Source organism: Grampus griseus (genome assembly GCF_964374135.1).
Source record: "Grampus griseus genome assembly, chromosome: 8".
NCBI lineage: Eukaryota > Metazoa > Chordata > Mammalia > Artiodactyla > Delphinidae > Grampus > Grampus griseus.
The window spans coordinates 63,762,580-63,828,798 of NC_139002.1; the positions used below are offsets into that span (position 1 = coordinate 63,762,580).

The following is a 66,219-nucleotide window of genomic DNA, read 5'->3' on the forward strand; positions in this document are numbered from 1 at the left end:
TTTCTTGGGTCTCCAAGAAAGGTTCTATTAAGCCCACTGACCCCAATTGAATATTAATTAGCTAATTAACGGATTTATTGTTCCACGCCATTTCTGGAGAGGCCATTTTTTTCGAGTGCCATTATTTTTGTAAATGATTTTTCACATTGTGCATAATTGAATCTTCGCAGCTGCCAGCATCTTCTGCATGATTTGGCAAAAAAAAGGAAGCAGAAGCACTTAGGGTCCCCCCCACCCACCTCCCGCCTCTCTCTCTCTCTGAACAAATGTTTTCAGCCCCTCCTGCTAATGCTGCAGAGAGGGGGAAGGGGAGGGGCTGCTGGTTCTGTTTCACAGGTTTGTTTTTTAAGCTGAACTGCAACGTCCGCACTCCTTTCCTCCCTTTTATAGGCAGCTGAGGGCCGAGGTACTCTGTGCGGTCCCGCACCAGGCCTTTGTCTAGCTGTCTTCAGACTGGCCAGACTTTGCTTTTTGCAGCCCAGACTCCTTAAAGCATTGCGCTTTGTATTAGGGGTAGGTAGAGGGGACAAGATCCAAGCTTGTCCCACCCAGAACTCCCAGCAGGGAGGCCAGCTCTGACGAGCAGAGCAGCATCCCTTGTGGGCTCTACCTCGGCTCCCACCTGCCCTTCCCTAGCTGGAGCCTACCTGGGTCTGGTTGCTCTGAGGGAACAGAACCCCATCCCAGCATCTCTCTGCTGTTCTTTAATAAGCCTTCTCCAAATTCCACGCCAGGGCTGTGTGACTCCCTGGAGCCGGCATCTGCCCATAAGTTGACTCAGGCGGTCCCACAGGCCAATGGCTGATTGAATCAAACCCATTCCTCAGCAGAGGGTCTGGAATGGGGGGCGGGGTATGTGTGCTGGAGTGGGGCTTACATGGAGGGCTCAGCAATATCGTCAGGCAGCACTGCGGAGCCCCGCTGGACATCTCAGCCCCCTTCAGAATCATTAATGAAGCCGGGGGCAGACAGAGGCTCCAGGAATATTAGTCAGGGTCCCCCCGTGGGTGGGTCTAAGGAAGGCTTATACCCAGGATCTGCCCCTGGCCACCAGGGGCTGCAGAGTTTTATTGGGATTTTTTATTAAGCCACCTCTTCCTGCCCTCGTCCCTGTCCCTATCCTGCTGCTTGTGTTCAGAAAGGGGGATTCTGAGGGCTTTCTGAGCAGAGAGATGAGTCAGGAAGAAGGTCTTGCATCCGCCTGTGCAGACACTGGCTGGGATCATGCCATCTGCCCATTTCCTTTCCTCTGGGCTGGAATAAAGTCACAGCAGACAGCCTGACAGATGTCATGGGCATCCCCACCAAGTGCAAAAGTTGTGGAAGGGACCCCAAAAGTCTGTCCAAGAACTGGAGGTGGCTCTTAGAGTTGGGGAGGGGGGTCATTCAGTCTCCAGGGAAGGGAAGCTTTAATAATAAGAGTCATCCTTGGGCTTCCCTGGTGGCGCAGTGGTTGAGGGTCCGCCTGCTGATGCCTGGGACACGGGTTCGTGCCCCGGTCCGGAAAGATCCCACATGCTGTGGAGCGTCTGGGCCCGTGAGCCATGGCTGCTGAGCCTGCACGTCCAGAGCCTGTGCTCCGCACTGGGAGAGGCCACAGCAGTGAGAGGCCCGCGTACCGCAAAAAAAAAAAAAAAAAAAAAAAAAGAGTCATCCTTGTATGGAGTCTGCATGCTCCTCTAACACCCCACCCCGAATCTCCCTGTCCGCATGACAACCATTCAGCTAATAACAGCAATAATCATAATCATATCTAACGTTAATTGAGGAACTACTATGTGCCACACACAGTACTAGGGGCCTATTATGCACCACCTCATTTAGTCTTCCTAATATCCCTGTGAGGTAAGTGAGATTTTGAGGCACAGACATGTGACGTAACCTAGGCAAGGTCACTGATGAAAGTAACAGCACCAGACACCAAACCCCACTTTGCCAGACACCACTTTTGACGACTCTACTCTCCAGACAGGAACACCATGGCCCGGAGGCTGTTCTTCTGTAGTTAACAAGCTCAGTTGCTGGGAATTCCCGGGCGGTCCAGTGGTTAGGACTCTGTGCTTCCACCGCAGGGGCTCAGGTTCGATACCTGGTCGGGGAACTGAGATCCTGCAAGCCGCTTGGTGCGGCAAACAAACAAACAAACAAACCCACAAAAACAAAACAAACAAACAAACTCCTCATCTAGCAAGGTCTCCCTTCTCCCTGCCATCCTGGACCTCCTTTCCGATGTCCAAAGCACAGAGGTGGTCTGGCCAGGAGACAGCAGTGTGAACCCATCACCTTCCACATTTTAGACACTATATTGTGTTAATGCAGCCTAGCTGGCAATAGGTTCTTAGCAAGGGGTCCCACTCCTCCCAACACCTCCTATCCTCCAAGGTTCAGATTCATTGTTTTGAAAAGGAGCCACAAAGAATAAAGACACCAGAGATAGGGGGGGCCCCAAGTATGTACTTCCAGCAGCTTAATGAAGCCGTCAGGGACAAAGGGGTTTCGATTCCTCCATTCTGCCTTCCTGCGTGTCAGCTTCATTCTAAGGCTGGTTTCCTTTGCGGTCATAAGATGCTTCCAGTGGCAAACAGAGCTTCCTCAAGACAACTTGTATACCTACTCACTCTGGGCCAATAATAGGGGCCAGGTGTACTCTTTTGATTAAGACTGATCATCTGTGGGATGGAGGTTGGGAGTCAACCAAATGTCCACCATATAGGGTGTCTCAGGGAGCTGCTCCCTAGTTCCTGTGGGAGAGAAAAAGATGTTCAATCTTTGACTCTACTTCAGTCTCTCAACCAGACATACACTGCTTCTTCCTGGATTTACCTAAGAGAAACTCACCACTGCAACAAAGCTGATTCTCACCAGAGGAATGCATATTCCTCCTAATAACCTGATTTTTATTTCTCTCCAATAATTATGACCTGAAATTATTGTACTAAGGAAGTGTTTGACTCATTTCCGATCCTGCTTTCACAGGCTCCTCCATTCACAGAAAATGCTCCCCCCTGAGTCATTTGGGATATTGGCACCATTCTCAATTCCTTTCTCTGTAAGCCCCAAATGTCTTCCCTGGTAACAGGGGGTTGTACTGAGGAGGTGGCCACAGTCCATCTCAACTCATAAAAAATTGTTTACCCAATATGAACACCGTTCCTTTGGCTATTTTATTCTCTGTGCTTGCAGAAGCCCTAGGAGCAGAACATGGGTAAAAGTCTTTGGGAGGAGATACCGGAGGATGAGTTTTCTGAAAAGGGAAAAAAGCAGACCTGAGAGGCTATGGCAGGTAGAGCATTTCACCTCTGCATCCCCAGGAGGGTTCTAGTATATAGTTTTTGAATGGGTATAAAAATAAAAAATCCCAGCAGGGGCCCATGAGGAGCAAGTTATGCAAAACTCACTTCTCACCTGGGCAACTGAAAGTGCAGGTGTCCCCACCCCTGGTGTCTGCTCCCTCTGTTTCACCCTTTACATCACCCCAGAGTGATCTTTCAAAGAGTACAAATCTGATCATGTCCTTGTTCCATTTACAAAGCTGTGACATTTCCCTGTTGCTTCGAGGATAAAGGGCCATCTCCCCTGCCTGACACGAGGGCCCCTGCAAGCAGCCTGGCCACTCTCCCCTGGGGCCTCTGTGTTCTGTGTTGCAGGCACACCGAGCTCCTGGACACCCTCCACCCAAGCCCACTCTCTCCCACTTCTGGGCCTTTACCCACTGCCTGCTATGCTCATCCTCCCTTGTTTGATGGTTCAAGTGTCCTTTCCTCAGAAACTCTCCTGTTTGCCAGGCTGAGTTAGTCACCTTCTCTCCCTTCTTTCTGAAGCTCTATCATGACACCAACAACTCTGAGTTATGACTTTGTCACTGGCTGGCTCCCGATGCCCTTCCTTTCTGTGAGAGTTCCTGAGGGCAGGGACTTTGCTCCATTTCTTTTGTATCTCTCTTGCCTTAGCCTATATTAGATGCTCAACATGCCTTGGATAGATAGAAAAGTGGATGGAAGGAGGAATGGAAAGAGGGAGGGATGGATGGAGGAGTTAAACTAACCTCACTCTTTTCTGCCTATGTCACTAGACAGCTATCGGGGATGATTTGCGATGTCTGTACTTCAGATAAATTCTTTCACAACCTCATCCGTGCCTGTCATGGAAAATTGTGTGACATGGTACTACTCAGCTCTTTGAAGAACTGCCCCCAAAGAGGACCAAACAATGGGAGCCTGATAGGAGGTGCCTGGCGACCGGCCACAGAACTCTGTCCTAGGCCATGTCATGCCCAATTTTTAGCCAAGAGATAGATCATCTCTGCTTGCACTTAGCATTATTACCCCTCGGGAGAGGCAGTGTTTAAAAATATCACCCCACGGTGCTGAACTCTGCCACCTGTTGAACACTTCTGGTCTATCAGACCTCAGAGTCCTCCCCAGTCAAGGGCACCCCCTGCCCCGGATCATGTGCTTTGTTCCACAAGCCAGAGACCATCCAGTATCTCTGTGAACTGCTCTCTACTTCTAGCCTACTTCCCTATGCACCATGTGTCCTGCTCAGGAACCTATCATGGCTCTCTATTGCCTTGTACATAAAGGCTTAAACTCTTCTTAATTTCTTGTCTCCCATGTCAACTCCAAACACATTCTACCTCCCCATGTCCCGTCTTCTGTCTCAACCAGTCAACTTCCCCCTGTACCTGTAAGGGCTTCCCTAATATTTCTAGCTATTCTTTCTGTAAGAAGCAACTCTGCATCCACCTCCTCTCAGATATTTTTTTACCACACCTCCTCTTCAGAGCTCTCACAACATGATACTCATTCATTCATCCTCACTGTGGATGGCTTATATTGATGACGCATGCCTGAGGAACCACAGAGCAGGCGTCCTGCCCCAAGATACAGAAGAGCTGACTTCTATTCCCTCCTCTGCACCACTTGGCCACATTACAATGTCTTTTATTTCCTCACCTGTAAAATGGGCATATGAACCTGTGCTCTCCCAGGGAGGTTGTGAGACAAATACAGCAATGGAGGGGACATGGCTTTAATAAGCAGAGACATTTCCATTATGGGGAGTTGTCATTTGCGCTGTTGGGTGGATAAGTTCCCAGAGGGTACAGGTCTGTGACCTCAGGAATGTAGACGGTCCACAGGGAACAAGGGGCTCTTGATATCCTGCCTCTAAAGTCTCTTCAGGCCTAAGGGCATTATTTTGCTGGACAAAGGGGATACTGATGAGCAGCGGGGGTAGGTAGAAATGTGAGTATTCCTTTAGGGAATAAAGGCAACCAGAAGTGTAACGGGGATCCACTCATCACCCAGGCGGGGTCAGGAGCCCGGAATTTACATGTACTGCGGTACCCTGGGATCTGCGCCCCTTCCTCTGTGTGGAGCTTTTAGCCTTGCCTGTTTTCCTGCAAAAATCAGAAGGTGAAGCTTGAAGGTGTACAGGACTGGTAGAGCAGAGGATGGGGGGTTAGGAATACGATGCTTCACTCTTCAAAGTGCTGCTGGTGGTGAGGGTCACAAGAGAAAAGCCAGTCTGACCCCTGCTTGGCCTGAGGTAGGGCTTGCACTGTGGAGGCTTGGGGGTCCCCAGCAGGACAGGCCATGCCACTTTTCTTCTTATATTCCCACTCTAACAGGTTATGGGCTAAACACTGGTGGACATCTACTGCTGGTGGGGCTGGGAAGACAGCATGCAGTAACAGCCTACCACCACATGTCCTTTGACAGGGGACTCAAGGGCTCCCAGAATGTAGGAGGGGAGGGACCTCTAGGATTACGTAGCAAATCCCCCAGTGAACACAGGGGAGCAGAGCCAGATGGAGTTGGGAGCCCAAGTTAGAGGCCCTAAATTAAGGAAACATGTTAGGGCATCACCCTATATGCTTAAAATAAATACAATATCTAAAGTGCAAAAGAAAATTGTAGTTTTGAAATGAAACAAACTTACACATATGACAAAATGAAGACTGCCCCTTGGGAATTCTCTGGCGGTCCAGTGGTTAGGACTCTGTGCTTTGACTGCAGGGGGGCCGGGTTTAATCCCTGGTCGGGGAACTAATCCCGCAAGCCACGTAGTATGGCCAAAAAAAAAAAAAAAAAAAAAGATTGCCCTTTTTTAGTTTGGTTTTTCCACCTTGCATGTCCCAGACAGGAGGCAGAGGGGAAGAAGACAGGTCACAATGACGGGCGCTGTTGGCATCATTTCCTGGAGGTAGAGGCGCCTAAACAGGGGCCTCCCTTAGAATCCAGCTGCTTCTGGAGGCAGTGAGCTCCTGTCTTCCAGGCGAAGCCCACATCGTAATACTTGGAGGTGCTTTCCACCACGCTTTCCGCTCTGCGGCTGATTGAGGACCAAAGAGCTCGGCCTCAAAAAGTTCAGGACCATGGAGAGCTCCAGGGAGCTCCACAGCCCTAATCCCATTCTCCCTTCTACAGGGCCTGTTCAAGTCTTGCCTTTAAGCAGGGAAATTTTGAAGCTCCGGAGGGGACGATGCCCACAGTTCAGCACTGGTTTTCCCTTTACCCCTTCTCCTCAACACTCTCTCTTCATCCAACCCTACCAGTTCGGGCCCATCCTGCCCAGTCTCCTCCAAGCTCAGCCTTCCTGAACTCACCGGGGCATGTGCCTGGAGGGAGAGGATCCTCTGATGATGCTTCCTGATGCTTCCACTGCCCAACAGCCGGGAGGCTTCTGTAAAAAGCCACAGCCTGAGGCTGGGTGGGAGGACAAGGTACAGGATCCCTCTGTAGATGGGAAGTGGTAGTAATTAGCCTTAACAGGGAGGGAAGGGCAGCCCGCTTCATTACAGGGAAATGAGATTTTTAAATCCCATTTTAAGGGCCGGCCACATCAGCTCTAAAATGGCCTGTGGTGAGGTCTCAGAGCAGTTAGTAATTAGCTCTCTTGTTTCTAATGAAAGCAGAGGGGCGGGAGGAGGGGTCACTTAATGAACACAGGGATTAGCTTCCAAACAGGCCCTAAATAAGAAGACAGGTGCAGGGGAGGGCATGAAGGCCAGGCCAGGCCAGCTGGGCCCCAGGCTGAGGGGCAGCCAGCCTGTGGGAACTTGGAGAAGGGGGTCCAGGATCTCCTGAGCCTCACGGAGCCAGTGTCCACTCCAGCCCTACTTTATGCCAAGTCTCCCTCAGTTCTTCACTGTGAGAGGGTAGGGGTGGATGGTCGCCTGGCGTCCCCAGCCTAGAAGCAAGTGGCTCTGGTGTTAGCTGGATTCTGGAAATCCATGGCCCTGCATGAAAGGCCAGGATGAAGCAGGAGGGGTGTCCACAGGAGCCAGACAAAACAACCCTTCCTCCGGGGGACACCTGATGGGGTGCACTGTTGGCAGCCGCAGGAGTCCCCAGCCTCAGCTCTGTGATGCACAGCTAAGAGAAACCCACCTGCCTTGGTCCCTCTCTGGGCCAGGACAGTCCATTAGAAACCCTGAGGCTGAGCCTCAACCTGGACCTCCGCCCCTCAGAAGAGACCAGCCAGGCTGAGGGCGGTGAGGTCTGGAGAAGAGAAAAAGGAGGATTGGTCATGCTAGTCCCATTGTCCCGTGGCCCTCTGTGCATTGCCAATTCCTGCTTTTACAGCAAATCTTCTTTTTCCCTGGAAAACTGGTCCTGCAGAGTCTGCAGAGAAACCTACTTTCTTGATGCCTCCTCTGTGGAGGGTAGTAATTCCAGGTGTTCAGAACAAGCAGGCTAGAATCCCCCAGAAGCCATGGGTCCAGTCGACACGTCCCAAGTTAGTGGTATTATGGGGCAGGGAGACCTGTGATGGCAGCCAAGATCCCAAGCCCAGTTTCTTGGTATTTTAAGGAAAACTATTTCTTGTTAACCTGGAAAACAAAGGAAGAGAAGCAGCGAGCAGGCGTCAGGGCTGAGTGATGCTTTCTCTCCTCCATGCACTGGGTGCCCAAGTAGGATCCTTGGCTGGAACGCAGGTCTCAGGATGCAGGAGACAGAGCCCTGGGCCAGGCTGAGGGCCAGGAGGTCAGACTTCCAGACCAGGCTGCCTACAGTGTGCCCTAGCCGTTGCTTCCTCTCTGGTCCTCAATTCCCCCAAAGTGAGCCCTTTGATTAAGATGGTCCATAAGAATGGGCTAGAAAAGGTCATTCCTTCCCACTCTGTCTAAAGTAGGCCGCCCTCTAGCTCTTCAGAACTATATTTAGCTTGTTATTGATCTATTTGTTTATCATCTGTCTCCCCCACTAGGCTGGCTGTAAACTACACACAGAGAAGGACCCTGTCTGCCTTCTCCACTGGCATTTCCATTCCTCTGCACCCAGCACCATGCCTGGCATGTAGCAGACACTTGATTCATGTCTGCTCACTGGCTGGCAGGCTGGTTCCCTGACTGAATGAATGATGATGCACTGGGGACTGCCTCCCTGAGAAACCTCCAGCTCAGGGATTGGATGACTGAGAAACCTCCAGTCAAGGGACTGGATGACTGAGAAAACTCCAGCCCAGCGATTGGATGACTGAGAAACCTCCAGCCCAGCGATTGGATGACTGAGAAACCTCCAGCCCAGCGATTGGATGACTGAGAAACCTCCAGCCCGGGGACTGGATGAGCTGCCTGGAGTCCCACCACCGCTCCAACCTTGCACTGCCTCTGACTCCATCATCTGGAATTGCTCATCCCACTCAGCACCCAGCTTAGGCCAGGGCCAGTGACAGGCTCAGTTAGGATGTGCAATAAGGGACAGAAGTGCCCAAGGGCCCTCCTTACCCAAGAAACAAGCTCTCAGTTGGGGGATGGTTTGTAGTGAGAAACAGTGGTGGGGCAGGGGGTCCAGGGGCTCTGTCATGGGTAAAAGCTACTGTGCACTCCTAGATCCTTCCACTGCACAGGGCTGCCTCTAGGTGTCCATTTCACATGAGAATTACCTGTATGGAATCTGGAGTTAGAACAGGTCTGAATTCAGATCGAGGTTCTATTACTAAGTAGAATGGCTCTTTGAGCCTCAGTTTCTTCAACGGTGAAATGGGGATGGGGATAATAATAGCACCCATAGCAATGGGGGTGATAAAAATAGCACTTCCCTAATAGAGTTACAAGTGGCTCAAGTGGGTTAGGCATGTTTTTACTTATGAAAGCCCACGGAGTTTGTCCCACACTGGTCCCAGGGTGCAGTGCCCTTTCCAGAAAGCACACACCAATGCCCAGGAACAGCCTGTGGGGTGCAGTTAGAGGCTGCTGTGGGGAGCCCAGGCCTCCTGTGGGAGGGTCCCAGGCCTCAGAACAAGTGGACCTAGACCTGGCTGTATATAGTGAATGTTCCAGCAGTAACTACATGTTCTGTTGTTTACCATGAGCCAGTCGCAGTTGTGAGTATGTGCTGTCCATGTGACGACTCAGCTAATGTTCAAGGCAGCCCTGAGAAGTAGGTACCATCAACACGCCGCTTGTAAGGACAAGAAAACTCCTCATCTGTAAGATGGGAGTAGGTAAGCTGCCCAAGGCTGTACAGCTGCCACGCAGAGGAGCTATGATCAGAACCCACGTAATCTGGCCCCTGAGCCACATGCCACCACCATGCCACACTGCCCACCACCATGCCACACTGCCCACCACCATGCCACACTGCCCTTTGCCACCATGGTTGCCCTCACCCCACGCCTTCCCTGCAGTTAGAAGATTCTTCCCAGACTCTTTGCCCACTCTCTCTCCCTTCTCTCCTGCCCTCTGTCTCATCTCTCCCACGTCCCCTTTCTCCTCCCTTTCCTCACTCTCTCCTTTCCTCCCTCCCTTCCCCGCCTCTCATTCCCTCCCTCACCTCTCCCTGTCTCTGTGTTCCTCTGTCTCAGGTAAGTGGTCCCTGATCTGTGCTGGCAGATGCGGAGGGAGGTGGGAGAAGGGGAACCTGGGTCATTTGGGGGAAGCCTTTGGCCCCCTGTGGGGAGAGCTCCCGTGGTCCCCAAGTGCAGCAGGAGACCAGGCAGAACGAGAGGTGTGGCCTGGGAACTGCCTCAGTCCCTTTAGTACCTCAGACTCTGGAAGACAACAGTGTACCTGCCGTCCAGAACTATAGGGAACTCTGGCCACCACAGGGCTTCCCACTGCTCACAGAGCAGACCCAGGAGGTGTGAGTCTGTAAGTCAAGCTGAGGGAAGAGCCCCTGGCCCAGCTCTCCTCTGGAATCTGGTTGTGCCTGCAAAGAAGGCAGGGGAATGGGGGGATGCAGACCTCCAACCTGGGTGCCACAGGCAGCCAAAGGGCACCTGAGCCCCCGAGGGACTCACGCTTTCCCTTCAAAGGCCATAATCTCTGCCAAACCCAGTGCCAGTGGGATAGACTTGGGACTGGGCTGCTTGTCTTGGGCTCCGAGCATGTGAGTTCAGAGAATCGGGGTCTAGGCAGCACCTACTGGAAGCCTTGGGTAGGTGTGCAGCCTGGGGTCTGGAGAGAGGGAGAAACCAGTGTTTTGGGGAACCCAGCAGCACAGAGGGTTTCCATCAATTCTCAGAAAGACGGATGCTGACCCAGAATAAAAACCATTTTGTAGAGTCCAGAATATTTGAATCCAGGTGTTATTTCCCCCACTGGAAATAGGTTTTAAAAGCTAATTTCTCTCCCTCCTTTCTGAGGCCTGGCCCAGCTTCTCCCTCTTCCTGCTACAGCAGTTTCATAGTAAAGTGCCTCTCACCTCTGCCCTGCACCCCTGATGAATGCCTTGAGCAGCAATGGCGTTCCCCTTCCTAGGTGCGGCCCTGAGCCCCTAGCGAGGGTCATGAGGGTCTAACCCAGGTGGAAGGAGCCCCAGCAAGGGATGTCCCCTGATCCAAGAAGGGGGTGAAGGTGGTGAAAGGGAAAAACCACATGGTGGAAAGAAGTTTGATGTGAAACTTATCATGTGAGCACTGGACCCAGCCCCGAGGGGAGAGTGGGTGAGTGTGGCCTCACTGGAGCCTCAGGGCTCAACATGGCAGCAGAAACAGAGAGGTGTCGCTAGGTTGTGGGCAGACCCACTGGTTGGAGGGGCTATTGCTGGGTGACGGAAAATGGCCCCAACAGGAGGGAGTTCAGGAACAATCTACTCTGGAGGTACCAAGAGTCTGAAGAGATCTGGACACCCTTCAACCTCGTGTCTGGGGGTAGGAGGTTGCTACCTTTGCTGGGTTAAAGCAGTATGAGAGTCTTCCCCAGGGGCCAGGAGCAGAGATGAGGTTTGCTCATGAGGTGCTGATGAACCAGCACTCTTTTCTGGATTTTAGCTGTGTGTGTGCCTGCGCGCACGCACGCACGTGTGTGTGTGTGTGTGTGGGCGCGTGCACGTGTGTGTGTGTGTGTGTGTGTTTGGGTCATCTGATCATTTTTTCATGATAAACCAATCTTGATCAAGTATTTTTCTGGACCAACTTACCTTCGTATCAGCTCATCTTTATTCATTCATTTTTAGCTAATTAGAGTTTGGGAGGTAACATAGAGCTAAATACTGACTTGCAGACTGACAGAATTCTCTCACTGGAACTTTCACCAAGAGTGACGCACAGTCACAGCTACAAAGCATCTTCCCTTAACCTACCCTCACCTGGTGGCAGCACCCGCAGATGGGTGGTGCTGGAGATCACTCAGTGCCAGGTTTAGTCTGGCCTTGACTATCTCTGACAGCTTTAAGGGCGAGAGCAGTTACCTCCATGTAGAGGTGAGACTTCCCAGGCAGGAATTTCACGTGGATTCCACCCGTGGCTCCTACATGTCTCATGATATGGGGCATGGTTTCTGGGACCAGGCCCAGGAGAAGAGGACCCATACGAGATTCCAGGATGGGCCCTGCAGCAGTGTCAAGGTTAGAATCCAACTCCTTTCCAAACACAGACGATGTGGTCCAGCTTCAGACCAAGGAGCGGGGGCATAAGCAGGTGTCATGTTCCATGGGTCCCAGGCCCCTTGTTAGAGTATCTCTGACACCAGGGCACTGAGGAAAGCAGGTGGGGAGATGGGGTCCCAGGGGCCGGCTGGGGATGGAGGGGACTTGTGCATAGCTAGTGCAAGGCTTTCCACATCCCCACTACCCACAAGCCCCAGGCTGAGGCTTGAGCTGCCACAGCCTCTAATGGTTCACGTTCAGTGCTCCCTGGCGTCCTCAACTTCAATCCTCTGTGGTGAGCTACGGCCTCAAGGAGAACCAGGTCAGGACCATTCATGCCCTACACTTAAACAAGTTTCTCATACACAGTGGCTGGGGAGGTCAGGCTTTTCCTGGGTTTCCTCTGGGGGTTGCAAATCCTCTCCAGATGCATAATCCCTGGCCCCCAGTAGCCATTCCAGCCCCAGCTTGGTTGCCCTGCTACAGAGAGAGATTGGTCTCCTCTCTGGCTCTCTCCCCTCCCCCCTACCATTGGTTCTACACCTGCCGAGGCAACGCCTGTGTGGCCTCTTCCTGGGGGAAGCTGTGGACTGCTATGGGTCTTCCTGTGCAAAGGGTTTCCTACTCAGGACCTCACGATATCCAGGATGGTGACCCCAGCTCACGTAAGCACAGCACTTCACAGTGTAGATCTCAGCCTTGCGGCTGTCCCAGGACACAGATCATCCCCATTTCCTGGATGAGGATGGTGAGGCAGCAGTAAGTGGAGCCATGATGCTGAACTTGGAACGTTCCATGCCATGTTAGGCTGAGGAAGCACCCTGTCCAGGTATGGGGCAAGCAGAGTGGGGCTGGGGTCATCTTAGAAGGCCAGCTCTGCTCCTGGGGGCTTTCAAAGCCCGGCTGCCTGACTTTGAGTCGATCTCATTGTGAGCGAATTAATTGTTGTGCAACCTACAGTGTGAGACAAGTTAATTACATAATTACTGCAAAATGACATGTTATTTCATGGCTGCAATATGGTAACTCTGTTGGAAACAATTGTAATTGCCCAGAAACTGCATTCGAGTGGCTCCGTTATCTCTCGATAACCATGTAATTAACTTGTTACAACTTTATCTGCAGCAGACTCCGAAGTTAGGACTTGGGTCCTTGGGGTGGGCACAGCCAACCTAGACATAAGGGCCCAGGGAGGGCCTGGCATCGAGGGCTCTGCTACAGTCCAGGGAAATAATGTTCATGTTGAGCGAGAAAAAAAGCCCTCATTACAGACTCCAGCCTCAAGCTCATGTGCTCAAACCCATTCACAATCTCACATGGTCACACACAGACGACAGCTCCCTGGTCTCACCAGACCCACTCAAATATACCCACCAGACTCACTCAAATATACCCACTGCAGCCTCTCTTTTCTCTCACGTACATGGGTGCGGCTCCTTCATAGAAAGTGGAAGCCCCAAAGTAGAGAACTCCTACCCCAAGATCCTTGGCCCTAAAGATCCCTTCCCACGGACTGGGCCACTGGCCACAAAACCGTATCTTGGAGACGTAGCCTCCTCCAAGCGCCCATAAGAGCTCAGCCATCCTCCCGCTTCACTCAAGTGGAGGAGCAGGCCCGGGAGCAGGTGACGTGAGATGGCAGCGCATCCCCGCTTCGCCCAGGCAGCCAGTTCCCTGCCCAGGAGCAGGCAGAGGATGAGGCTGACTCCATCTGGGCTCTGGTCTGTGGCCAGGATAAAAACCGTCCCTGGGGAAGGAGGAGTGAGTGGCCTGATGGTCAGGGGAGCCTGTCCATATAGCCTTCTCTGTTCAGGTTTTGGACCCAAGGAGCCTCTCTTTTTAATACTGTTCAGTGATACCTTTTCAGTTCCAGGCTATGTGCTCGGCACTACGGGTTCAGCCACGACCAAGACAGCATCCCTGCTGCCCGGGGTGAGCCTAGCTCAGCCGCTGGATGTCTGGCTGCCTTCCAGCCTCAGTACCTGCCGGCGTTCTGTCTGTCCCTACCTATCTCTGCCTACACATCCATCTACTTGTGTGTCCATCTCTCCTGCTTGCCAGTACACGTATGTGTCTGACTGTGTGTCTGTCGACTTGTCTGACTCTGCAGTCGTCACACATGGTCCCATGTCTGCTGGAGGGAACCAGCCTGTCCCAGGTCTCCCCGTGGTGTGGTGTTCGTCCTCACCTTGATGTGCTCTGTTTGTTTTCCTGGCTTTCCCCCTTCTCCTCAAGGGCACGGACTGTGTCCAGTCCATGATTCATCCCTGTGTCTGGTACTTGCAGCGCAGGGCTGAGACAGACAGATTTGCCGACGGAATGAACGAAAACCTCCCGCCTGCGTGGGCTGAGTTAACAGGGAAACAGAATTGTTCTCACTCATCCAGGGGAGCAGAAAGGCAGGCCCCAGGTTGGGCCCAGGCTGTAAGGAAGAGACAGCAAATGCTGTCCGTCCCCATGAAGGTTAAGAGGGGTTTAAGAATGGTGCTCCCACAGCAGGGAGCTCAGGATTTGGGGTCCTACCATGGAGGCAGACCAGAGCTGGGTCCCTGTCTGGGCAGTCTGGGGGGTTTCAATGGTGGATGTAACACAGGAGCCCAGGGAAGGGAGGTTTTCATCTCGGGGGCCAGGATATATGCTCTGCCAGGGGAGGGGGAGGACACCCTAGCCCCACCTTCTGGCTCAGGGGGTGCTTGGGGTTGTCCCCTGCCCTCCAGCTTGTTCCCGCCAAAGCCCACCTGGAGCCACCCTGCCGGCAACGGCATACACTAGAGCCCCAGGCACCCCCCACCACCACCACCAAGGACCAAGGGGAGGTCTTGTTTTACTCCCAAGCCAAGGGGAGGGGCCCCAGGTCTGTGTCAGTCATGTGATCAATGCAGAATAACCTCCCCGGAAACATTCATAAGTTTAATCCACGCCAGTAATAAAATCGCATTACATTTCTCATAAAATAAATGTTCCCATTTATATACAGAAGACAGACTGTACAGGCCCAGCCTGGCCCCAGGAGGGGTCACACACAGACGGGCGGCGCTGGAGGAAGGGCCCTTCCTCCCATCGAGGACAGAGGAGCTGTAATCGGCAGGAGAGCGGCTGGCCAGCCGGGCGGGTGGGCAGGCGGGCGGACGGACGGACGGGCCGGGCGGCCAGGCGCCGGGCGTCACTGAACCTGGGGCTCAAAGGTGCCATTGAGTTGCCCCTCCTCATAGTCCATCTGACACAAGATCATGTTGTTCTTCAGGAAGAATTTGTCTCCCACACAAAATCTGGAAAATCCAAGCAGGAGAGAGAGGCCATGGAGGGGTCCCAGTGGACGGTGACGGCTCCAGACAGGACCCCGCCCGGCCCAGGAAGTGGATGTGTGGGAAGTGAGGTCCCGGGGAGCCTGCTCCTCGAGCTTTCCAGAGGGGATCCCTGAAAGTCTCTCGGCCAGGCCCTGCAGCCTGGGGCGTAAGACACACAGATAAGCCCGGGCCACAGCCCTTCCACATAGTCAGAGCTCCTGTGGAGGTGGGAGCGGGGCTGGGGTCGGAGGGCAGGTGTAGAAATAATGTACCTCAGTGCCAGAGAGGGAGAAAGGGAGGAGGAACAAAGAAATAGGAGAAGACCAACGGAGGAGAGGGAAGGAGAGAGGCAGAGACGGAGCACGAGGAAGGGATAAAACGGCTGGCTTTTCCAACCCTCTGTTCCCCTCCCCAGCTTAAGGAAACGGCTCAGGGAAGGGCACTCTTCCTCTAAACAGGATCTGTGGGTTTCCGGGAACATCCTTCCAGGAGGAGGTGACGCTGTCCCATCATCTTCCCTCGAACCCAAAGAAGGCCCTGCTTTGCCTCTCTGCCCCTCTCGGTCCTCCTCAAGCGCTGGAGGACTCAGCCCTTCCCACAAAGACGTGCCCAGGGTGTCTGAGGCCTGTAGTGGGACCCCAGGGTCACAGGCTCAGTCCCAGCAGATCCCACTTCAACCACCAGGTGGCGCTGCAACTTCACCGAGCCCTTCCGGCAGTAGGTCTGGGCAGAGCCCCAGCCAAACCAGTACTCCCTGCAGGTCCCTCTGGACCTCACTCTCTGGGAACACTTGTATGAACTCCTTCCTCACCTGGGGGCTCCTGAGAAAAGGGCCTGCCTTCTGGGGCCCGGCCCCCAGCCAGGGTTGAAGCGCTCTGGCTCCTTAGGTCCCTAGGGTCTCCCATGGGGCTTGGGGCACAAAGTAGGGGCCAAAAGACCAGAAACAAGGCTGGGCTGGAACCAGAATCACAGAAATGAGTGACCGTTCCCCAAGGGGATTTCACCCTCCAGGTCTGGGAACCCTTTTTCGCTGGAATGTCCATGCGTGCTCCTGCATGTAGCACACACACACGGCACAGGACATGCATCCAGAACCCTTGTGTGCACACGTTTAAAACATGCATGCACAATACATGCATGGGACTCCTCTGGTGGCGCAGTGGTTAAGAATCCACCTGCCAATGCAGGGGACACGGGTTCGAGCCCTGGTCCGGGAAGATCCCATATGCCGCGGAGCAACTAAGCCTGTGTGCCGCAACTACTGAGTCTGCACTCTAGAGCCCGCAAGCCACAACTACTGAGCCCACATGCCACAACCACTGAAGCCCATGTGCCTAGAGCCAGGGCTCTGCAACGAAAAGAAGCCACCACAATGAGAAGCCCGCGCACCGCAACGAAGAGCCCCCACTCGCCACAACTAGAGAAAGCCTGTGCGCAGCAATGAAGACCCAATGCAGCCAAAAATAAATAATAAATATATAAAAAAAATAAATGCATGGACACTACACACACTGCACACAGCTCATGCATGGCCCCGTCCATTACATTTGCACAGAGCTTGTACTCCACAAACATGTACATGCGGTATCGGAGAGCACACATTTGGCTACAGGGCTCAGGTGTACATAAAACACACGCATGAACATACATGCTCACAACAACATGCACACACAGAACCCGCATTTGCATGCATGCCTCCATGGCACTCCTGGTCTGTGGCAGCAGGTGTCGGCTGGGGTCTGCTGAGTGTGTTGGGTCTGTTACGGGCCAGCACTCACCTCTGGTTGCAGAGCTGGCAGGCGAAGCAGTCGAGGTGATATACATTGTCCCGGGCCCGCATCACCATCTCGAAGGCTGGAATCAGCTTGCTGCAGGCAGCGCAGTTTCCTGTGGTGCCGAAGAGCCTGCAGAGGGAAGGGTGCAGAGGGCTCAGGCACCTGTTGGGGTGGTGTGGGGGGCAGGGGAGTTGCCTCCATCCAGGGCCCCACCTGCCCTCCCCCTGGTTCAGCAGGTGGGCCTGGGCAAGAGGGAAGGAGCACAGGTGACAGTGTCTAGATTCTGCTAAGAGAGAAGGCTTCAGAGAAATTGGCGCATTCCCCCAGGAAGGAGACTCTGGGGACCCAGGTGTGGGCTGACACTGCCCGTCCCCCGGCTTCACTGACAATGCCCCCTCCCAGGCTTCCACTGGGGTCCCTCAAGCACCTGAGGTCACCGGAAGAACACTGGGCTGGGCCCTGAGCAAGGACTCCAGACTCACACAAGCCTGAATTTAGAGACAGTCTGCTGATCATGGGCTGTGTGTCCTCAGGCAAGTTACCGAGTCTCTCTGAGCCTCATTTATTTCAACCGTAAAATGGGGACCATAATGCATTCTTCACAAGCTTGTTGTGAAAACCGTAACCTCTCAGTCACAGCCCCTTTAGTTAATGCCTATGTAGCGTTTGCTATGTGCCAGGCACTGTTCTAAGGACTCTCCAAAGATCAACTCATTTAATCTTGACAACAACCCTATGGGGTGGTCTTTCTGCTACCAACTCATGGTGTGACTTGCCTAACTCCCTTTTTTTTTTTTTTTTTTTTTTTTGCGGTACGCGGGCCTCTCACTGTCGTGGCCTCTCCCGTTGTGGAGCACAGGCTCCGGACGCGCAGGCTCAGCAGCCATGGCTCACGGGCCCAGCCGCTCCGCGGCATGTGGGATCCTCCCGGACTGGGGCACGAACCCGTGTCCCCTGCATCGGCAGGCGGACTCTCAACCACTGCGCCACCAGGGAAGCCCTAACTCCCTTTTCTTGAACCTCAGTTTATCCTTCTTTAAAATGGGAAGGCTGGACTAGATGATCCTGTTCAAAGGTGCTTCTAAAACAGGACTGATGCCAAAAGGAAGTCCCAAGGCCAACTGGTACAACGCCTCTTTGGGGCAGGCACCCCTCCTCTTAGCTGCTGGTTGCAAAGCTCTAAGGATGGGGAACTCACTCCTTCCCCATGTAGGCCAGTCCTTGGCTGAATGTTCCAGGGGTCTGAGCCAGCCAGGCCTCTGCTCTGCAGACTGGCAGCGCAAGCCCCAAGTGAGGCAAGGGGGCTGAGAGGCGGGCGGGAGGCCCTCTAATCCCTGATTTGTCCAGCTCAAGCGCGGGCGCCTGCAGATGAGCTTGGCTCCATTATTCATCAGCCTGAGCTGCCTGGTGGCTCAGATTAAGGCAGACAAAGGCCGGGCCAACAGCATCTGCTTGCCAAGAGGGGCCTTTCTGGCCACCAGTCCAATGAGAAGTGACTGCAGAGAGGCAGGCTCTGGACAGCCATTCTCAGGGGCTGAGCAGCTCAAGGAAGCCCCGCACCCACGTCCACCCCGGCCCACTGGCCCACCTGGCCCCGAAGTCATTCCTGAGCCTCTGCCAGCGTCCGGGAGAATACCTTCAGGCTCCGGTAGCTGGCAGGGCCCAGGATGCTTGGGGGCGCATCAGCTCTGTAGATGAGCCCATCCTGTACTGTGGTCGTCCCTCTCCAGGTCCTGTGGACTCGTCAGATGGTCTGTCACCTCCCCTCAACCTGGTAGGTTCAGCCCCCAGGTGATGTCCTAAACCTCCAGACCCGGAGACCCCTTCCAGTTTGCCGAGGGGTGAGTCCCCAGAAGCATACTTAACCCCTCCTCCTGGCCTCAGCATCTCTCCTCCAGCCCCAGTCAGGAGCACTGAGTCACACATCCTGGTTTATAGCACCACTTAAAAAAAAAAAATACTCCTGCAAAGGCAGAAGTTAAAAGAGAAGGTGCAGGCAGGTAAATCTTAGGCTCTTCGGGGAAATAGGGGAGCCTCTGCTGATGACCCCGCCCTCCCCCCCTACCCCCCGACATGCCCAGTCCTGAGCAGAGGGAGCCCCAAGAAGCCTGGCCGTGACCTACTAATTAATGCGATGGGCCTTCTTTCCCCGCAAGGCCCTGCCGCCACCCAGCAGCCTGCATGGGAGCCAAATGCAGATGTTGGGTCTCAGCCAGGCCCCTGCTTTGTGGCCTCCTTCCAGCCTTGCTGATGTCATAGATGGCCTGAGGGAGGGTTAACTGGGGAGGAGGAGCCCCGGGGAACAGGATCCAGGTTGTGGAGGAGGGTGGGTCAGAGCTCTGAGGAATGCCAGGAGGGGAAGCGGTAGTCTTTTCACCATTCACAGAGGGGTAACCTGAGGTGGGGGAAGAGGTTCAGGACTAGTTCAAACCCAGGTCTTTAAGTTCCAGCATCAGCAGCTCTTCTAGGGTCTGGCTACCTACCAGGCTCCCCAGGCGTGGGGGTGTTTAATCCCAGGGCCCACCTGGAAGATGGGGAGCTGGGCCCTGGGGAGATTGAGAAGGAGACCGTCAGGCCAGAGGGGCCCAGGGAAGTCAGAGCTTCCCCACCTGCTCCTGGAAGCCCCTCCAGGGCGTCCCTTCCCAGATTTCAGGGACGGGGTGGGTCAAAAGCACCTGGCAAAGGCAGGGCCAGAGCCACACCGGTGCCCTCGGGAAGCTTCTCTTGGGTGCCCAATGGTAACAGATGTGCCCGCCCAGGACCCGTGCTGGGCACTGAGTCCAAGGGGCAGGGCAGGGGCGGGGATGAGTGCAGGCAGGATGCTGGGGCTAGAGCAGGGCAGAGCGGTGCCAGCCTTGGAGGATGGGGCTTTCTGAGCAGAAGGGCTGGGGGGCGGATGGGGTGGGAGGCCGCCCACCTCAGGTAGTCGCGCCGGCACAGGATGAGGTTGGCCTTGGTGTAGAGCGTGGAGCCCACCTCGCCCAGGCGGCAGTCACAGCAGGCGCACTTGAGGCAGTCCTCGTGCCAGTACTTGTCCAGCGCCTTCAGCAGGTAGCGGTCTTTGATCTTGCGGTTGCAGCCCGCGCAGCCCTTCTGCTTCCCTTTGGGCTGGACGGAGAGCATCGGCATACCTGCGGATGGACAGACAGATGGACATGGTGGGCCCTGCGGCTCCCACCTCAGGGTACATCCCTCTGCTTCTCTCTGCTGCCCCCTTCCAGGAGCCCTCCCTGTCTCCCCAGCAGCTGCCTCCCCTGGGCCTGGGTCCCGCCCTGGGTGGCCTGCATGGCACGGCCTCCTCCCCTGCCCTGTGAAGGTCCTCCAGAAGCTGCGGGAGCCCCGCATCTGCTCTGCTGCAGGGCACACAGCTAGTCCTCAGGTCCGCCTCCTGAGTTGTTCCTCTCCTTCCAGCCACTGCCCCCTGTGCCGTGGGATCCACGGTAGGTCTCCTCATGCAGCCACCATCCATTGGCTCTTTCGGCAGCCCTGAGAATGGAATCTCGGGCTTGGGGTCCACTAGAACCCCCAGATCTTTTTGCCACCTCAAGACTTCCTCACACTGCTGTGTGCTTGACCATTTTAACCTAACACGTCAGGCTACAGCCTCTTGATTACGGAGGCGTCAAGAAGAAAGTGAGGGCTTCCCCGGTGGCGCAGTGGTTAAGAATCCGCCTGCCAATGCAGGGGACACGGGTTCAATACCTGGTCCGGGAAGATCCCACATGCCGCGGAGCAACTGAGCCCGTGCGCCACAACTGCTGAGCCTGCACTCTAGAGCCTGCGAGCCACAACTACTGAGCCCCCACGCCGCAACTACTGAGCCCCCACGCCGCAACTACTGAAGCCCGCGTGCCTAGAGCCGGTGCTCTACAACAAGAGAAGCCACCGTAATGAGAAGCCTACGCAGCGCAACGAAGAGTAGCCCCTGCTCGCTGCGACTAGAGAAAGCCCGCACGCAGCAACGAAGACCCAATGCAGCCAAAAATAAATAAAATTTAAAAAATAAAAAAAAAGAAGAAAGTGAGATGCCCCTGTGATACTCCCAGGGGGCAGCAGGAGCTCTGGAACTCCTGGTCAATGCTTGGGGAGGTAGCTGGGCCTGGCCTAGTTGACACTTTCCTCAGGAATGTTTCTAGCTAGATTCAAACTTCCTACCTGCCCTAGCCTGAGGAAGGGGAGCACCGGTGACCCAGCATCCTTGCTCATCCTACCAGGATAAGAATCTTGGAGACACTGGCCCTCTCCCAGGGCCCATATGAGCTTCCCGACATACAAGGAAGTGGTAAGTACAAAAGACAGGAATCTCAGCATAGCCTTGACCGGAGGGAGGGGCAGACCTCCCACCAGGCAAGCATGTACACTCACGCATACCCCGTGCACACAGGCAAGGTGTGCAGGCGTGGGCATGTGTGTGCACAGAGGCACAGGCTCCTAGCCCCCGGCCCTGAGGCCATAGGGAGGGGCAGTTGAGAAGGAGGTGGGGACAGATGTTGTCTGGGAACCTGGACATCCATGTGGAGTCCTGAGGCTCGAGCGTGGTGAAGACTAGGCTTGGAGGGAAGTGCGGAGAGTCTCAGAGCCCAGCTGGATGGTGGGGTTGCCTTGCACTTGTCTAAGTCTAACGGACCCTCACAAGGGCTCAGATGGGTTGAGGGGTCACCGCTGGGGGGAACAGCCCACGCCCTCCTGCCTCCTCGTTTTCCAGCAAGCCCCCGAAGACGCCCTCCCCCTGGGCCCAAGGTCTCCACAGGACTCCTGCACTCTTCAGGGCTCTGGGTTCAGCTCCTGTTCCCTGGCATTCCTCCTCTCCCTCCCTCCCCCTCACTGCCCCCAGCCCGGAGTCAGAGCTGCTTCCCTTCCCTTCCCTCTTCTGGGTTGTGACCCTTCCTCAGGCTCCAGGAGAGAACCAGCTTCCAAAGAACCTCAGTCTCAGAATCCACAGAGGTCAGGTGAGAGGGGCCCCCAGAGTTCATACAGGCAAATGCTCTCATTCTACACATGGGGGAACTGAGGCCCAGACAGTCCAAAGAGCTAGTGTAAGCCACTGATCAAGCTGGCCTCTGGGGTTCTTCCTCCCTCCTATGCTCTGTCTCAGCCTCGCTGCCTCCTCAGACTTCTCTTGGAGAGGGGGCGGCCCCCCAGCACCCGGGAGCAGCAGGACAGGTGAGGGCAGGAAGGAGGCAGCGCATCCTCCCTCCTCCAGTGCCCGCGGGGCCCATCTGCTAGCTGGGGAGTTTGCTGCCTAATTTCCTTAATGCAGCTCTACAGGTTAATTGGTCTGAGAGAGTGAGGGGGCTCAGGCCCGCCTGTGTCTCCTCTGACAGGGGCCAGCCCGGTCACAGAGCTCAGGGGAGCCCGGAGAGGCCACTGGGGAGCAGGCCCACCCGAGAGCTAAGGGGGGCCTGAGACGCTCCTTCCTAGGCCTGGCCTACAGGGATCAAATGGGGGAGGGGTTCAAAGAGCTGGATATGGAAAGGTCTGGGGGCTCCCAGGGTAAAACTACTGTCCCTGGGGCCTGTGGAAGGCGCGCCCAGCCAGCATAGCTATGCATATACATTCCAGCTTGGAAAACCCCAGACCAAGCCTCTCTCTAGTCCCCTCACGGCTGATTTTCCCCTTGCTCCCCAGGGCTAGCAGCAGGCCTGGCTCCCTTCCCAGCAGCCCTGAGCCCTCCCAGGGCTCTATACTTGTGGTATCACTGGGAGGGGGGTGAGTGGCTGGAACATCATCACTCAGGGGATACATCTGGCCCACTAAGTTATGCCCCCAAATGAAGGGGGATCCCAGCACCAGGAGCGTCTGTCCTGCTCCATCTTCCGCCTGGCCTGGCTCCTAGAGAGGCTGAGCCTGCAGGGCTGTGGACCACATGGTAGCCGGTAATTCCATCACCAGTGGGACCGAGCACCTAGAGGATGCAGGGAGGATGCGGGGAGCAAAGCCACACGCTGTCCCAGGTCCCCCGCCTGGCATACAGCAAGTGCTCTGTAAGGCCTGAATACACTGCTTTAGGGTGCTGGACTCTGCTTCCTGGGTCCTGGGTTCTTTAAGAAGCCACATGGCTTCTGCCAGTGTCTGATGTCCACTGAGACACGGAACACCAGGCCCAGCCTGGCTGAGGAGGTCCCAGAGCATCTGGGGACCATGAGCTTTCTTCGCCTGGGAAGGCTGAGGTCCTGGGAGAAGTCTGACTCACCCCTCCCTTTTTTACCAAGCACCCACACTGTTTGCCCTCATTGGGCTAGTCCAGGAGACTTGAAAACACTCCTGGAAAGGTGAAGGGCCTTTAAGGGGGGCATCTATAATCTCCTTCTCCCAAATAGAGCAAGATGTTCCCCAGAGGGTCTGGGTTCTCCCTTCCTGTCCTGCCTCCCCAGCTCCCACCCAGCCTGCCTGTCGGCCCTGCAGACACCTCTTCCCTCCCTCCTTCCCCTGCCCGGCTCTGGGAGCTGAGCCTCGGGCCATGCACTTTCCATTAAGGAGATAGCATCCCTTTGCTGAAGTCCATTTGGGATCCATTTTAGTGTTATCTAAAAATCAAATCTACATGGTAATCCTTTTAATGTACTCCCGACTTTAGAAAAAAACAGCTTCGCGCTCCTTCAGGAAAGGTTTTAAAGCATTACCCAGTAATTACTACTCACTCATGAAAACACTGACATTTTACAATGGACGATGCTTGCCCCTGCCTGCGCGTCTGGGCTCACGCTCAGACGCAACACACGGGACCCAGCAAAATAAACCAGTTCACTCAGCCCATGTGTTCCCCCAAATCTCGGGGTGTGAGGGGGACGACATTTGCGAGGAGATGGGCCAGACTCCTACCCCGCCTCTCCCCTGGGCGGGCTGATGGTGGAAGGAGGCAGCCTCCCAGTCTGACTCATCCGGCTGCCAGACACTTACCCTCAGCTCTTTAATCTGGGGAAAAGCCAGACAGTCCCGGTGACCGGGAGGCACTGCCAGAGGTCATTCAGCTCTTCCCGCATCCTCGAGAGTGGTCTGCCAGGCCAGACCCAAGTCCTCAGCAACTCCTGCCCACCTATCCCAGGACAGCGTGTCCCTCAGATGGGACTTCTCTAAGGTGCCAAGGCCACCGGCTCCCGGTCCCACCCGTGCCTCCAGTTTGCACAGCACACTGAGCCCGGCTGTGCAGCACTTCCTCTGCTCACAGTGAGCTCCTCTGAGGCAGGTCCTCCTCCACAGAATGCCCACCCCATCCAGCCCCATGTCAGGTCGTGCCCTGTGGCTCTCCTGCTGGAAGCCACCGTGGCCACCACTGGGAACTCTACCTGGCATTCGAGGCCCCCTCCCACGTGCCAGCACCCCCTGCATGGCACTGCTGGCTCTGCTCCCTATAGAATCCCAGGAATAATATCCCTTTCCACCCTGCAAATGGATCTCATTTGCTTCTGCCCTAGAGCCTTCCCTCCGCCATTGCTCCAGGAAGAAATGCCTTGTCCTGCCTGTCCCACTCTTCCCCAAAGGTCAGAGTCAGCAGTGGAGTTGAGGCTAAGAGCACAGACTTTGAACTCAGAGAACCTACTTTCCAATCTGGGAACTGTCCCAAGTAGCTGGAGGGCTTGGCACAAACCCCTTTACCTTTCCAACGGTCATCTGTGAAATGGGGCCATACTAGTCTCCTTCCACCAGACTATAGTGAGGGTAGAATAAGGTTCTACAGAGGAAGCCACAGCACAGGGTCCGGCAGCCAGCTGGGACCAACAAACAGGAACTGGTGTATTGTTAACATGCACCCTGGGATGCCTTTCCTGTTCTGACACTTGTTTTTTCGCTCTTTTAACTTTTTATCTTGACATTTCAAACTTCCAGATTTTGCAAGAATAGAAAGAATTCCTTTACCCTGATTCTCTAAATATGAACATGTTGCCATACTTGCTTTAACCTTCTCTGTTTATCTATCCATCTACCTCCCTCCCTTCCTATAATTCTTTTCCTGACTCATCTGAGAGTTGGTTTCAGACATGAAGCCCCTATACCCATAAATACTTTGGTTTGATTTCCTGAGAGCAAGGACATTCTCTCACGGAACTCCAGTACAATGATCCAAACCAGGAAATTATCATTGATCTAATACTATTATCTATCCGTTCAGATTTCATCAGTTCCCCCAATATCTTTTATAGCAAAATAAAAGTCTGGATCACGCATTTCGTTCAGCTGTCAAGTTCAGTCTACTTAAATCTGGAAGAATTCCTAAGCCTTTCTTTGTGTTTCAAGACACTAGCATTTTTGAAGAGTACGGGCCAGTTATTATGGAGTTTCCTTCAATTTGGGTTTATCTGACACCTTTGACTATATGACCTTAACTCCTCTGTACCTCTCTGTTATAAAATGAATATGAGAATAGCCCTCACAGAGTTTCCATGAGGGATCCAGGAGCTAATACGTGTGAAGTGCTCAGGACTAACCGAACCTGGCAGTCAAAAGTTAGCTCTGATTGGTGTCACCCCATTCAGCACATGGGGAAGGATGACCTTAGTCACAGCTCCATCTCAGGCTGCTACAACAGTGATGGGCACATTTGAAGGATATTACCTGATTTGAATGTGCAACCATGGTTCAAGTCACACAGGCACTGGTTAGGGTCCAGCCTTACCCAAAGGATAGTCTAGTGGCCACTGCAAATGTGTGCAGGAGGTCAGCCCCATCTGTCCCACAGGCTGCTTCAGGGACAGTCAGAGGAGAAGGGGGATGTGGCAGCTCAGGGGGCGACAGTTCAGGGCAGGTCCCTCTGTGTGCCCTGGGAGGCCTGGGGCACAGGCAGGTGCAGCCTTGGGATTTCTCATCGTCTCTCCACATGCCTCAGTACTGTTCCAAATCCATGCCCACACAGCAAAACACAGCTGCCCAGCACAGTGCTGGGGCTTCCTTTTCTCACACTGGGGGACAGGCAGGGAGCCTGGGCTGGACTCTTCTGGGGGCTAAGGGCATTCTGCAGGGAGATACCACTGACTGAACACTGAGCAGTGCTCAGCTCACAACTGCTTTATGAGACGGGTACCACGCAGGCCCCATTCCTGTCTACCATTGACACGTTTTCCCCCCTGAGCCTGTCCTAGGCTCCGCTGCTGGTGTGGGGCACCTGCCCCTCCTGCAGGCAGATAGAGCAGGGGCTCCATGGATCAGCTCCTGTCCGGCCTCCTGTGTGGAGCCCTGTTCTTGATCCTGGATAAATCACTGTGGCTCTCAAGGCCTGTCTGTCTCCCCAGCTGCACAGTGGGAATGATTCTAGCTTGTACTTCTAAGGATGTCCTCAGGCGTATGTAGGATAAGACCTTGCATTAAATGCACCTCTTTCATCACAGAAACCAGCAAATACCCTTCCAGATGAAACCTATTCCCATTTTAACAATGGGAAAACTAAGGCACAAGAAAGGTTGTGACTTGTCATGGGTCACACAGAATGAGACAGAGCTGGGATTTGAACCCCGGCAGCCTGTCTTCAGGGTCCGAGGACTGGACTAAACTGCTCTGATGCCAGGTGGTGCGCTGCTTACCTTGAGATGCTAGTAGACCGGGGAGGAAGACATCACAGAGGTTAGGAGACACAGAAGGTATGCACATGTAGGTCACACGTGCAAACATACACAGCCGCACACATACTTTCACACATACGTGTCATCACACACATGCGTACAAGGTCCACGAGAGGCGGGACTGTGTCTGCTTATTCTCCCCAGAACAGCTTTATTCCAGGCTCCAGCACAGCGCCAGCATACGGTAGGTGCTCAGTAAGTTGCATGAAAAGACAGACCCCTGCATCCAAGGACACGCACGCATGGGTGTCACATAAAAATATACACACACATACGCCTGAGCCGTCACATGCACACTTACGGCCTTTTAAAAAACTACCCTTCCAAAAAGTGGATCGTAGCTATAAACCAAGCTCTGATTTGAACAAAACCCACGAATGAGAAGACTGGTGCTCTGTTTTTAATTCCACTTGCCCCAGGAAATGGAGGAGCGCAAGCCCTGAGGTTTCGCCCACACGGACCCAGGCAAAGCAGGGGAAATTATCCAGAAGTGATCAGTCCCACAATTGTCACACCCATGTCAGCTGCTGGAGGGGTAGGGTCTGGGTCCCTGCCACCTGCAAGGTGCTTGTACCCAGCGCGGGGCCCACACCCGGGCCTGGAACTGCAGAGTAGGATCCCAAACAGAGCCAGCCAGCAGCCCCTCCTCAGCGTCAATCCTGTTTAATAAGGAAATTTGAAAGTGTAATCTAATTTTGCAGAATCTCTTTAAATCTCGTTTTCTCAGAAGTAACTTCATTTCGCACGGACACATCCAGCCTCGTGCGAAGGCCTCCATTTCACACCAGTTTTATCTCCACAATTTCTCGTCTCACTGCACTCCTATCCCAGGGCCTTGCCACGCACCAGGCGAGGCCTGAACTAATAGCATTTCCTACTCATTTGGAATCAAAAGCCAACGAGAACAACTGTTGAAGCGCACGGCTACAGCCACCTAGAGCACGCTCATTACCGCCTCTCTGCACAACCCCTCGCTGGTAGCTGCTCATTGGATTTGATGAGGGAGGGAAGTGGGGTTCCTGTGGCCTCCAACTCCCCTAGGTGTTGGGGGGCTTGGCTCCCGGGATGGCGGTCAGCGCGGCGGGGGGACGGTGCCCCTCAAGGGGCTCCGAGAGAAGAGGCAGGCAGGTACACACTGACGGTGGTCCCTGCAGACAAGATGGCCTCAGCTGGAATTCTGACTCCATCACTCCCCAGCTCTGCCTCAATATACTCACCTGCTAAATGAGAACAGACTACTTTAAAGGATTATTTGGAGGACTGAATTAGATAATGGACATGAAATACTTATAACGATGTTGGACACAGTAGCTTAAAAACAATCAACTAAGAAAATTTATGCACATCTGATGACCCCCCCCAATTCTCTTCCTAGGTACGCGCCCAACAGAAATGAGAGCTTACATCCACCAAAAGAGATGTACGACGATGTTTGTAGCAGTTTTCGTCATAATAGCCCCAAACTGAAAACTACACAGATGTCCATCAACAGTAAAATGGATAATAAACTATGCTATGGTCATACAATAGAATAGTACACAGCAATGATAAAGAATGAATCGTCAGTACACACCACAATGTGCATTAATCAGACAGTATAATGTGGAACAAGAGAAGCCAGACACAGAAAGGTAGATACTGTATCATCCTATTTATATGTAATTCCCAAACAGAAAACCGATCCATGGTGATCAATGTCAGAATAATGGGGTGTATCATCACCTGGCAGGAGGTGTGGGGAAGCCTGCTGAGGTCCTGGATATGTCCTTTATCTTGATCTGGGTGGTGTTTAAATGGGTGCATACATAACAGAAAACGTCACTGAACTGAACATTTGAGACTTGTGCCTTTTACTGCATATATATGATACCTCAGCAACACCAAAAACCTAAGGAGACCCCTCAGTCTCCGTCAAGACTTTATATGCCTCTTCATAAAGCCCACCATTTACCCGCCGTTCACTACATCTGTTGTCTCAGTGAATCCTCATTTTAACCCTGAGGCACTAAATGATTACCGCACTCGGCAGAGGCCCAGAGAGGTTCAGGCCATTACCCGAGGTCACACAGCTGACAGGTGGCAGGGGGAGGATTGGAGCCCTGGCCTGCCAGAATCCAGAGTTCCGTTTCTCACCCAGAACACACCCCGTGGCCTCCCTGAACAGCCCAGGTGAAGAAGGTTTGCTGGGGCAGCATCGGTGCAGCCCGGACACAGGTGATGCTAGGGCGGCATTCAGGGGGGCAAGCTTAGAGCAGGGCCCGGACTGAGACCAGGAGGAATGACAGGCAGTGCACTGTCTCCAGGCTCTGGTGGGTCACAGGCTACTGCTTCTCACCTGTTGTTCCTTCAGAAGCTCCTGCTGCTGTGGGATCTTGAAAGGGCTTCTGGCAGGGCCAGAAAAGGGGACACAGACCAGAATCTAAGGACAAAGACAGCACAGGGGCTGGGAGGGGAGCAGGAAGGCCATGCAGAGGCAGAGCAGAGATGTTTGCATCGCAGCCTTGACAGAGATGAAGAAGCCTCACTGGGGAGAGCTGGGCTGTGAGGGGAGAGCTGGTGGCTCCAGACCCAGAGCCACAGAGTCGGGGAGCCTCCGTCAACGGCCAGGGGCTCTGTGTGAATGAGGGGAGGGGGGAGGGTGTGGGGGGAGCTGGAGGTAAGAAATTGAAAGGGGGTCCAGCAAACGCTTGCGGTCTCTGAAGTGCCAAGTTCCTCCTGGTCTCCGCAGATCACCACAGTAGAGGCCGACGGAAAGCACTGTCCAGTCCCATCCCCAGACAACTGCGGCGTTTGACCACATGCCAACACCTCGCACCGAATGCCTACTGCGGGCCAAATGCCTTATACTCGCTAACGCTCTCTCTCATCATGACCCTGAGGTCAGGGAAATCACACAACCGGCCCAGGGGCATCCTGTGAGTGGCCAAGCAGGGCTTTGGACCCAGGCCGCTGGCCAGGAAATGCCCCACCCCCTTCCTGCTCTCTCTAGAGGCAGCATCGTGTCATTTTTTTCCCTAAGCAATGGGGTAAGTGAACTTCTTCTTGGACCCAAACTGGGCCCTGCCAAAAGAAGGCAGCTCTGAAACACACCTTACAGGGACAAATCAGGGAAGGATGGGCCTCTGGTCCCCAGTATCCCCCCAGAGGACCCATTTCCTATGCAGCAGGCATTTCTGCAGCAGGTTCTAGCAGAGACAAACATCCTGAGGAATGGTGGGTCCAGATGCCTAAGCCCGCGGGGACCTTCCAGTGTGGAGAGATGGAGGGGCTGAGGAGTTTCCACACGTACCTCACGGGTCTTCCTTGCTGAGGGAAGCTGAACCCAGCACAGCCTGCTGTTGGGCAACGGCTTTAGGGGACCCAGTCGATAACTTGAAGGGGACCTGGACAATGTACCGAGAGACACGGGAGCAGCTGCAAACAGAATCTGAGGGGCGCTTTGAAACATCAGAAGCTGCATGTGCTCTTTGGAGTTTGTCACAGGGAATGACGCCTACGTTAACTGCATAGTTATCTGCGACGTGTGCTCCTCCGGCACGGGTGTAGGCCTTCTCTTCTCATCCTCAGGTTGTCTCTGTAAAGCCCCAGACACATCTAGAAAGCAACAGATCCAAAATAGCCCTCTAGATCTCCTCCCCCGAAACCTGTACCCTTACCCAGGCTTCCCCTCACAGGCCTGACACCATCATCCAGCCGGGTGCTCAGGCCAGAAACTCAGAGTCCTCTTCAGATCTTCCATCATCCTCATCCCCTCTTCCCTGCTTGGTCCCCACCCCGTCCCACCTGCTTCTCTCCGTTTCCAGAGCCACCACTATCTCTCACGGCACTATCAGCTAAGCACACCACCAGCTCCTTGTTTAGGATCTACAATCCAGCTTCAAACAGCAGCTGGAGAAATCTTTCAAAACAAAGTAGGTCAGGTCACTGCTCAGCTTGAAACCCTTCCTTATCTTCCAGTGGGCTGGGAATACCATCCACACTCTTCATGAAGCCCAGGGTATCCTTATGTGGTCTGGCCTCTGCCCCTCCACCCCCAACGTGCTTCAGCTACACTCCAGACCTCCCTTCTGCCTCAGGGCCTTTGCACCTGCTGTTTCCCTCTTCCCAGAACACCCTTCCTTGTGTCTTCATGTGCCTGGCTCCTTCTCATTTGGGGGCTTCAGCTTAAATACCATCTCAGAGAGGCCAGCCTTGATCTCTTTATTTCCTTATTTAAACGACTCCCTGGTCATTTCCTTCTCAGTTTTTTACCACAATCTGTAACTGTTTTACTTTTTTGTGATTTTACCTAAGAAAATGTTTAAGAATTTTATTATAAGAATGTAAGCCCCATGAAGGCCTATTTTGGGGGCTCTGTCTTGTTCACCACTGTGTCCCCAGGGTTGAACTCCATAGCGGTCACTTTTTAACCAGTTTTTAAATCAGTTCAGTTAATGAATGAAGAGACTGAACGGAATCTATCCAGATATTACTGGCAAGAGTCTGCTGGGCAGAGTGGGCTGACGCAGATAGGCAGGCTCCCCAGAGATGCGACCCTTAATCTGGCTCGGTGCTGCCCCGTGCCACACACCTGTAGCCATGCAGCTCTAAGAAACAAAGGCAGATTCAACTGTGGCAGTGCCTAGGTCCCGCCTGCCACTATCTGGAATCTGAATAGGCCCACCCCAGGGCTCCAGCTGAGAAATGACTGCTCCTGTGCAGATATAAACCCTCTACTCCTTAGATAAAGGGGCAGGAATCCTGTCCTTCAGCCCTGCAGACCCATGAGGAAGGAAGCCCCCCTCAGTGCCTCTCGTCATGCGTAAATACTACATCCCAACTCTCGGGTTGCAGCGGAGTCCTGGAGCTCAGGCATCTGTGTAACCTTGGCAGTTCAGTCTTTCCCTTTGTACCTGTGGCCAGGGCACCGCTCCTCCCTGGCACAGACCTAGCCCCTGCCACTCTCCACTTGAGGGTCCTTCTGGCTTAACGATGTAACCCACTCCCCGCCTAGTCTGAGCCTCTGAGGACCAGTAGGAGGAAAAAGCCCCTGAAGTTTGCTACAGAAAATCCCCAGGTCCCAAGTCTTTCTCTATCTGTAGCCTCCTCCAAGCCCCATCCCATCCTGGGCTGCTGGAGCTAGCCCCCAGAGCCCTAGGCAGGATGCCGCTTGGAGCTGCACAGCTACGGGAACTAGCGGGAAGCGTCTGGAAGCTGCATTCCCCAGACAGCAACTCAACTGCTCCCTGGGCACCCGGAAAGCCCACGTCACCCATCTAATGAAACATGGCTCCCAAGGGGCCTGCCGTCTCCACAGAGGAGGAGGGCACCGACTCTCAGACGAGTCTCAATTTCACAGCAACAGAGACGCGAGCACCAATGCGCTGAACCAGAAAACGAGAGTCTGGCAGGAGCTGCAGACACACCATGAGCGCCAGGGGATCGGAGATTAGGGCCCTTCAAAATCAATTTTGAATTCAAACTTTTAAATGTGTTCGCTAGACACAAGGAGGGGACCCTCCAGGCAGGCTTGGTCTAGTCAGCTGCTGGGTCCTGCCTGCTTCTCAAAGCAGCCAGGGCCCATCTGCTAGCCACTGGGCTGCGTGAGGGAGGGGAGGATGAGGGAGCTGGGAGAAAGACCCCGGGAGCCGCAGGGACAGGAGCGCCTCCAGCTCTTGTGGACCCAGCACGACCTTGGGGTACTTGCCTGAGGTGCCGTCCTGGGGCTTCCTGTTGAGGCCTCGGGGGCTGCTCCCCCTTGCTTTGCAGACCCAGATGAAAAGAGCCGAAGGCAAGGCCCACGTGAGCTAGATCCCCATGCACCCCCAACCTGGCTGAGGAGGCTCATGGGCCCCCAGTGGATGAAGCTGTTAAGAACATGAGCTTTGGAGTCAGACAGGCAGGGATTTGTATCCCAGAGCAGCCATGGGCTCCTAGGGAGAAGGTATTGGTTCAGAAGTGAATTTCCCTTCGAGAAACCTGGTGGGAGAAAGCCTGCTGGGAGGGTCTTGGAGTGCAGGCCCTGGGAAGTGAGAGTGGTCTGAAGCCCCCAGTGCCAAGGGAGAGAAAGCAATCACAGGGTAGCCAGGCTGCTGGGAAGGCTGCTGTGGCCACAGGCTGCACGACCTGAGGCAGGGTATCTGTAGCCAGGGAGCTGACATGCTGCCTGTCATCTGTCAGACCATGCATGGCATACGCAGCACCATCCTGGCCCTGCCCTGTGAGGTGGACGGGGACACACGGGGCAGCGGGCCTCAGCGGGAAGCTGAGCAGAACAGACTGCTCCAGCCAAACCTAGGAGGAGGGCCCAGGGCCCGCAGGAGGAGGGCCCTGGGACGCCTGCAGGTAGAGGATGCTCCCAGCAGCCGCTGTTCCTGCCAGGGTTCCTGCTCAGCCACGCTGGTTCCCCTAAGCGCACGATCAGCCTACCGCTGACGCCTTCCCACCTCTGGGTGGGGAAGCTGGTCCACAACAAGCCTGTAGGACCTCAATGACTCCCAGCCCCTGCCCCTCAGTTCTCCAGACCCGAGGCTAAACCCCCAACTGTAAGCCACACGCCTGAGACAGAAACACGATCGACTGTGAACCACTCTTCCTCTGAGAGGCACCAGGAAGGTAGCTAAGGCCTTGGGCCTGCAGAGACCTCAAGGGGCCGCTTCTGGAATGAGCAGCCCTGGGAAAGAGCTGGGGTCACTAGACCACTTATGGGCGAGGAGGCAGGGACTCCTGAACCCCTCCCACCCCCTGGCTTGGGAGTGGGCTGCCAGCTCTGTAAGGAAATTACAACATGGGCCTGGGTAATGCTCTTTTAGTTACAGCGTAAACTGCGGCAATAAAGCGTACCTGGGGAATGTTTAGAGGAAGCACTAATGATTTCTTCCCCAGTGGTTAATAAATTCACTTCCAGATCAATTTGTTCGCGATAGAGCCCGGAGAGCGGAACCTGCGTGGCGGGCACAGCCAACTGTGTCTTTTTCAGTATAAATGATTTATTACGATGATTAGCGGCACATAAACAATTTAAAATACAACGCTAATTAGTTTGGGGAAGAAAGGAGGGGAAAAGCCACCCTGCCTCTCTCCCCATTATGTTCTACTTCCCTAAGTGTGTACTTTTTAATTAAATCCAAATGTCACAATAAATTTAAAGTGTTTTCTTACCATTTGGGTTAACTTAGGCAGTCAGGCAAGCGCCCCTCTCAGGCAGCTGTGGGCTAGGCTGGGGGTGAGGACTGCTGGTACCCGCAGGGCCTGTCTACAAACTCTCCTGGAGACGGGAGGTTTTTGTGAGACCCCTGGAAACCCCTCCTGATTTCTGGCAGCCCCGGGCTGGAGAACACTGGCACAGCCCACTTTCTCTCACCTTCCCTCCCTAACACCGGCTCTGACCAGCCCAGAACCCAGCCGCTTCTCCTCAAAGGTCCCGCGGCACTCTGCACCCTCTTCCAGCCCTCCTCGGGTGTTCTATAACCTAACACCTTCTCCCTGCCCAGCATCGTGCTTGGCATTTCCTATACAACATCTTACCATGTTCCCCTTCCAGTGCTTTGAGTAATAATTACTGTTTCAATTTTGTGGATGGGGGGAAATTGAGGCTCAGAGAGGTGGAGCAATTTATCCAAAGTCACACAGGCAAAAGGGGACTTTTGCAAAGTCCTGATTCCTAGAGCACCATTCTGCCTCAGAGCCCACACCTTGCCACGTCTGGGCCCTGACTTCCCAGCACCCAGGATGGAGAATAGAATGTGATGGTTGCTCAGACAGGGATCTCCCTTGCATAATGCCCTGCTTTGCCCAGAGACACAGGTGAGACAGGAGTTCAGGCCAGGGACCTGAACTCTGATGAGTCTGGGTTCAAGTTCAGGTTCTGCCATTAACCCACAATGTAAACTCAGTCAAGTTCTTTAGCCTCTCTGAGCTTCAGCTTCCCCATCAGCAAAACTCGAGTAATAATACCCAAGTTGTGGGGCCAAAGAAGCAAAGCAGCTAAAACAAGCGGAAGGCTTTGCCATCCTTGACACGCTATGTAAGTAGTAATTACTAACAAAAGCCCTTGAGGCAAGCAGGGATCCGTAAGAATCCCATTTCACTGATCAGAAAACTGAAGCCAGCAGGGGAAAGGACTTACCCAAGGTTCCACTGACCCCTAGGAGCCCGGGGGACCAGGCTGCAGGCAACCTCCTTTCCCAAAGCTCAGACAGCCAAGGATGGTGTCTCTCCTACACACTCTTGTACTGTTTATTTAAAGTGAAAAACAAATATCCCTAAACATAGAATTACCATATGACTCAGCAATTCCACTCCTAAATATATACCCAAGAAAAATGAAAACATATGTCCACACAAAAACTTGTATGTGAATGTTCACAGCAGCATTATTCACAATAGCTAAAAAGGAGAAACAACTCAAATGCCCATAAACTGATGAATGAATAAAATGTAGTATATACATATAACGGAATATTATTGGGAAATGAAAAGAAATGAAGTACTGAGACACGCTACGACATGGGTGAACCTTGGAAACACTATGCTAGGGAAAAAGTCAGCCACAAAGACCACATCTTGTATGATTCCATTTATACGACATATCCAGAGAGACAGAAAGTAAATTAGTGGTTGCCAGGGAGGAGGGGAATGGGGAGTGACTGCTAATGAACATGGAGTCTCTTTTTAGGGTGATGAAAATGTTCTTGAATTAGATAATGGTGATGGTCACACAACTCTAAATATACTAAAAACCACTGAAATGCACATTTTTAAAAGGTTAATTTGGTGGCATGCAAATTATTTTCAATAAAGTTGTTATAAAGAAAGGCAAAACAAACAAACAACAAAACAAATATTCCTTTGAGAACAGGAGAAACCAGTTCATAAAAAATTAAGTCCTGGGGTCAGGAGAGGGGTCCTGGGAGGTCCAGCAGCCAGCCCTCAAAGAGGCCGGGCCCTGGTCACCCTACCTCGCCCCAGCTACTTCATAGGGAAGGGCTCCAGAGCACCCCCTTGCTTCCCTCCCCAGTCCCTCCCAACCAGAAATCTGACTGTGCCCACTCTTCCAGCCCTGTTCCTAGGCAACTCAGACCCTACTGGATCCATCACTCTTCTCTGACCCATTCGCTTCCACTACTACACTCGTGTTTTGTCTTCTGAGATCTCTGTTGAAATTTCTGCATCCTCCGAGGCCTATGCCCCACCTGCAAACTGGGCACACTCTTGGGGAGGGTCCCTGTTTTAGACCCCAAGCTTGTCCTACATTGGGTACCACAAGTTACGGTACATGCAGTATGAATAGGGTCAGAGTGAGGTCCTCCAGGCCCCCAGCCAAGGTTCAGTAAAGAGTGCTATCCTCTCCCAGGGCCTGAGAGCCCCGCCCAAGACAGGGTGTGCAAGCTCAGATGCAGGCCACGTAGGCCAGGAAGGAAGGCAACAGGGCTGCCTTTGGGTCAAATGAAAACTGCTGGAGGGAGAGAGTTCAGTGCCCAGGCTAGGGCAGCACCCACTGTGGCTAATCTGAGAGGGTGACTCAAGATGAAGCATGTGGCCGGCAGAGGGAGTCAGGCCTACGCTGTGGCAGGGTGCACCCAGCTGCCCGTGAATCTGGGGTCTGGACGGACGCTATTGGGGTTTCTCTCCTCTTGAGGGAAAGAATCCAAAGCCTTCACCCTGGAAGGGAAGGCAGAGCACCTGGGAATGTGGGCCGTGGGGAGAAGAGTGTGGCCAGTGTGGAATGGGCTGGGTGGCTCTCTAGGCCCTGGGCAGCCAGGCAGGAGCAGTGCTGTACAAAGATGCCCCGAGGGACAGTTCACTGCAGAGGCAGGGCCTTAGACTCAGCTCCCCGCGGAAGTGCTCTTAGACACAGGTTCCGCTCTTGTCGGGCCAGTCCTACTCACATATATAATCAGGGGGAGGACTGTATTAGACACAGATAAGGGTAGAGAGACTTAGCTCTTTCCCAGAATCAGGAGCTTTCGTGGAAGCCCGTCTGAGAAAGGAAACCGGCCCGGAGCTGGGAAGGCCACGAAACATTTCACAGACAGATCACATGAGATCACAGGAGTTCGGAAGTGGGTAGCTGGGCAGGTCTGGACTTGCCGTTTCCCTGCCCTGGTGTGCTCCCGCCTGCCTCAGGCCTACAGGCTTTGGCTCACTCCTTTGGAGTCTGGAAAGCCAGGATCTTGGTCCAGTCGCAGGGCAGCCACAGAAGAGGACGTGTAGGGGCCGCGGAAGCCTCCGGCCAAAGCTGGGCAGGGCCAGCAGGGGCCTCCGGGACAAGAGTGGGTGAGGACAGGCTTGCAGTCAGAGTCCGCCTTCCCTGGGGCTCAACTCCAGAAACTCAGGCCCTGCTGCTGGTAGCTGAGACTCTCTAGCCAAGATCTTGACCACCAGGAGACCTCAGAGGAGCCCGCCACATTCCCAAGGCCACAGCTCTAGTCATGCCCTCCACCATTTCTTTCCCGGACTTCAACTGCCTCCTCTCTGACCATCTGGACCACCATCTGCATCCCCCCGCTGCTGCCCCAGGCCCAGACTGCAAGCTTGGAAGGAAGGAAACTGCTGGAAGGAAGGTGCGGGGGGCAGTCTGAGGCTGGAGGTCACACTACAGTGGTCACACTATAAAGCTCCAAAGGAAGAACACTTCCCTTCTACATCATGGCTGTTTTTTATTTTTATTTTCTGCCCCTAGTTTTATCCCCTCCAATTATTCTCCACAGAGTATATGGAGTATAATAATATATTTGGTCTTTGTTCCAGGTTCCTTGGCACAGAGCTCCTAAAATCCTCGGAATTTTCTGAGTGATAGGAGTATCTTCTGTTATTCATAAGGAGTCCCTTTTGAGCACCTCTGAGTTTACGTTAATGAGGTGACTTAGGGTGAGGGCCCTAGGTAGCCTCAGGATGGGGCTGGTCACCAGAAAGACCAAACGATTAGAGGGTTAGAACTTTCTGCCTCACCCGCTCACTTCCAGGAAAGGCTGGGGAGTGGCCAGTGAAGAAGTTCTATACAAGATCTGATAAGGTCTGGGTTGGTGAACATGTCCACATGTACCCCAACTCCACAGGGACAGACGCTGCTGCCGTGCTCGGGACCCTTCCAGACCTCACCCTAGGTACCTCTTCCTCTACCTGTTCATCTCTATCCTTTATCATTTCCTTAGAGTAAACTGGTAAAAGTAAGGCAATGTTTCCCTGAGCTTTGTGAGCCATTCTAGGAAACTATCTCACCTGAGGAGGGGGTGAACCCCGATTTACCGTGTGTTGGTCAGAAGTACGGGTGACAACCTGGACTTGCGAAAGGCCTCTGAAGTGGAAGCAGTCTGGTGGGACTGAGCCCTTAACCTGTCATCTCTAGGTAGACAGGGTCAGAACTGAGTTAAATTTGTAGGACACACAGTAGGTGACCATTGAGAATTGGAGAATAGCTTGGTGGTGTCGAAAAACATTCCAGAGTAGCCCAAATGATCTTGATAAAATGGAAATGTGCCCTCTCTCTGGGTTAAAGGAACTCTTATGATTCTCTCTGCTCTCCTCCCACCCTCCTTCACCTGTTAACTCATTCACTCACAGGTCACTCAACAAATATTTACTAAATATCTACTAAGGGCTAGCCCCTAACACCTATGTGTTAATAAGAACTGTATCAACATTTATGATTTTTGATCAAGAAAGTAGTTCTTAGGGAGCTTCATTAAGTCAGTTCAATGCCTTGATCAACTTTCTATTCACTAGAGTTAAACCATTTCTTCCTCTTTCTCCATTGTCATTTTATTGAAATTATTTTCATTGGGATAAATTATTTTTAAGTGACTATTTGGTTTATGATCAACTTTGGGCTCAAATCAAATCTTACAAATGAGAACTTCCACTGTTGCCGAGACTTCTTTTGTAGTAATTATTTCTACCAGAAAATATTTCCTGAGCCAACTCCGGCAGATAAATTTTATCAGGAAGATTTGATTCCTCTGTCAATTTTTAGTCAATAACATATTTTGCCAGGTGCAGTCTTAGCTGCTGCCAGTTTTGCTCTGTGTTCATGATTTCAACCAACTTCCATTTTTTCCTGGATCATTTTGTTCCTTTGCATTTTCAGTAATACTAGTGAGATGTTATTTTCGTTATATAAGGCGTATTTTAGCACCGCTCTGATAAAGCATTCTGAGGATCAAAGAGTAGCGTGAACACATCCTCGGGGCAAAAAGGCAGGTCAAAACATCACACTCTGAACTTGGGCTGAGTACCGGGTCAGGACCTGGTGCCCGAGGTAGCCCTGCCCACTGCCCTCTGCTCCTCCGGAGCCCTAGCCCCTGCCAAGATGCCTGGCGGTCGGGAAACAGCTTCTGGCTGGGGTGAGAGCAGCCACCTGCAAGAGACAGCCTCTGACTGACAGGCAAAGAGATGGGGTTCAGCCCTGATGTCCCACCCCAGGTTGGATGCAGCCTCTGCCGGGCCCCAGGCTTTTCTACTCAGAAAGTATCTCAGCTGAGATTTCAGCTGAGTATCTCAACGTCAGCTGAGAGAGGAAATAGATGCTTCTTGGTGTCTCCGTCCCCCCACCCCCCACCCATCGATAAAAGGAGATCATTGACCAGGGTCCTCTCAGGTCTGAGGCTGTGACTCGTTCACTGGCCTCCAGGCTTTGGGCCTACCCCGAGGGTCCCCTCTGTCTCCTAGTTGAGGCTCTGCCTGGGAGCAGCCAGGGATGGGGCCGTCCACCTGGATTCAAACATGGCAAGATCAAGTATAGAGGGCTGGAGGCCACAAATGCTCTCACCTGGGATCTCTACTCCTCCTGACCCCAGGAGACCAAAGAAAGACACAGAAACGTCAACGGGGTGGGTTCTGTCTCCTGGCCTTGGCCTCACCCCACCCGTTCCCCACCCGTGGTCATGTCTCCATGCACGGTACCACGAGGCATCAAGCGGCCAGCGGCCCTTGAAACATCAGTGGGAAAGCGTAAACCCAGAGAGGAAAGGAGGCCTGCCCGGGGACGTGCTGGGACATTCCCAAGGAACGGGAGCTGGTGGCAGAGCCAGGATGAGGATGCATGAGTTCTGGTCCCAGCCCAGAGGAGAGCCTCCTTCAGCCCTGTTCCCATGTGAGGAACTGCTGAAGTGGCCTCTGCCCAGGCCACCTCAAAGACACCGTCTCCACCCGGCCCGGCAACAGCCAGCGAGGGGTTGAGGCCCCCAGTCCAACAGCTGTGGGGAGGCTGGCTCAGGAAGGAAGCACCCTCACCTCCTCTGAGTCAGAAGAGAGGCCCTGGAGTCATGGATGGCCGCTTTGCAAGCTTGCCCTCTCTGGGCATAGCCTCCTCCTCTGCAAAATGGGGCTAGTGTTTGATCTCCAGCCTCCCAAAGGTGCTGTGAAGATGAAACGAAAGGCTTTGAGACATCTGTGGCCTTCCCTGGGGTGAGGTGATGTAGGAAACAGAGGTACCAGGCCTCCCGATACCTTGGGCACCTTGGGGCCTAAGATGCTGTTCCAGAGGCTGACCTCTCACAGTAGGCCAGTTCCTAAAATGGCCCTAATGATCCTCTGTTACACAGGGTCTTCATACCCTGTGTAGCCCCCTGCCCCACTTCCTTGAGTATGAGCTGGGCCTAGAGACTTGCTCCCAAGGAAGAAAATACAGCAAAACTGATGGAATGTCACATCTGTGATTACATTTGTCACATCTTATAAAAGACTGTGACTTCCTGCTTGCTAGCAGACACTCTCTCTTGATGGCTTTAGGAAGCAAGCTGTCCTAATGAGGAAGCCCACGAGGTATGGAACCGAGGGTGGCCTCTGATCAGCCGTCAGTGAGGAACGGAGGCCCTCAGTCCAGTAGCCCATGAGGAACGGAATCCCACCAACAACCACATGAGTGAGCGTGAAAGCTCACTCCCCCGGATGAACCTTCAGATGAGACCACAGCCCCGGCCAGCGCGTTGATCATCGTCTGTGAGAGACCCTGAGCAGAGGACCCAGCTGAGCTGTACCTGGACTCCTGACCCACAGATGCTGTGAGATTAAAAAATGGGTGTTGCTTTCAGCTGCTAAATTGTGAAATAATTTGTTACACAGCAAGAGATAACTAATACACCACCACAGTGGCATACACACACAGGAGAGTAGGGGCCTTTCTTCAGGCCAGAGAGACAGAGCTTGTGGACAGATCTCTGCCCTACAACCCCTGCTGCTGTGAGCTTCCTTCTGGAGCCCCATCCTTGCTGTGTAGTGTTGTAAGGAGAGGACAGAGGACAGCAGGCTCCCTGCTCTCCACTGGGCAGACCAGGAAAGTGGGTGGAGCTGACCCACTTCCTCGCGGAGCCATCACCCTGGGTCCTCTCCAAAGAACAGTCCTGCCAGAGCTCTGAACCCCAGGCATGTCTGGAGCAGAGTAAACGTTCCAAAGCACACCCACATCCGCTTTCTCCCTTGCTCCTCTTAAAACCGTAGGAAGGGTAGGGAGACCGCACCAACCATCTCTAAGACCAACAAGAGATGTGCTGGGTGAAGGCTCAACAGACCTAAAAGCTGTTCGTGATCATACCCATCTTACCAGTAAGAATTACTATTCAGTTTACTACCTAGAATTATTCAGTGGCCGAGGCGGGATTTGAACCCAGGCTGTCTGACTCAAAGCCCGAGCCAGTTCCACTTGTTTTACAAACGGGAAAACTGAGAAACAGAGAGTTCAAGAATTCATGACAGCACCCACAGGCAGCCCCTCCACCCCAGCCCCAAATCCTTCCTGGACAATCTGTCACCAAGGGATCAGGAATTGGAGTTTTTAAAGATTCAGGGGAGAGGAAAGACAGGATGGAGCGGGTGCTCGTGGGAGCCATCGGAGCCCAGACCAGAGCTGCTCCCACTTACCCGAGAAGAACCGGCCTCCCTCCCCTTCTCTATCAAGTCATTGTGCCAACCAGCAAAGTTGAATTATTAAAACTCCCTTCTGGGGTACCACATGGATTTTTCTCCACTGAGACTCAGAGCAGAGGGGTGGCCGCTCCTACCACACAATATTAAAATGTCAGGGAGTTTAAGGCTTGCGTTGGTTGAGTCATAAGTTATCAGCACCCAGTGAGGGCCGACAGAATGCCTCCCTTAAATTATTAAGCGGAAAGCATCAGACTGTAATATTTTGCTAAACCGAAGTACAGACACAAAGATGTCATTTCAATATTTGAAACCAGCAAGTTTAATTTAAAATAAGAGCAAACCAATAAGCTCAGAACATAGCGGCGTATGAGAGGAAAATTATACTGAGAGAGGAAAAAAAGTGGAAGGACTTAAGAAATTTATAAAAGTAATCTCCAAGTGGAAATTAGAAATCAAGGCCTAGAAACAGAATAACACAAAAGAAATATTACTGTCCACTTTCTAAATCAATATAACACTGCTCCACGCTGGAATTACCATGGTAACTCAAGTAAAAAGAATCAAGCAATTCTTATTATTTCAAAATAAAATCACAGCCTGAAGCCTGGGTTTTATTACAACCACTGATAGATCGCTGGCTTGTATTTATCTGAAATATTGCTTTTCAATCAGCTGGTTTATGAATGTACATGGGCCTCTCACCAGCCCACCTACTGCCCTGCTTTGAGGCAAGGGGCTAACCAATGAATTGATTCTCGCCTGGCTGCATCTGCATGTATGTCCAGGTTTCAATCAGCTCTGGGAACCACGGAGCTTCACGCCCCTTCTAACCGATGGGTGGCTTTGCAGGACAGAGGAAAAGCCAGAGAAGGCAGCGGGGACTGACCTCACCGTGGTCCCCCTCCAGGCTCGCCCATGGAGGAATGGGCCAGGGCTCTGATGTCAGCCCCCAACAAGTGCGCCAACAGCAAGCCTGCCAGCCACAACGGGGGAGCTGGGAGCCGGCAGAGCACAGAGGAGAGCAGATGGCCTGGGTTCCCAGCCCAGCCCTGGACTTGCGAGTTGTGAGACCTGCACACAGCACCACATCTCTACCTCTTCCCCTATCCACTCCCTTTGCAATGTGACTTTTCACCTCCTTCCTTCAAGGACAGAATCTGTTTCCCCATCCCTTGAACTTGGGCTGGGCTTGTGATTTATTTTGGCCAACAGAATGTAAAATGACAACATCCCAGAGCCAAGCCTAGGTCTCAAGAAGACATGCGTCCATTCTCTCTCCTGGACCTGCCTCCAGCCTGAGAACAATCTGGAAGAGCCTGCTGGATGATGAGGGACATAGTCTCGTTACCCCCAGCATCCAGTTTGATCAGCCATCTCCCAGGTACGAGTGAGTCTAGCCGAGACCCGAAAAACCGCTTAGCCAAGCCCAGCCTGCATCACTGACCCACAGGTTCGAAAGCTAAATAGATGCTTGTTGTTTTGAGCCTCTGAGTTTTGGGGTGGTTGGTTATGTAGCAATAACTAACTGATACACATGCACAGTACAATGCTCACTTTTAACTAAGGGTTCACTGAAACAAGAACTGTTGTGTAAAGACTGAGAGGCCGAAGCCAAAGAGACCATCCTGTAGCTGTGTAGAGAGCGCTGTCACTTCACATAGGCATGAGGCTTCCAGGCCTATCAAGTGTGTACATGGACATTAGGCGTCAGTTAGGTGTTGCTCCCATTGTAGAGATGGGAAAACTGAGGCTCAGGAAGTTGTCTGAAGTCACACAGCAGTCAGCTGGGACTAGAAGCCAGGTCTCCTGACTCATGCTAGCAGGCTACACCTGAAGACAGTAGGCCATTCAAGTAAGCCCACTTAGGAAGGGGCAGGAGGCAGAGCTAGGGGCCCAATCTGACCCAGTAGGCCTGCAGTCTGGGGCATCTGCCTCGGCTACCTGGACCAGCCTGCTTACTCTTCTCTACCATCTGCTTTTAATTTGCCCCCAGTTATGTCAGCCACTGTAGGCTCCTGCCTTAGCCAGAACACAAAATAAACATACTCCAACCACTGAGAGATGAGCTTGTTACTAGCTTGGGTGGATGTGACTCTGAGCAGGACCTGGAATGGTCTGTAAGAGGCTTTGACCTACAGGAGTCTGTAGGCTCCTACGAGGCCAACCAAAGGGGAGAGGATGTGGCAAGGGGACAACGTGAGCAAGGGTATAGAGGCAAATGCCAGGTCTGCATGGGACACAAAACCAGAGCGGACATATTAAACCTGCCCAGCTCAGTGTGGCAGCAGGTCTCAGGCAGAATGCCAGCGTAGCAGAGGCTGGGTCCTCTGAAAGGAGGTAGATGGGATGGGAGAAGGGTGGTGGCAGAACAGAAAGAGCTGGGTCCAGCGTCCCAGATGAATGCAATCCAGTGGTGTGCCGACAGATAGCTCACAGCTGATTCTCTGGGGAAAAAACCCTTGATTTGTAGCGTTTGCCAGTTTCCGTGGTGTTCATACTTCCACCATGGCTGATGTCAAGCTACCCATGTGATATCACTGAACTCAGAGCTGGGAAGAGATGTGCAAAATCAGCTCTTGCAAGCCAGTGCAAGTTGACTCCCCTGGTGTAGTCCTATCTTGAGTACAGACCTACCAGGAAAACTCACTCTAGCAGCACCACGAAACGTTCAGCCTGAGGGGGGAAGGATGCCCTGTGTGCCTCAGTGTCTTTCAACTCCAGGTAGGGCAGGCAGGCAGCAAGGGCTACAGGCCACATGCACCTCTGGGGCTTCTCCAGTCCGTGAAGGCTCAGGCCACGTTAGCAACCATCAACGCCCGCCAGGAGGATCTACATCTGAGGACGGAACCGTGAGCCCTGAGCTGTCAGTAGGGCCGGGAGTAGGATGCCCAGACACATGGCCTTGGTCCAACTGACATTTCTCCTCATCGGAGATTTCTACCATTCAGCCTTATCATGTTTTGGGTACAGGCAGAGGGCACGGAAGCCGGGCATGGAACACTGAAAGATGCAGAAGCTCTGGGCTCTAACTCCCTACGTAACCCTGGGCAACTCTCTTGCCCACTTTGAGTCCCAACCATGCCATATAAATGGAAGGGCTTGCAAAGAGCGATTTTAGAGCCTTCTGCACATGGTGCTTCCCTCCTTGGAAATCTGGACAGTGGTGAGTAGTGAGTCTACCCTGCTTCCTGGACAGTGGCGACTGATGACCATTAGGAATAAACTAGAAGAAGGAAGGTTAGGACCCAGTGCCTGGCAGTGAGCAAGGCACTGAACTGGGCACAGGACTATTTCAGATCATACTGTGGCTGTGTAGAGAGCACTGTCACTTCACACACGCACGAGGCTTCCTGGTTTATCGAGGGTGTACATGGACATTATCTCATTTAATCCTAATAACAATCGTGCCGGTTAGATGTGGTCGCTCTCACTGTAGAGATGAGAAGGCATAGAGGCAAAGCAATCTCCACACTGGGTGGGCACAGGACACAGAACTACAGTGGATGTGCTGGACCCGCACAGTTTAGCACTACAGTAGCTAAACCAGTCCCAGTCCCATGGTACTTGCCACACTGGGGTACCCAGGTGCTTTTTTCTACTTTGTCCCCTAACTCCTTCCAAGCTTCCTAATGTGTCTGATCGGGGCTCCTGGGAGGCCCTCTGGCCCCTGGAGATGGACCCCAACTACAGCTTTGGTCTCCTGGCTACATGCGGGCAGCTCTGCCCTGTGCCGATGCAGCTCTGGAGGGGGCCTGCATCTGCTGAGAACCCCAACCTGGCTTGGGTCACTCCCCCATCAGCCTCTCGATCTCTGTCTTCTGCTCAGAAGGCCCAGCCAGGACTACTTCCCAGGTCCAGCAGCCTTGCCTGCCCCAGCAGCGCAGTTGCACTGAGGCTAAACCTTGTGTCTCCTTCGGCCACAGAAGGTCGGCCGCCAATGCTTGCTGGCAATCGTCCATCTGTTCCAAGGGGGAGAGACCGAAATAGACCTCCCCTTGGTCCTACTCTCAGATAGGGCCTGCTGAGTGGTTCCTTAAATGGAAGTGGGTGGGGCAGCCGCCCCATCTGACTCTGGGACCTGGAGTGGGGTAGGAAATCAATTCTCAGGAGGGATGAGAGGCAGGCCCCGGCTCTAGGAAAATGAACATTTCCATGTGCTAAAAGCATCATTGTGGGACGAGAGAGAGAGAGAGAGAGAGAGAGAGAGAGAGAGAGAGAGAGAGAGAGAGAGAGAGAGTGAGTTCCTATGGCCACAGAGGCCAAGTGAGTGGCCAGGCCAGCACTGAGCCCCGGCACGCAAAGGGTGAAGCTTTTAGGCGAGCAGCGGCCAGTGATCTCAGCTTCCCCCAGTCCTAATGCTCCCAAAAGGCTCTCTCCCACTCTCTGTAATTGGGCATCAGTAGTTAATGCAGTATTGACTGCATTACACGCTCCCGTGCCTCCCCTTGCTAATGCCAATTGCATCACCTTGTACAGTCACTGGCTTGCTTAGCCAATAGCCGTTAAAAGCAATCCAAATCATGAATCATATGGGAAACTTTTAGCAAGACACTGCCATCCGAGGAGACAATTTACAGTTGAGTTAATCTGGGTACATTAGTGAGACACGGATTCTGGACGACAGACCAATTTATGTTGTTTCCCTGTCCTCCCCCCCCCCCCCGACCCTTAGTGCTCTGCGTGGGCAGATGAATGGAAGAGCAGGGAACAGACAGAAGCACCTGCTTTTTTACCCCAGGCTCTGGGAGCGGGTTGGGGAGACCCATCTTCACAGGCTCCCTGGCTGAGTTGAGGCAGGAAGGGGACACGGCTGTACGTGCTGCTCAGGTTCTGTGATGCCTTGCTTCCCTGTAGTGAGGAGGCAGCTGCAGCCCGGGCTGGCCTGGTAGGTGCAGATGGAGACCTTCCTCTTCTAGGCATACAGTGGGTGCCAGGCCTGGTCCCTACCCTGCCAACCTCACAAGGCCTTTACCAGCCCTCAGCAGGCAGCAGTGTCCACTGGGCTCTGCCGTCCTGCTGATGGGCTGGGATCTGTAGTGTGGAACAGCATCAGGGCCCACTCCCTGCCTTCCCCCCAGGGCTGTGGAGGGGTCCTGGCCACAGGAGAGGCCGCCAGTACCCTCTGTGGCCCAGAGCATGACGGGATATTCTGGGAGGTCCCGCTGGTCAGTACCCAAGCACAGCTGAGAGCCTGCCCTCGCGGATCAACTGAGTCAGCTGTGGACGCTGCACTCACAGTAGTCGCTAACAACTGAAGGTGCACTGTCTGGTCCTCCTCAGCCCAGCTCCAATACCTTTAGGTGTTTTTAACTTATTAAAAATGCCCTAGGAATTAGGTCTGATGTTTAGTTCCACAGCCTGCCTGCTGCTTCCTGTGGTCACCCCAGCCCTCCTGCTGGGCCTCTGCAGAGGCAGCTTACACCCAGACCTACCCTTCTGCAGCATGCATCTGGGGACACCCCTTGGGGGTGCCCTTGGCATCCTCCCCTGTCCCTCACAACCCAAGGCTCTCACAGTTCTTGGGGTTGCTCAGACCCTCTGCTGCCTGCCCCTGCTCAAGGGCCTTTTCTCCTACAGCGTGAGGGCTAATTTGACTCTCAGGACTCAGGGCTGTAACTCGCCTTGCTCCCCTGGGGCTGCAAAGCTCCCCGGAGAGCCCACAGCCTGGTGCCAGCCCAAGAGCAGGTGCCAGGGGAAGAAGGGCTGTTTCTCCACGAAAGTTGGAGCTGGGCTTCCGTTGCTGACAGGCAGGCCCGACGGCATGTAGAAAGGCAGGACCCTGAGTTCCAGTAAAGTGGAGCTGCCTAGGCCAAGAGCAAGCATCCGAATGAAAGCAATTAATCTTAAAACCTGAAGTTTAACCGTTTGCAAAACAGATCTCTCCTCTCTGTGGTGGCCCTTCGCTGCTCGACCTAATGGATTACTTTATTAATAATGCACTGTGCTTAAAAGCAAAAAAAAAAAAAAAAAAAAAAAAATTTTTCTGACGATTCAATACTTCAGAAAGTCTCTTAAACCCGTTGCTACGGCAAAGCGATTGATATTTTATTATCTTTCAGAAGTGCAACATGAAAGCCCTGCAGCCCAGCAGAGCAGGAGCTTTGGTCCTCAGCAGCTGGCAGACCTGACTTCAACCAGAGGAGCCCCGGCCTCTTCCGACAAGATGCTGTCAGGTGGAGAAAAGGCATTGGGGGTGGTTAATAGGAGCCTGAGTTCACGCTGCAGCCAGACAAAGGGTGCAGTCCGCAGCCCTGAGGAACACACCCCTTGGGGGCCCTGGGGACCAGTGCTGACTCCCAGCCCAGACGGCCACCTGCTGGGAGGGCGTAAGTGCAAGGAAGGATTTAGGCAGCAGGTGTGGGGGGAGGGTGAGTATATCCAGAGCCTTTCTCCCTCCCCCCAACTGAAGGTACCACCTTCAAGGTTTCCTGGAACCAGGAGATGCTAGACTCACTCCAGTGGGGAGTGGAGGGTGGATTTTATGAGCAGAAAGGTTGCTTTTGGAAGACAGCTCTAGGCTGAGCAGGACAAGGAGCAAATGGCTCCTCAGGGCCTAAGCCAGCCTTCTTCCTTGTGCTGTGATGTGTCCCAGAGCTCAGTGGCAGCAACAGTACAGAGCACCATATGGTTTAGACTGGACAGGGTGGGGGACTTGTGGGGCAGCGTGAGCTCTCCTCCACAGGTCTGGTGAAGACTAGGGAAAATACATATGCCCAGGGTGTAGGCAGGAGATGGGCTAAAATGATCTCCAGAGAGCCATTCCCATTCAGGGCTCATCTGGAAACCTTTAGTATCACAAAGCCCGGGGCACTCTTGGTGCCTGCACAGAGTGCAAGACCCGAGGTGGTGGTGGTGGCGTCGTCTTATTGGCGGGAGACCAGTCTCCCTGCCTGAGGCCGCCCATGTATAGGGCCTGGGTCTTCTGGGTTTCTGGCTTGGGCCTGGGGAGCCAAGCATGCTAAACAATCTCTGCTAAAGACATACCCTGATTTCCACATGCTCCCCAGGGTGGGAGTTCCTCCAAACACCATGGAAGGACCCTCTGCCCTGGCTCCTCATTCTACCAAGAGGGAAAGTGAAGAGATGGGCATGACTGGTCCGAGATTACACAGGGAGTTAGTGGAGAAAGGAGCTAAATCAAGGTCTCCTCCCTCCTTATCTGGCCTGACCCCAGATCCCTTCTTCTCTCTTTCAATCTGTACACAACTGCACCAGCCCAGCCCTCTGATGGCCCACATGGGGCTCCAGGGGAGGGGTCCATGAAGAGAGAAAAGCATAAGGAGATGAATGTCACACCCCAGCCAGACCCTGGACAATGGATTCTTTTGGCCAGAGCATTTAGTTCCCCCTCCCTCTCTTTCCACACTCACACTGAGAAATGGCCTTGAGGGCCACAGAGCTCCTGCACATGCCACCCCCAGGCCAGATATTTTAAATGTCCCTCCCTGCTGGAGGTCTCAGAAGGTGGGAGGGGAGGCTAGGGGCATCAGCACATGATGGCAGCAAAGTGAATATCCTGTGTGACCTTAAGTCACTTAACTTCAGATTTTCACCAAGTGACCACGTCAGTAACACCACTGACCTGGAGAGCAAGAGGGCACAGACCTCTACTACTCACTAGCGGAGGTCAGAAGATGTCACTCTAAGAGGATTTCCGCTGACTCACGGAAAACCCACCTTCTCAGTTCCTTACCAGTAGAACCCAGGTGATGGCGTGGATGCTAACAATTACATTCACATCTCCCTCCCGACAACACTAACAAACTTAACAAACCAGGTAACCCTCCCCTACAGGGCAGGAGGGCCTGGGACAGCCAGGGGATGGCCACTCTTGACCCTGAGGGCTGCCCTTGGGTCACAGGGCACTCCTGGTTTTACCCTCAAGGGGACTGGGTTCTCCAACCTCTCCTGCACATACCAGGACAATTACTGCAGGGCACTCCCAGTCAGGAAGGCTTTGGGGTGTGTGGGACCACCATGGGTCCCTCTGTTCTGACCTCTCGGGCGCAGCGAGGTTCTTGACCAGGGCACGTCCATGCCGCTCCTGCACTCGTGCTACTGGCCAGGAGCGGGACACTTTCTTCCTCTGGGCCAAACTCCTGCCTCCGATTTCAAGAGACAGTGAGAATCACACTGGGAGACAGTGGGAATCACTGGAGGCAACCCTTTTTCTCACCAAGCTTTCGGGCAGCTGTCTCCCCGAGGGTCCGGCCGGCCTTTCCCCTCGCCTGCCGGGCACCCGGCGGCCACCGTCTTTCCGCGCGCCCGCTCGCCGCAAGCTCTGGAGTCCGATTTCCCGAAGCCACTGATTTGCTCGGCGCTCAGCGCCTCTCGGGTTACGCGGGCGGCGCGAGGCTGATGGCTGCGGTGAGAGGAGCAGCCGCAAAGACGAAAACGCTCTACGTGAAACCACTGCTGCGCCGAGATCGGAGGGCAGCCGGAGCCTCCACGCGGCCCCGCAGAGCATCGCACGGCCGGCGCACAGCTCGCCCTCCCGCGGTTCGGTCCGGCCTGTCCCGGCCCCGGGGCCGCGCAGCCCGGGGCTCCCTCATCTCCCCACGCCAGTCCCACTCGGTCCTCCCCCCGCCCCAGGCTCCAGCCCCAGCGCCCTGCGGACCGCCCGCCCGGCAAGCCCGGCACAGCCCGGTGTGTGGGCGCCGGTGTCCTGGCGTGTGTGTTCCCGCGCGCCGCGGCGGAGGGCGCGGGTGTGCGGGGAGTCGGGACCCCCGCCCGCCACCTACCGTCCTCCTTGTCCAGCACCATCATCTCGGGCGCTCCGTGTCCAGCCGCAGCTCGGCTCGGCCGGGAGAAGGGCGCCGGCTCCGGGCGCGCTTCGGCGGGGCGGCCGGTCCTCGGGCAGCGAGCGGGCTCTAATTACCCGCTTGCCCGGCTCTTAACCTAGATTGCACTCAGCTAGAATTACATTCAGGAGTGAAGCACTTCGCAGATACAAAAGCAGTCTCACCTACTTTTGTGCCTCAGAATTGCAAGGAACTATGAACTGCAATTTAGAGAGAGAGAAGGAGAGGGAGAGAGAAGGGGGAAGAGAGGATCAGAGCCGTTTCTTTGATTCTCACCTTCTAAATGGCTCAATTTGCCCAGTATAATCTGTCTTAATGTAATTGCATTTGATAGCTCATAACCCTGGCTCTGGCAACGACACAGCTTTCAGCCTCATAAAGTGTTTTCCCCTCGGATTTAATCTGAATCTCAATCTAAAATTATATTCAAAGAGATGGGGGAATCTCGGCGGCCGTCTCCCGCTGCCTTTCTCCCTCAACGTATGAGGTTTGCACTCCTGCTACTGAATAAATGCACACATTTCCCGAGGCCCCCCTCCCTCCCGGGTTAATGGGGAGTGGAGACGCGCGTCTGCCCGGCTCCGCAGCGCCGCCTGGAGGCCTGTCGGCCCCAACTCGGCGTGTGGCTCTGCTCAGGACCCAGGGTCCTCATTCCCAGTAACTGCCTGGTGGACCACACCTGTCTGTCACTCCCAGCCCCTCAGCCTTGATTTTGCCCCCCTCCCACGGGGCAATGTTTCTCTGACCTCGTGCCCTCCCTTCCTACTTCCTCTTCCCCAGGTTTCTGGGTGCTTCCTGGATTGTTTGGTAAAATTAACCCTCTGCAGGGCACAAATTTTCCCACTGTGTGTCTTACAGCACCACCTTTATCCCAGAAGCCCCTCCCAAGAGCATCCTGATTCCATAGAGAATGGGATCCTGTCTCAAATTCTCTCTGAGCAAGCACAGCATGGCCTTAAAGGTTTTTTTTTCATTCCACAACTATTTATTGAGCATATACTATGCACCAAGCACTATTTTAAGGCCCTGGGGATATAGCAGTGAAAACAAAGATTCCTGCTATTGCAGAGTTGACAATTCTTGCTCTGTAACTCAGGAGGCAGGAAGGGAGACAGTGTTCATCTCCTCTCCCTCTGAACCCTGCTTCTCTCCCAGAGCCCTGGGTCTGGTGCCCAGGCTGCCTACTCCAGGAAGGCCTCTCTTCAATATCAAGAGCATTATTTCCTTGACAGTACAGAGTTCCAGGATGGCATGAAAATCTTAATGGCTTTTCTCCACACAGATGTGTCAGAGGCTCATCCCCACAGTCTCTTCTGAGGACTAGACCCAGGCAAGGAGAAGGAAGCTGGAGTCCCTGGAGGGGTAAAGGGCCACCAGTTGAGACTTCATCCCATCTCTGCCTATTACCAACAGTGGACCTTAGCAAGTCATTTTCTCTCCCCAGGCCTCAGTTTCCCTGTTTGTGAAGTGGGAGACCTGCTCTGCTATCTCCAAGGTTGCTGCGGGGATCAGAGGAGATAATGCATGTGAATGTGCTTTGTGAACTGTGGCACCCCAGACAACGGAAGGGGACGTAGTGGGTACAAAGGAGACTTGGAGGCCAGGTCGTGCCCCTTAAGCCCTGGGAGGCCCCAGTGCAGGGTGCTTGACTGGGGAGGGGGAGGGGGGAGTGGTGCTGCAGTCTATGGTCCTCTATCGTAGGCAGCAAAGTCAAGCTTTGAGAAAACAGAAGAGAGGCTGCTTCTAATGAGCTGCTTCCTCCGCAGCTCAGAGAGTTTCGCTTTCCGCTTCATCTTGAATACTTAATCCTAATAGTCCTTGAGTATATTTGATGTTAAATATATCATTTTGCTCAGACGCACCATCCCTCAGGACTGCGAGCTTGATCTCTCCCCTGTCACTGCAGCTGAACTGTACCCTGAGGGTCTGAGGGAGGCTTTGGCACTGCTGCCGCGGGCACATTTAGTGGCAGCCCCTCACCCCAGCCTGAGTGAGGGGGCCAGACAGTGTAGCAAGCACAGGGCCTGACAGGCTGGCAAGGGGTAGCTTCTTGCTGTAGACACCTCTGTGCTACCTGGAGGTATTCACTCCACAAGGGCTGCAGCCCTACTCCTGACCTCCAGGGCTGCTTCTCCTGACTTTCAGGGTCTGGCCCTGACCCACACACCTGGGCTCCATCAGCTGGGGCCACTTGCTCACTCTTTCATCCACGTGTTGTGCTCAGGACTCCGTCCCAACACCAGCTCTCCCCAGCCCCCAGGGTGCCCAGTTAGCAGCCACCCAGCCAGCCTCCCTCTAGGGAGTCAGAGGCCTTGCATGCCACCCCAGGGACTGGTGCAGTCTTGGGGTACTGAGCAGGGGATCGGTGCTGTGTGTGAAGGGCTGGCTGCTTGTGCCCACAGGCAGCTCTCTCTGCAGCCCCAGTGGTGAGCACTGAGTTCCCACACTCACCTGGAGAAGGGCCTCTGCAGAGGCCTTCTGCTTCACAGAGCTACCCGGCAAGCCTTGGACAGTTTGGGTGACTTGAGCTCCCAGCCAGGAAGAGGCCTGCTGGGTTTACAAACCCAGACACGAGCCTGGCTCATCCAGCGGCCTCCCTCTCAGCTTATGGGTAACTGCTGTGCAGGCAGGTAACTCCCACGCCCATGCTCACTCCTACGCCTCCAGGTCCAGGGACACGCCCACAACACCAGGGTGCAGTCCTCGGATCCCCTGGGGCTGGGGGAGGTTGTCTGCACCTGACACATTCCACAGGTGATGAGCATATACTCTCACTTCCATACTGCCAAGAGTGCTCCAAAATGCCCTTGAAATGCCTCTGGGGACGGCAGGGGAAGGCCATTTGATCAGTCCCCTAGGTTACGGTGAGGGAAGAGGGGGTGCTCCTGGATGCTTTACAAAGTTTTGGGCAGGTCCTAGCAGTTTGTCTTGTACCTGGCAGTAAAGTCCTGAGGAAGGATTCCTGCATCGGGGGTGGGGGTTGGGGGGGAGGTTGGAGACTTGGTGCCCGAGGGCCCAGGCAGACCAGATATTCCAGAACCCTTCAGTAGAGCCTGTCAGATGTGCCTCAGCCTGAGGGCCCTGCTCCCAACACAGTGCAGCTGTCTCTAAGATGGGGTTACAAGCTGGCCTCACAGGTGACACTCAAAGGGGTATTTGGAGTGACAAAGGCCATTTCCCTGTGGCCGCCACAGTTGACTAGACAGGGTGAATCTACAGACTTTGCAGAACAATCAGGATACCTGCTGGCCAAGTTCAGATGCCCTGCCCTGCCCTGCCCCCGACTCACACAAAAGCAGCCCATGCACAGAGATTTGCAACCAGCTAGAGTGGAGAAGTACACGGTTGGCAAACTTTTCCTCTTTTGGTTTCTGGAGGCCCTGGACAGGCCTTCTAGGAAGCTGCAGTTATAACTTATTAGGCTTTGTGGGTGCCTAGGCAGAATCTGCACTCCAGAAAACAAGTCTCCCCACTCACTTGATGAAGTCCAATCCACCCCTGCACAACAGCCCAGAGAAGGCTGTCGATATAGGCTGTCGACCAAATGTCCTAGTTTGCCCTGGGGCTGAGGGGTTTCCAGGATCCAGGACTGTCAGTGTTAAAACAGGGACGGTCCTGGGCAAACCAGGACAGTTAATCACCCTAGTGGGATGTGGTAGGGTGGGACAAGGGACTAGTGGGGCCGGAGAGAAAGGCCAGGCAGCCAGACCCTCCCCTGCAGACCAGCAGCTGCCTCCCACCCCCAAATTTCCCAGCCTCCTGCCTCAGGGCTCCATCTCCTGGGCACCAAATAACTGCCCTAGCAACTGGCAGTGCTCCTTGGGCCAGCAGCACTGTGAGCCCTCCTGAGAGGCTGGCAGTTAGAATGGGAAGGGTGTGAGCTGGATCCAGGGGTGGTCCAGATTTTGGGAGACCCAAGCTTCCTTATGCAACTGGGGTGGGGGGGGGTTAAGAAAGGAACAGTAAATCACTAATACAAATTACAACAGAAGGACTCTGAAGCTTATAATTCATTAGCTTCAAGGTGAATCCGGCCCTGATATCTTGGATATATGGCCCATCCACGGGCCCTAGCCAGCGGAGCACCTCCCAACACGCTGGACTGGGGGAGCTGATGGTGAGCGTCCTCCCCAGCCCTGCCAGGGATGAAGCAATGTCACCCATCCCGCAGCTATGAAGTTCCAGAACGGAAGGGACCCCAGGACAGTGCCGAGTTCTCTGGGCATCCCCCTGGGGGAGCCGTTCTGCAGTCGGTGCAGAAGGGGGAGGGCGTGCAAATACCCAAGTGGGAGGCGGGGAGACTGGGGCCAGCGGGCACTGCGGGGAAGCCCGCGGCGCGGATCGGAGAGGCGCTCCTGTGTCTGCGAGGCGACAAGAGCCAGTGAGAAAGTTCCCGGCCCGAGCGTGCGGGGCTGGCGGGCTCGGGGTGGCCCGTGTGACTTCCTAATCCCCCTGAGAAGCCTCGGGGGCTGAGCCCGGCACCCCGACACACACCCGCGCGCACCTCCACCGCCCGGCTTCCAGGAAGCAGCCCAGCGGCCCGAGGCAGCCGGGAGCCGGGGGCGCTGCCGCCGCCGCCGCGCGGGGTGGCCTCGGCCGGGCCCGCGCCGCCGCCCCCACCCTGCGGCCCGCGGGTCCCCGGGCACCTACCGTCCTCCTGGTCCAACACCATGGTTCCCCCCCCGGGCCGAGGACGCGGAGGGGCGGGCGGCTCGGACTCCGCCGCCGCCCGCCTGCGCTGCTCCAGTCGGCCCCGCGCGGGCTCCGCGCCCGGCTAGCGCTGCCGCGGACGGGGGCGGGCGGACGGGGGCGGACGGACGGGCGCCGGGAGCTGAGCCCAGCGGACAGGGAGCTCGCGCGGGCGGGCGCAACCCGGGGGCGGGGCGGGGCGGGGCGGGGCTGGGGCGCATCAGCCGGGCCGGGATCGCCGAGCCGATCCGGCAGCCGCTGCCCGAGCCGGGCCGCCGCCGCCGCCGCCGCCGCCGCCGCCGCGCGCCCTTCTCTGCGCGCTGGCAGCGCTCGCGCAGCCGAGTGAAGCCTGCGTTTCCCAGGGCCCCTCAGATTCCCCTGTTAATTAAATCAATTCATTATGCTCAGATCTGATTAGCGGCCCTTCCCCCCTTTGAATCAATTATTCAATACACAAACATAATTGCTTGGGCCAGAGGTGCACGCCATTAGCTTATTTAACTCCAAGGACACTAATTACCCGCAGGGCACGGGAACTTTTCTCATTAATTCTGACAAAACACAAAAGCACAGCCAGAGTGTGTGCGTGTGTGTGTGTGTGTGTGTGATCACATGCCGGAGTGTGGGCTGTGTGGGGTGGTGAGCCACTGTGTGAGCTTCAGCTGGGACTTAGGGGTGGCGGAATGTGTGTGATTTCGGGTGGGAGTGTGTGGGGTGTCGTTTTGAGTCTGTGACCCTGTCCTCGTGAGTGTGGGACTTTACGTGTGCGACTGTCAGTGCATCGGGCTGGGTGTGGCTCTGAGTCTGGGGACTGAGGGCGAGGGTCCGAGCCCCAACGCAGGAATGTACGAGATTGTGCGAGTGCTTCTGTGTGTGGCTGTGAATGTGACTCCCTGGCTACTGTGGTAGGCACCCATCCCCTTTCTTTTTCGCCTAATTGCCTGGCCATTGCCCACTGCACGCTCAGACCCACAAGGGCAAGTGCAGACCACACAAGAGAAACCGGAAGAATCAGGAGGCAGTGCCCAGGTTGGGGCAGTGTCCCCCTCCCCCCATCACCGGTTTGTGCACCGACTGGACTATGTTCCCCCTCCCCCCAGTTATAAACCTCAGGTTCCCATCATCCCCTTCCCTCGCCCTCTCACTGCACATCCCTATACTTCCCCCATTCTCCAGCGTTTATTCCAAAGCCCTCCTGAGTCCCAGCTCGCCCCCTTCCATTTCCACAAGTGCTTGATATCTAGGCACACTCCCCCACCCAATTCCACAAACCTTACTTCTTTGCCTCCTGTCTGTAAGGTTGAACGGAGGGTGTGCCTATGGTCGATCAACTTCTCCACATTTTACCTCCCAGGAAATCTCTATTGAGAGAGAGCCAGTGAGAGAGCCCACAGAGGCAGGGACACAGAGAGTAATTGATTCCCCCAAATTAGGTTTCTGCTTTCTAAAGACCGGTATTGTTCCTGTTCTCAATGTGCACAGAGGTATTGAAGATTTCCTTTTTGTTTCCTCAGGCAATGAATGAGCTTAATCCATTTGGCTTTATAAATCAGGAAACTAATATTCGCTCCTTCCATAGCCGCTTTTTTAAAAATTTAATTGGTGGGGGAGGCACAGCTTGTCACCCTTATGCTGTCCCCAAGCCCCCACTTATCAAAACACATTCTGATCGAGGGGTGGAGAGAGGGCTGGGGGGAAGGGAGGGCTCATCCTGATTCCTTCTGCCCTCCTCCATCCTTGCCCATGGACCCACATAGTTCATATTGGGAAAAGTTTGTGAAATGACTGAATTAATCATATTCAGTTCAGTAAAGAAAAGCAGACTGTTCAGAGGTGCTCTTCAGGATGATCTCCCACATCTGCTGCTCTTGGTCTCCCATGAGCACTGAACATGGCCTTGCCATGACTGGGTCTGGCAAATCCTCATCCTCACCATCCAGCACAAGCTGCTAGAGTCATCTTCCTGGTGCCAAGCCCTGCGCCTGCTACTCTCCTGCTCAAGGTACCAAAATGTTCATTGCAGCTCTATTTACAATAGCCCAGAGATGGAAGCAACCTAAGTGTCCATCATCGGATGAATGGATAAAGAAGATGCGGCACATATATACAATGGAATATTACTCAGCCATAAAAAGGAACGAAATTGAGCTATTTGTAATGAGGTGGATAGACCTAGAGTCTGTCATACAGAGTGACGTAAGTCAGAAAGAGAAAGACAAATACGGTATGCTAACACATATATATGGAATTTAAGAAAAAAATGTCATGAAGAACCCAGGGGTAAGACAGGGATAAAGACACAGACTTACTAGAGAATGGACTTGAGGATATGGGGAGGGGGAAGGGTGAGCTGTGACAAAGCGAGAGAGAGGCACGGACATATATACACTACCAAACGTAAGGTAGATAGCTAGTGGGAAGCAGCCGCATAGCACAGGGAGATCAGCTCGGTGCTTTGTGACTGCCTGGAGGGGTGGGATAGGGAGGGTGGGAGGGAGGGAGACGCAAGAGGGAAGAGATATGGGAACATATGTATATGTATAACTGATTCACTTTGTTATAAAGCAGAAACAAAAAATAAAATTAAAAAAAAAAGAAGCTTCCATGGCTCCCCTTTGTCCATAAAACAAAGCCCTAACTACTTATCCTATCATTTCAGGCCCTTCGGGAGATCTGGGGAAGCCTTTGTAACCACCACTGCCCTTCGCTTCAATTCAATTGCTATCTATTGATCTCCAACAACAATCCCACACTCCAGCCCCTCTGGACTGCTTTACTGTAATTGAACACACCCTGCAGGTTCTTGCTCTAGTGATTCTTCTCATGGCATCCCTCTGCTTAGAAAGCCCTTGCCCACCTCTCAAAGCCCTCTAAGGAAACCTCACCCCTACGTTTCTCTAAGTGGGTGTCTCTATGTGAAGTCTGGATGACTGAGTGGTATGTGGATTATTCCATTGAGCCCTGGAGTATAAGGTCAGCCCTTGAGGGCAGAGTTTCAGCTCTCCTCTGGAGTGGAAGGACAGATATCATATGAAGAGTCTACACTGGGTCACTGGAGAAAATGCGATCTGCAGAAGCAGGGGAAGGATTCAGATATAAGAATGGAGGCTCAGAAGGAGGGAACCTTGGGTACCGTCTTTCCTCCCTCCCCAGGATCTCAGATGGCATGGGACCAGAACCCAGTTGCACGCTTCCTCTGGATCTAATATTTGGATCTCCATGCTTCTCTGTGTTGCTGGGCATGGCCACTGCCTGGATTGGTGCCGGCTGTTCCTGGCACTAGGGCATCTGGCCAACAGGACAAGAGGGGGCTGAAATTCTGCCCTCTCTCTGCTCTCCAAGCCATGTGCTTGACATGGGCTGTACCCACCAAAAGAGGGTACTTTTTGCTAGTTTGCACAGAAGCACTATGTGGACTCGCGTGGCCCCGGAATTGAGTGATCTGCTTGGCCAGATCTGACACTCAAGGAGGCCGGCCTGAAGGGTTGAGCACCCAGCCTCCTCTGCCCCCACCCTCACTCACACCAAGGGCCTGTGTGAGCTCTTAGAAGACCAGCCTCCTGGTTTTCATAGAGGAAGAGAAAATTCAGAGAGTTTAAGCATAATGGGTGGTCAGGGATACTGAAACAGATGCCCAGCCCATCTTTGAATTTATATGGGCCCCAAGCACTGGTGAAGGACACTGAACTCAGTCCATCCCTGAGATTCAGACATGGACAGACCTACTGTAAGGATCAAGGTCCCCAGCAGAAACCACACTGGAGGAGAGACAGTGAGCTTCCTGAAAGGAGATCCTCATGGGCACCTAGACTGAGTAGAAAGGCCTGGAGTTTGGAGGGGCAGCAACTCCAGGTATGGCGCAAAGCTAGGCCTGACCCACTTCTACCCGGCACTCCCATAGGAAGTGGGCAGTGGTGCAGATGAGGAAGCATATCACTAACGGCTTTACTATTGAAGCCTCCTCTGAAAGAGCTGGTCACTAGGAACAAAAGGTAACTGTAGAGAGGGACAAGAGCAACTGGGTCAGCAGCTCGGTGGCATTGGTGGCAGCACATGCATGCAATGGACGACAAGATGGCAAGAGTATTGGGAAGCAGCTCTCGTTATATGGGACGCATCTGTATCCCTAGCCCATCAATCCTACCTCCCAACCCTGGGACTGTTAGAGAGAAAATGGCTTTATCCAGAACTCCAAATCTGATAGTGTCCAGAGGGCACTTGGATAACACATGTAAGCATTCCTAGAAGGCCTTACACCTTTTTGGAGAGGAGGATCCAGAAGAAGAGAATCAGAGCATGAGAATTTCGGGCTAATTGTTGTGAATGTGTAAGATCTGGTACCCGGCATATGTATGGGCTCCATATTCCAACCTGCTTTCGCTATGTGACTGGCATGAAGGGAGAGGCTGTGGGAGCAGGAATGGGCCGGAACAGCCCCGACTGCCAGCTTTGCCTGACGGCAGTGGAGATCAGCAGGACACGCAAAGGGCCTCATTAACATCAGGCCAACCAAAGGCTTTGTTCCCACGGCCCCTCGCTGCCCGGAAGGTCTCCTGAAGCCACACATGCTCGCCCATGCTCCTGAACTTCTGTTTCATTTCTCTTCTTTTCTCCCCAACTGTCTGATTCATCCCCCTGCTCCTCTGAAGTCTCAGCAGATGATGTCACCTCCTATCTTATGAGATGAGAGGTGTTAGACAGAAAGGCCCACCTCCCCCTGCCGAACACCTTCCCCTGGGGTGCTGTCCACGGCTGTTGGGGTGTGTAGCCCTTACTCGGGATTTCTCCTTTGAGTTCTACTCCAGTATTTCCAAATGCCCCCTTGATATTTCCACTTGGCTGTTTCAAAGGTATCTTAAAATTTAAAATCCAAATTGAGCTCATGATTTCTTCCCAAATCTTTCTTCATCTTGTTCCAGTAAACCTGCCACTCAGTTCTTAATACCAGAAATCTGGAAGTAAAGCAGAATTTCAACCAAGCCAGCAAAAGTAACCAAAAAGAAGTTTGTGTGTGTGTGTGTGTGTGTGTGTGTAAGAAACAGCAAATATATGGAATAAGATGGAATAAGTAAAGTATATCAGTATATTACACTAAATGTGAAGAGACTGGATTTCCCTATCCAAAAACATTTTGTCTAAGTTAAAACATAAAATATAGCCAAATGCTATTGACAAGAAATATTCCCCAAACAAGGAATTCCTCTATGAAAACCAGACCCATTAATTCCACTTCTAGGTATATAGACAAGAGAACTGAAAACATGGCCACACAAAAATTTGTACAGTGATGTTTATAGCAGCATTATTTATAATAGCCAAAAGGTGGGAAAAAACCAAATGTCCATCAACTGACAAATGGACATGACTGGGCCATAAAAAGGAATGAAGTACTGATACACGCCACAAAATGGATGAGCCTTTAAAATGTTATGCTGTGTGAAAGAAGGCAGTCACAAAAGTCTACATGTTATATGAGTCCATTCATTCAAAATGTCAAGCGTAGGCAAGTCAGTAGAGACAGAAAGCAGATGAGTGGGGTTAATAGTGGGATGACAGCTAAAAGGCACAGGGTTTCTTTTTGAGGTAATGAAAGGTTCTAAAGTTGACTGTGGTGATTCACCCATCTATAAATACACTAACATGCATTACATTGTACACTTTAAATGGATAAATTGTATGGTATGTAAATTATATCTCAATAAAGCTATTTTTTAAAATGGTGCTACCATAATTGGTTATCCATCTGGAAGAAACAAATGGGATCCCTACCCACTCCCATAAAGATTATGTTCCAAATGGGTTAGAGATTTTAATACAAAAATGAAACAATGAAAATATTAGAAGAAATTTAAAGGAAAAATGGAATAGATTTGGATAATGAAAACATGAGTAAATTTGGTGGGGGATATCTGCAAGAGTAGCAAAAGAAAGGATAGACATTATACTAAGTTAATTTTTAAAACTTTGATGGCGGGTTTCCTTGGTGGCGCAGTGGTTGAGAGTCCGCCTGCCGATGCAGGGGACGCGGGTTCGTGCCCCGGTCCGGGAAGATCCCACATGCCGCCGAGCGGCTGGGCCCGTGAGCCATGGCCGCTGGGCTTGCGCGTCCGGAGCCTGTGCTCCGCAAAGGGAGAGGCCACAACAGTGAGAAAAAAAAACTTTGATGGCAAAAGATACCATAAACAAAGAAAAACAACAAATGATTTACCAGAAAAATATATGCAAAATATAAAACAATAAAAGGGAAAATGTTGTATATACAAAGAGTTTCTATAAATTGTAAAGAAAAAGACAAATGCCCAAAAGAAAAATGGAAATAGGGTATGAACAGGCTGTTGCGGGAGGAGGAAATCTAAATGGCCAATAAAATGCTTACCCTCATTATTGTTTAGGAAAATGCAAATTAAAGCAAAATAAGTTTTCATTACTTTAATTCATCAGATTGGAAAAAAAATTAAGAGTAAATTTAAGGTCTGTTAGAAATGTGAGAAAATGGGCGCTCTCATTTGTTGCTCAGCAAGTAATCGGGCACTATCTGATACAATTTGGGGCAAGTAACCTGGTGCTATTGATTAAAATTAGAAATGCACATACCTTTTTTTTTTTAACATCTTCATTGGAGTACAACTGCTTTACAATGGTGCGTTAATTTCTGCTTTACAACAAAGTGAATCAGTTATACATATACATATGTTCCCATATCTCTTCCCTCTTGCGTCTCCCTCCCTCCCACCCTCCCTATCCCACCCGCACATACCTTTTGACCCAGAAATTCTCCTTCTGGGAATATATCTTATGGAGGAAAATCACCCGTATTTAAGGGTAGCCTTATAATTTCAGCATTGTTTGTGGTGGCAGGAAACTGGAAACTATCTGATATCAATGTCACTCAATGATCAAATAAACTGTCGTACAGCCCAGCTGAAGAACATCATGCAGCTGTTAAAACGGGAGTTAGACCTACAGCTATGGAATTGCGAAGGGTGTCTGTGATGTACTGTTAAGCGAGAAAAGTAGGTTGCAGAGTAAGTAGCAAGTAATATCCCATTTAAAAGAAAACCTCTCTCTGCTTAGATGAACACAAAGGCAAGATGTGCAAGGCTGCTCCTGTTCAGGCTGTCAGCAGGGTGGCCTTAGCAGGTGAGAGTGGAAGGCGGGAGTTAAGGGCAAAGTAGCAACTTTCTTCATTGTGTACCTTTAGAATCTTTTCATTACTTATAATAAGTAAGTAACTTGTAATTTTAAAAAATTTAGAAATAAATTGGAGTCATTTTTGACACTCCCTCCAATCACACAGTCACCACGACTGCGCTAGTCTGAGGGACCGTTATCTTTTGCATGCTGCTGCAAGAGCTTCCTGCTAGCCTCCCTGCATCCACCCTGAGGCCCGCTAATATAGCCTCCATACCCTGTATGCAGCCAGGAGATGTCTTTAAAATGCAGATCAGATTTGGTCAACCAACCGTCAGAGCTGTAATGGCTCCCGGTTGCTCTCTGCAGAAAGCCCCCATCCCCAGCCTGTCCCTTGGCTCTGCACAAGTAGGGTCTCCTGAAGCATCTCCCATCACGGGCACCCACCACTTGCTCCCACCTGCAGTCGTTGCCCTTGTCATTGTCTGAACCACTGCTTGCCTCAGGGCCTGCAGGCTCGCTGTTTCATCTACATGGAACGTTCTTCATTTGGACCACCTCTTGCTCACCCCGTGGGTCTGGGATTTAATGTCACTCTCTTCGTCAGGGTGGCCTCTCCCCTCCAGACTAGGTTAGATCTCCCTCTTACAGTCTGGCGGGGCCCTCTGCTTTTCCTCCATAGTTCTTATCACAACGATCTAGTTAATTACATAGTTATTTGTATACTTATTTGTGTGACGGGGATCAAAGAAAAACTGTTAAGTTGTAAGTGTTTGCATCTTCTCTTCCAACCTCCTGCTTTGGGGGAGAAATGGGTCAGACAAGAAGGCCCAGGGGTCTAACCCAATTCTGAGATTCTGAACTTGTCCTTGCCCTTCTCACAGCCACCACCCTAACCACAGTTGGGAGAATTTGTCTCCTCACATATTTCCCTCCACCCTTGTATTTATCTAGTCATCTAGCTTGTTCTGAGAACTGGTGATGACAGGGCCCTCTGTGGTGCTGGTGAGCTTGCAGGCTTCCCTGGCAGTTCAGAGTGGCACACTCGGTCTCCAAATGGCTTTCTTCTGCACCTCCCACCCATCAGAGACCCTCACCACGGGGGCGTCCTGGAGCCCCACTGTGCCCTCTGAGGCCACAGCCACCCCAGCAACCAAGCTCCAGCCTGATCGGCAGCTTCAGAATCCCAATCCCATGGGCTTCCCTGCTGGCGCAATGGTTGAGAATCTGCCTGCCAATGCAGGGGACACGGGTTCGAGCCCTGGTCCGGGAAGATCCCACATGCCACGGAGCAACTAAGCCCGTGCGCCACAAGTAATGAGCCTGCACTCTAGAGCCTGCGAGCCACAACTACAGAGCCCGAATGCCACAACTACTGAAGCCCGCACGCCTAGAGCCTGTGCTCTGCAACAAGAGAAGCCACCGCAAGGAGAAGCCCGCGCACCGCAACGATGAGCAGCCCCCGCTTGCCGCAACTAGAGAAAGCCCGCGCGCAGCAACAAAGACCCAACACAGCCAAAAATAAATAAATTATTAAAAAAAAAAAGAAAAAAGAAAAAAGAATCCCAATCCCAATCAGAATCCCGAATAATCATCCTGCGTGATTAGGGTCCTCTGTTCCCTTTCCCGTCCTCCTAATCCCCTGTCCACGGAGGACTGAACACCTGGAGTGATCCTGGGCTGGATCTCTGAAGCCGGGCATCCCCACGTACTCGTGGGGCTGGGGCTGGTCCCAGAGCTTCATGGACTCCTGCCGACCGGCCCGTGGGCTGAGCACTGTGACTCAGTCCCAGAGAACAGACAGTGTCCTGACAAGCTTACCAGAGTGAACACGCCCACATGCAGGTGGTCCCCTTGGAGCTACAGCCGCATGTCCCAACAGCACACGCGTCCCAGAAGCCGTCCTCCCGATGCTGCAGGCAGGGGCCAAGGTACGTGAGGCTGATGGGGAAGCACTCCTGGTCTGCTTCCTCCAGCCTCTATCTAGTGGGGTCCTTCTGTCCTACCCCTGCTCCCAAATCGAAGAGGCCCAAGGGGTTCTTTGTCACGCCCAGCCTGTCTGAGAGGCCCCACCAGTTCCCAAATGATACAAGTTTGGAGAAAAATCCATCACCCTGGAAGCACATAGTCCTCTATGGCTGCTGCTACCCAGGACCTGCCTGGGTTTCTCCAAGCCAGGCATTGAGCCCTCACACTTGGGCCCCTTCTGTGGTCAGTCGTAGAAATATCTGAGTCCTGTCAGGGCTGGAGGTCACAGTCAGCCACTACTCAGGGCCTGCACTAAATATGCCCCAGCCCAGCAGACTGAGTCACCCACAGCCTGGAGACCGGCTGCTAATTCAGACCCTCAAAGAGCCTGTGGTGCTGCCCTGAGGCCTCTCAGACTTGGTGGTGACGGCTCAGGCCTGGATCCTGATTCAGGTTCGAACACTACTTAATGCAGATCTCAGGCAACTTCCCCTTCCTGAGCATGGCCGACTGCTGTTGGTGTCCCCAGCCTCCATTCTCCCCTCCCTCCAGGGCAGCTGCCCAACTGGAGACTATCTTTCCCAGCTTCCCTTGCAAATAGGTATAGACAACTTACTATTCTCATCTGTAGGCAGGAGAGATATGAGCTACTTTTCCCTCTCCTGTGTACAAGGACGTTGCTTATCCAGGGCTTCCTGTCTTCCCCGCTTCCCATAAGCTAGAATACAGACATTCCAATACCCAGATTGGACTATGCAGGTGACAACACCGGAAAGGGTGCAGGGAAACAAAGTGGAAGGAAGCTGGGTCCCTGAGTGACCTTGTAGAGCAGCCCTGACAACCTGAGCTTCTTACCTCGTGTTATGAGAGAGAGAAATAAAGTTCCATCTTATTCAAGCCATCGCAGTTTGGGGTCTATCACAGCAGCTTCGCCTTTCCCCTAATGCATGCATTGAGCCTGATTCCCCAGCAATAAAATGGTTTCTTCAAGTTCCAAGTTTCCAATTCCAGGCTTTGCTTTGCCAGGACTTGGGTTTCTAGGAAGCTGCCCAGAATGCTCCCTTGGCCTGAGCAGACCCTTGTTATATGCCCTGCTTCATCCTTCCTTCAAGAAGTTCCCTGATGGTCACACAGGGCCTGACCCTGGGACAGACGGGGGAAAGGATATGCAGAAGTTTATCTTTTTAGCTGAGGGCACAGCTGGAACAGGAGTCAAGGCCAGCGGGATTAGTCTCTGTTTTAGGCTGCCTAGATCCCTGGTTTGAGCCTAGTTAGGTGTTCATCCTGACCCTACCCTTGGCTATTTTAGCCCAACTGCTCCAGCTGTGGGGCCTCTTGCAGTCCCCACCCCTCACTCACCTTTTCTGCTGATTCTAAGCCAGATTCTCTGAACCTGAAGATGTGACCCAGGTCTGTGGACACAAAAAGATCAGGGGGCTGCCTTTCCTAAAACTCCACTTCGTAGGACCCAGGTGGGTCCCTGGCTAAGGTGGCACCCTCCTACTTCATGCCTTGCCCGAGGGCCCCAGCAAGTTGGCTCAACAACTCTCAGAGCAACGTGATCACACACAAACCTGTGCCCCAGAGGGGAGCCGCCTAGGCTGGTCAGACCTAACCTGACCTTGAGCATTTGTCTGGGGGTGATCCTAACAGGAGTTCAGGAGCTGGAAGCTACTGATCTAGACTGAACGGCCTAAGATAAGCCCAGATCTGCTAAGGCCAGCAGAACCATGCCGAGGAGTGGAGGTGGGCCTGATGCTCCTGCTTTGTAAGTCTGGACCGAAAGCCTCTCAGCCTTCCTCATGCTCCCCTTGTCTACAGCCAACTGTGTCCTGTGCCTCCTATGTTCAGGCCCCACGCTGGGCACCAGGGTTCACAGTCACTGTAGTAGACAACTATGAGGTGTCTGCTTAGCATAACCTCCCATTACTTGCCCCCATCCATCATCCCATTCGTACGTCTCCTGTGAAAGATATTCAGCTCTTAACATAATCCTACCCCCATGGCCTGATGGACCCTGGAGTAGGCACCTGATCCAAGCTAGACTGATGGGTCCCCCCTGCTAGGAGTTTTGGACTTGGGACCAAGAGAGTTGAGTTAGTCCCTCTCTGGTGGCTGAAACTGTAAGATGTAAAATTCAAGACTCATATTCTCTGCCACATAGATAGAGCTGCTCTGTGGAGAGACAAAGACTAAGCCAGCATGAAGAGACAAGCAGAGACAGTGACAGACACAGGCCTGATAGTGTTCTGCTTCCGAATTCTATTTTTCCCTAGACCCAGCTCCATTCCTGCCCGTCCCTTGCATTAGATGTTCTAAGAGTAAGTTGGATTTCCATCACGCTCAACCAGAGG

General features: G+C 53.3%; 1 protein-coding gene across 2 annotated transcripts; it reads right to left on the bottom strand.

Moving 5' to 3' along the window:
* Window positions 1–14,748: 14,748 nt before the first annotated feature.
* Window positions 14,749–54,860, bottom strand: LMO1 (LIM domain only 1). 2 transcript variants are annotated; one of them, XM_082660574.1, is made up of 5 exons: window positions 54,728–54,860; window positions 50,018–50,277; window positions 19,796–20,009; window positions 16,882–17,007; window positions 14,749–15,085 (listed from the first exon to the last, which is right to left on the bottom strand). In XM_082660574.1, exons 2-5 carry the CDS (start codon window positions 50,040–50,042, stop codon window positions 14,980–14,982), a joined length of 471 nt encoding a protein of 156 aa, XP_082516700.1. In that variant the 5' UTR covers window positions 50,043–50,277; window positions 54,728–54,860; the 3' UTR covers window positions 14,749–14,979. The 2 variants fall into 2 exon arrangements, with proteins under 2 accessions (XP_082516700.1, XP_082516701.1); XM_082660575.1 differs by lacking the exon at window positions 50,018–50,277 and having other exon boundaries at window positions 54,728–54,840.
* Between the last annotated feature and the right edge of the window lie 11,359 nt (window positions 54,861–66,219).

What these genes read in the sequence shown, in the direction of transcription:
- LMO1 (XM_082660574.1), bottom strand. Translation starts at nt 50,042, where the DNA reads ATGATGGTGCTGGACAAGGAGGACG. An exon ending in GGTGCTGGACAAGGAGGACG is followed by an intron (nt 20,010 to 50,017) that starts GTAGGTGGCGGG and finishes GTCCATCCGCAG; the next exon opens with GTATGCCGATGCTCTCCGTC. An exon ending in TGCCGGCGCGACTACCTGAG is followed by an intron (nt 17,008 to 19,795) that starts GTGGGCGGCCTC and finishes TTCCCTCTGCAG; the next exon opens with GCTCTTCGGCACCACAGGAA.